Genomic DNA, 65,811 nt, shown 5'->3' on the forward strand with positions numbered 1-65,811 from the left:
ATTTATTGGTCATTTGAACAGCTTCTTTGGAGAAATGTCTATTCAACTTTGCCCATTTTTTAATTGGGTTTTGGCTGCTGTTGTTGAGTTGTAAGAATTCTTTACAATCTGGATAGAATCTCTTATCAGATATGTTATTTACAAATACTTTTGAGTTTTAGTTGCCCTCTCAGCACCATCTGGGAACTAGATGGGGGAGCAGGGCAGCAGAGGAGACCCCTGATTGGAGGGAGTGGTGCCCAGGTGAGAGAGGAGAGGGCATGGCCTCAGTGGTGGGGAGAGTGGATGAATGCTAGCACCGTCAAGGCCCTCAACAAGGTCCCTCACTGGCGCTCAGATCAGAGGAACAAGAGGTGGACTGGAGGCCTGAGAGATGGAGCAGATGGAGGTGGGAGTGGCCACCTGACGCCTAGTCCGTTCTCTTAGGATGAAAAGACCAACTGCCTGGAGAGGCAGGCAAGGGAGAGATGAGGACAGGGGCAGGGGCAAGTTACAAGTAGCATCCTTGCCCTGGCCAGTGTGGCTCCAGTGTTCTCATACACTGAAAGTTGCCAGTTAGATTCCCGATCAGAGCACATGCCAGGGCTGCTAGCATGTAGGAGGCAGCTGATCAATGTTTTGCTCTCACATTGTTTCTCTCTCTTACTATCCCTTCCTCTCTCTCTAAAAATCAATTTTAAAAGTTAAACAAAAACAAGTAGCATCCTTGACAGATGGTGGCTCAGGATTCAGCTGTCCCCTAACAATTCCACCTCAGCACTGTGCACAGGGAATTCGGGGGTCTCCCAAAACCTCCAAAGGTGGCAGGACCCCCCACAATCTTCAAAGGTGGCTCCCCACACAGGAGCCGCTCCAGTGGCCAACACAGAGCCTGGCACAAGAGCCCAATAAATGTGGGCTCTGTTCATTTTCATGGCTTTACTCATCTTCGGGGACCCCTCTTTATCACCTCCAAATCTCTTATTTTCCCCTAAGAATGTTGGATCTCACATTAATCCCTGAGGCCCTGCCTAGAAGTCCCTCATTGTTCTCTTGAAATGCCTTGAAATCCCACCTTATCACTTCAAGGACACAGGCAGGTGGTCTCCCATTACCTTTTTAAAAAATATATTTTTTTATTGATTTCTTGGAGGAAGTGAGATAGATAGATAGATAGATAGATAGATCAATGATGAGAGAGAATCATTGATCGGCTGCCTCCTGCACACCCCCCACTGGGGATCCAGCCCCCAACACAGGCATGTACCCTAACCCAGAATTGAACCATAACCTCCTGGTTCATGAGTTGACATTCAACCACTGAGCCACGCCAGCCGGACTCCCATTACCTTTCTCTCTAGGAACAGAACACCTTCCGCTTTGTTACTAAAGTAAAGGAGTTTGGTCACCTGCTGGCATCAAAGCAAACATGAGTTCGCAGCCAAGAAAGTAACGGTTTGTTAAGGGAATGGTGCTACGCCTGGAGCTTGTGTGCAAAGACCTGGCTCCTCCATGGCTTCTGGGGAGGGCTACATAGGGGAATGTTGCTGGGTGGGCCAGGGTAAGGAAGGGGCAGCTGATCATTGCATCTGGTCCTCACGTCAGCCATGGCTCCACTCTGTTTGGTTTTGCAAGGATTTGGTGGGTGGGATCGGTCCATTTTCTTGGGTCCGGAGCTGAAATTACAACTGAGGCCTAGATGTTATCTTCCTCTGTGGTCACTAGACCTGAGGCGTTGTTCCTAAGATTATTTGATGCCAACCAGAACCTCATTGTCCTGAAGGCTTAGTGATTAAGGGAGTGGACCAGCAAGGGAGAGGTAAAAGTCAGGGAGTGGGATGAGGCCAATTTGATCACAAGGAAAGAAAGGAGAGAAGGTCATGTGAAAGAAATGAAGTGTCTGCGCAATTTCACTTACCTAAGTTCAGCAGGAAGGAGGTGTCTTGCCCCCCTCCAACCCACCTCCTCCCCAGTACGTGAACAAAGGAAGAGGGTTGTGTTCTCATTTCCTGTGCATTCATTTGGGAGCCAGAAGTGTAACTGAGGACCACCCAGTGGGCGATTCATTAGAGCCCTCCACCTCCCTGGACCCTAGCTGGGTTCCCCACTCTGGACTTCCGGGGCCACAGAACATCCCCCCTGCCCCTCCCCAGGCCTGGGCAAGGTGCCGCCCCGGACTTTTGCAATCTTAACCGCTGTGGCTGTGCTTCCTGGGTAGCTCCGCCTGCTCCCCTCTGACCTGCCCAGTGCCACATTAAGGCAATTCCTCCATAGGCTGGCCACCATGGTGCCTTTGGGGCCACTGCCCAGGGCCTGCTGGACTCCGCTCATCTCTCTGCTTCTGGTCTGCTGCCTGCTGCCTCCAGGTGAGGCCAGTCAACTTGGGGAGGGCTAGAATTGGGGGCTGGTAGAGAATGGGGGACCGGAGAAAGTGAAACTTCCCACATCCTGCTGCAAACTCTTCCTTAAACTCAAATCTGACTGGGGGCTCACCAGTGTCCTGGAGAGAAAGTTGTGGGGCCTTAACTCAGCCAGGGCTTCCTGAGGCCCAGTCCCTGCATATGATTGTGATTTGTCCTCCCCACCCAACTCTCTCCTCTCTCTCTCTCTCTCTCTCCCTTTCTCTCTCTCTCTCTCTCTCTCAGCTCCATCTGAAACTTTGACTTCTGCCTACACTCTTCCTTCTACCAGGATCACTCTTCCCTTTCACTTGGCTAACTCCTACTTACCCTTTAAAACTGTCTGTACTTGTCTGGTCCGGGAAGCTTCCCTGATTCACTTCCTCCTATAGGCTCCTTCCTATAGGCCTCCCTCTGAGCTCTCCTGTCTCTGATCCATCACCTGTCTTCCCCACTGAATTGGAGGCACCATGAAGGCAAAGACCATGTCTCAGGTTGAGGAGGTGTTGGATGGTAGGGCCTCAAGATGCATGGGCTGGGGGGCACTGGATCAAGCAGCGGAGCTTCCATGTTCCCGCAGGTGCCCAGGGGCAGGCGTTCCGGCTTCGGGTGGAGCCCCAGAACCCGGTGGTGCCTGCTGGAGGGTCCCTCTTGGTAAACTGCAGTACAGATTGCCCTCAACCTGAACTCATCAGCCTGGAGACATCCCAGCTCAAGGAGGAAGCGGGCGAAGGCCTGGGCTGGAAGGCCTACTGGCTCAGCAATGTGACCAGTGACAGTGAGATGATCTGCTCTGGCATCTGCAACGGCTCGCAGATGTCAGACTCCTCTGACATCACAGTGTACCGTGAGTAGATGTGCCTGAAGCTGGGACTGGCCTCAGGCAGTGCGGGGGGGAGTGGGCCTGGAGTTTGCAGGAATGGACCAGGACTCTGACCCAGAGTTTGGACCTGGACATGTGTGAGTGTGTGTGTGTGTGTGTGTGTGTGTGTGTGTGAAAGAGACAGAGACAGATGCATCTCAAGCATATGACAGAGCAGCAGTGTAAAATCAATTTATTTGGGTCCCAAGAGGCATTTAAAAATGATAGTACATGTCTTTTATTTATTACTTATATTTTTATGGCAGGTAATAAATTAATGGGGTTCCAAAATAAAAAAGTATAAAAACATATCAATGTCAAATCTCCATTTACCTAGCACTGCTGGCAGTGACCATTGTTTTAAGTGTATATACCCACTTTAGCCCTCATTCAATCCTTACAAAGGTTTCTTGTGATCCTCCCAAGAGTTTCTCTGCATTTATTTATTTGTTTATTGATTTAGAATTAGAGGCCTGGTGCACGAAATTCATGCACGGGGGAGGGAGGGTCCCCTCAGCTCAGCCTGCACCCTCCCTAATCCAGGACCTCTTGGACATCCTCTCACAATCCTGGACCACTGGCTCCTAACCACTCACATGCCTGCCTGCCTGATCGCCCCTAACTGCCCCCCCTTCCGGCCTGGTCGCCCCTAATTGCCCCCTGCCAGCCTGGTCACCCCACACAGCCTGCTGCTCGGTCGTTTGGTCGCCCCTCACTAACCCCCCTGCTGGCCATGCCCCACGCAGCCTGTTCGGTTGTGACGGTTGCTTAGGCTTTTATATAGATAGTTTATTGCCCTACCCGGTTTCTCAGTGGTTAGAACATTGGCCTGCAGACTGAAGATGTCAGGTTCAATTCTGGTCAAGGGCATGTTTCTTTTTTTTTTTTTTTTTTAATATATTTTATTGATTTTTTACAGAGAGGAAGGGAGAGGGATAGAGAGCTAGAAACATCCATGAGAGAGAAACATCCATCAGCTGCCTCCCGCACACCCCCTACTGGGGATGTGCCCACAACCAAGGTACATGCCCTTGACCGGAATCGAACCCGGGACCCTTCAGTCCACAGGCCGATGCTCTATCCACTGAGCCAAACTGGTCAGGGCAAGGGCATGTTTCTTGGTTGCAAACTGAGTCTTGGCCAGTCAGGGTGTGTGTGCGAGGCAACCAATTAATGTGTCTCCCTCACATAGATGTTTCTCTCTCTGTGTGTCTCTCCCCCTCCCTTCTATTCTCTCTAAAAATCAATGAGGAGCTGGCCGACATGGCTCAGTGGTTGAGTGTGGACCCGTGGACCCGTGGACCCATGAACCAGGAGGTCCCTGTTCGATTTCTGGTCAGGGCACATGACCTGGTTGTGGGCTTGTTCTCCAGTAGGGGGGCATACAGGAGGCAGCAGATTGGTGTTTCTCTCTCTCTCTCTGAAATTAATAAAAACATATTTTTTAAAAAGGCATACAACAGACTAGATCACTCACGGTGCCTACTGTTTTGTGAAGCCTTCATGGATAAGTACAGTACTCATGTGTATGCTCTTATGTGGGTGCCAGTGTCTACACGTATTTGTGTACCTACATGTGTGTCCATAGCATATGTATCTGTTATTGTCTATGTTTGTGGGAGTGTACATGTGTATGTGTTAGTGCTTGTGTGTGTGCCTGTGTCTGTCTGTGTCTCTCAGTGTGTATCTCCATGATTGTATCTATATCTCCATGTGTGACTGCCTGTGTTATCTGTGTGTGGGGGCAGTTAGTACCCTTTTCCTTTCTTTTTTTCTTTTTCTTTTTGAAATTCACCTCGAGGATATTTTTTCCACTAATTTTCAGAGTGAAAGGGAAGGAGGAGGGAGGGAGAGAGAAAGAAACACCAATGTGAGAGAGACACATCGGTTGGTTGCCTCCCGCACACTCCCCAATTGAACTTGCAGAACTTGCAACCGAGGCAGGTGCCCTTGACGGGGAATCAGCTGGAGACCCTTCCGTCTACTAAGCAAAACGTGCCAGGGCTCCTTTTTTTTTTTTTTTTTTTTTTACTGTAAGGTCCTTGTAAACAAATCTTTTGTTTCCCTGTCTGACAAAACAGGAAATAATCGTCTTGGTGCTAATGACAATAGCAAACACTTCCACTAGCACATTTCTAAGCCCTCTAGGTTTATCAACTCAAAGTTCACAGTTCTGCACTGGGCCACCCTCGGGTCCTCTCCACTCCCTGGGGAGGGGTTGCAAGGCTGACTGATAAGTTCTGTTCTCCCCTCCCTCTACTACCACCCGCAGAGTTTCCGGAGCGTGTGGAGCTGGCACCCCTGTCCCCCTGGAATCCTGTGGGCAAAAACCTCACCTTGCGCTGCAGGGTGGCAGGCGGGGCACCCCGGGCCAAACTCTCCGTGTTGCTGCTCCGCGGGGAGGAGGTGCTGAGCCAGCAGCTGGCGGTTGGAGAAGTCACCACCACGGTGCTAGCCAGCAGAAATGATCATGGTGCCAATTTCTCTTGCCGCTGGGAACTGGACCTGCGGTCCCAAGGGCTGGGACTGTTCCAGAACAGCTCAGTCCCCAGGCAGCTCCGAACCTTCGGTGAGGGAAGGGACTGCATAGTGTGGGTGATGAGCTGAGCCAGAGCAGGGGTGCCCTGGCCCTGAGGTTCCTGAGAATGGGGTGGCCTGGACCTCAAGGGCTTCTGGGAAGGCCTGCCCTTGGCCATTGGATGGGCGGCCTCAAAAATTCCCATCGTGGCAGGAATTTTTGAGAAGTATGTGCAGATAGATGTGTCCTAGGAAGGAGGTGATCCAGGTTACAGGGTATCCTGGGAAAGAAGAACCCTGGTTGCGGGGTATGAGTGTGTCACAGGGAAAGGGGTGTCCACGGCTGTGTGAGACCTCCAGCTCACTCCCACTCTTCTCCCCAGTCCTGCCAGTGACGCCTCCGCGTCTCTTCGCTCCCCGGTTCTTGGAGGTGGGAACATCCCAGGCCGTGAACTGCATCCTGGACGGGCTGTTTCTGGCCTCAGAGGCCCAGGTCCAGCTGGCGCTGGGGGACCAGATGCTGAATGCCACAGTCGAGAGCTACGGCGACACGCTGACGGCCAGGGCTACAGCCACAGCAAGCGCGGAGCTGGAGGGGGCTCAGGAGATTGTCTGCAATGTGACCCTGGGAGGCGAGAGCCAGGAGACTCAGGAGAATTTGACCATCTATAGTAAGAGGGGCCGGGGCCAAAACTGCTGCAGAGGTGAGGGCAAGGGGGGTGAGCTTCATTAGCCCAAAGGGCAAGGCACAGGAGAAGCCAAGCCAGAAAAGCAGGGCCTGAGCCGCCAACGTGGGAGGAGTTGCCGCATGGGCGGGGCAGGGGCCTTCATTACAGGACGGCCTGAGTGCCCCAACTTAGGTGGGGCCCCAGAGTAGCTAAAAGGCAAGGTCTGGTTACCCCGAGGGGAAAAATCTGGGTGGTCGGCTGGGCTTAGTGGATGTGAGGGAGTAGATAGCAAACGCCCAGGCAATGCTACTCCTTCAGGCTTCTGGGGGCCCGTCCTGAACCTGAGCCAGCCCACCGTCCGTCAGGGGACCATAGTGAATGTGACTTGCGCTGCTGGAGCCCGAGTCCAGGTCACGTTGGACGGAGTTCCCGCTGCAGCCCCGGGACAGCTCGCGCTGCTTCAGCTAAACGCCACTGAGAGGGACGACAGACGCAGCTTCTTCTGCAGTGCGGCCCTCGAGGTGGATGGGGTGGTCTTGCACAAGAACAGGAGCGTCCAGCTGCGTGTGCTGTGTGAGTAGGTCACTCTGACCTTGAATCCCTTGCTCTCCTGATTTGGAGAGACTTGATTCTCTCTTGTCCCATTGGACCTTGGGTTTGTCTAATCATTTGGCGGTCCCACAGATGGCCCCAAGATTGACCCGGCCAAATGTCCTCAGCACTTGATGTGGAAAGAAAGAACGACCCAAATCCTTCAGTGCCAAGCCCAGGGCAACCCAGATCCCCAGCTACAGTGTTTGCACGAAGGCTCCATGGCCCAGGTCCCCATCGGGATCCCATTCCGTGTCAGGTTAAACTACAGTGGTACCTACCACTGCCAGGCGGCCAGCTCACAGGGCATATACACTGTCACTGTGGTGATGAATGTTCAAGGTGAGCTGAGGGGGGCCTGCGGTTCTAAATGGGCAAGCCCAGGGCCAGGGGTACGAGTATTTACTCCTTGCTTCTCTGCACAGAGCGGAACCCCATCACCATTACCATCATCATAGCAGTGTTGACCATCCTGGGCTTTGTGGCTGCCATCCCGGCCTCAATTTACGTCTTCGGGGTGCACAAGCGTAGAGACATCTACCATGTGAATCAGGGAAACGCCGGGTTTCCCCTCACGTCTAAAACGGCTGAGGAGCCTCTGGGGGAACCACCATCTTGAGCCTCCAGCCAAAGACGACGGGAGGGGGGAGGGGGGCGGGGGGGCCGGGGTGTTTGGCTTTATCATCAGGTTCTGCAACAATAAAGTGCTCAAAATCCGGAGTCTGTGGCTTTTTAATATATATATTAATACACATATTAATATATATATTTCAGAGAGGAAGGGAGAGGGAGAAATAGAAACATCAATGGTGAGTGAGAATCATTGATTGGCTGCCTCCTGCATGCCCCCTACTGGAGGTCGAGCCTGAAACCAGGGCGTGTGCCCTGACGGCGAATCGAACTGTAACCTCCTGGTTCATAGGTCCATGCTCAACCACTGAACCACACCAGCCCCGCCGGAGTCTAGGGCTGGATTCCACCTGCGCTAAGGGGATCCCCCCCCCCCCGCCCCCCAACAGCGCTGAGCGTCTATTGAGTGACATCTCAGCGGTGGCAAGGGGCGGAGGCTGTGCGCCGAGATGGGGCGTTAACCCTGGGAGGCGGGCTGCGCCCTAGCCAATGGGCTGAGAGATTTGAAGAGAAGGGGAGGGGCTTCTTTCGGCCAATAGGTGGACGCGCCCTCGTTGCCGCTCGTTGCCGCTCTATGCCGCTCCGCCCTGGCTCGCTGGTCCCAGAAGGCGCCGGGTTTCCCAAGATGGCGGCCGACGTGTCCGTTACTCACCGGCCCCCGCTGAGTCCGGAGCCTGGGGCCGAGGTTGAAACTGACGATGCCCCAGAGCGCCGGGCGCCCGAAGAAGAACTGCAGCCGCTAGATCCAGAGGAGATCAGGAAACGCTTGGAACACACCGAGCGCCAGTTCCGTAACCGCCGCAAGATACTGATCCGGGGCCTCCCGGGGGACGTGACCAACCAGGTATGGGGGGGCGGTGTGGGAGCGTGGCGGGAAATACCACCGTGCGCGTGCGCGAGGGGAACCAGGCAACACCGACGCTGGCGTGCTCGGGTGTAGGGGGCGTCGGCGGGAGAGTCCGAACGCAGGATCATGAGGGTTTGGGAGAGACCAAGGGCGGATTGTTGGGGGGGGGGGGGCGGTGATGGAGGGAGAAACCAACTTTGGACTGAGGGAGGATGTTGTAAACGGCGACCACGGGCTTGGAAGAGCACTAGTGATTGAAGTGGGCGGGCAGCCTTGGCCAAGTTGGGGGATTGTGAATGGGCAGCTAGACCGGGACTGTGGGAATAGAGACGCCAGGAGCTCCCTGCTCTGATTGTGTTTATCCTCATTCCCCTCTGCCATGAGGTGGCGAGACCGCATAGTCAGAAGTTCAGGGTTGGCTTAGAGCACGGCTTATGAACTCCTCTTACAGATAGATCGGAAGTTGTAGCAGCTCCTGAGATCTTTGTTCTCCCAAAGCCCCAGAATTTATTTGGAAAAAGGGGTCTCCTGCCCCCAGCCCACAGACCTGAAAGAAAGGAGGGGCCCGCGTTGTGTGGAGCTCCCCTTGGCCGGTCTGGCCAGGGGTGCTCTTCTCGTGGGGCCTGCGGGTGCAGGGCTTTCCAGTGCTCTTTGGACCCAAGGAGATCGCATCTGGTCTGCCCTGCCCTGCGGTGGTGGAATGGGCTCTCTCTTCCTGTTGCTCAGGATTCCTCCTTTCTGGGCCCCCGACACATCTGCCGCTGGCTCACCCTCCCCGTCGGTGGGCACGTGGCTGGAAGGGCCACCAAAGTGTGGGGAGGGCGTGACTCGGGGGACAGACCTGGGGCAAGCGCCACTAGGCATGGTCTGGTTTATTCCTAGAGTCAGCCCTCCTCCTAGCACCTGCCATCTCTTAGCTGGGAACACACTGTCTCTCCTGCAGGGTGCACAGTGTATCTGGCACAAGCAGGCCGGTAGAGGCTCGCCCCCGCAGCTGGCTTACAAGAAGGCAACCGTGTCAGCAGGAGGGAACTGGGAGGAACGTGAAGCCACCCAGTGTGGGCTTCAAGTATACGGGGTCCGCAGTCAGGTACCCCTGGGTGGCATTCCTGCTGCTGTCTTGACCTTCACCTCTCTGAGCCTGTTTCCTCATCTGCAAGATGGGTTTGTTATTACCTAACTTGTAATGTTGAAAGGAGTCAGGCTTCCAATTAAGGGTCAGTCAGACAGGTTAAACCAGCGGTCGCCAACCTTTTGGACCTCTCGGACCACCGGTTGGCACCCCTGGGTTAAACAACTTCCCTAACGGCATAAGGCAGAGCTAGGCCTTGAACTCAGACCCGCCTGACTCTCTAAGAGTATTTTGTGTTGGTTAAGAAAACGGGATCTGCAATTAGACTTTGAATCCCGGCTCTGCCAGGTGTGGCCTCAATGGCTTTGGGCAAGTAACTGCTCTGAGTTCAGTTTCCTCCTTTGTTAAATGGGGACTATAATTGGCCTGCCTCTGTAGCTGTCCCATGTGAAGGTTGCGCTGGATTGCTTCCTTCAGCCCCTGGTGACTCCCTGTCCTTTGGCTTCTGTCTTTGCAGGAAGTGCACGACCTGCTCAGCGACTATGAGCTCAAGTACTGTTTTGTGGACAAATACAAAGGGACAGGTTTGTGGGGCTGTGGGGTGGGCTAGTGGCAAGGGTGACAGTCCCTGAAGCCAGGTGCTTTCTGGCCTGGCATCTTTTCTCCTGAATTTTGGGCTCAACATCCTCTAGGCCGGCACAAGACAGACTGTTGCCCCAGTCTTTTCTGGGTGCTCATTATGGAGCAGGCTTGATATTCCTGTTCTTCCTCCAGGCTGCTCCCCACTTCCCACACCATACCCCCAGCCAGTCACCTAGGCCTGTCTGGTCTTTGTCAAGACCTCCAGAACAATTAGTGCTCCTCCATCTCTGTCAAAATGGCAGTCACCACTAACCTCTCCATGATTTCACACTCCTACTTGCCCTCCCCCAGGGAGCCAGGGTCTATCAAATTTGATCAGTTGATTGCAAATCGGATCAAACCTACTTCTAGCCCTCCAGTGGGCTCAGTGGTTGAGCATTGACCCATGAACCAAGAGTTTGATTCCTGGTCAGGGCACATGTCCGGGTTGCTACCCAGTAGGGGGTGTGTAGGAGGCAGCCAGTCAATGATTCTCTCTCATCATCGATGTTTCTATTTCTCTCTCCCTCTCTCCTCTCTCTGAAATGAATTTTAAAACTCAAACATATAAAAACAAAACAAAAAAAAAAACTAATCCTAACCTGATTGTTTTTCTCTCCTCAATACCTGTCTGAGGCTCCTCTTGACACTCTCTTGCAAGGATGTGCCCCAGCCTTGCCACCTCCTCAGTGGCAAGCTTCCAGGCGTTCCCGCTGCCTCCGTTCTTAGCTGTCCCCTCTTCTATCCAGGTGCAGGCAGGCAGCTCCTCAGCAGTGCCCTGCGTGCCTCTCCCCATCACTCTGGGCTGTTACTGCTGGCTCGCTCACTGCCTCCTGCACTGAGTGGTCATCTCCATGAGAACAGGGACAAGTCCTGTCAGCCTTGCACCCCCCACCTTGTGGGAGACCCTCGGTGGGTGTCTGTGTCCTCTAGTCCTTGTGCTTGCAATCTGTAACTTGGGTGAGAAGCAGGTGAGGACGGGGACCCTGGAGACCTACCTGGTGGGCTAGGGTAAGTGGTTAAAATCTTGGGACCTGGAGACAAATAGACCTGGGTTCAAGTCCTGGTCTGTCCTCACTTGGAGGCCAGAGGCAAGTGATTCACCCTTCCTGAGCCTCAGTTTTCTCACCAGCAAATTGGGCTTGACCTGCTTGGTTGGCCACAAGGTAAAACACATTAAAATCATTAAAATACCTAAAAAGGCTGTGGGTGTCTGGCACCCAGTAGATACTTAGTAAACACTGGCAGGGGCAACAAGTCAGAACTGTTTTACTAAGTACCTCTTCTGTGTATATGCCAGGTATTGAGGTTCCAGAGGTTAAGTGACTCTCATTATAGTGTTTTTCAATAAATGTTTATTATGCGCCAGTATATGCTGGGACACAGGACACAGCTGTGAACCAAACAGCGATGGGCTAGTCCGGGGGGAGAATGTCATTCACACAACTGCAGGCGTGAAGGTGAAGTGGTCATAGGACTAGAAGCTACTGGGTGCTGTGGGAGCCCAGAGCTGTGATCTGAAATAGGAGCAGTCAGGGTAGGCTTCATGGGGGAAGTGATGTTTCCAGTCAGATTGAAGGGTGGATCAGGATTAACCAGGTGAGGAAGGGGAGGTCAGTGTTCCAGGGAAATACAGATGCAAAGGCCTGCACGGGCATGTGCCTGGCATAGTCCAGGAAGTAGCAACAGGAGATGGGAGAGGAGGTTAGCAAAGACAGGCCACACAGGCTCCCTTGTCCCCTGCAGTGAGAAGCCCCTGGATAAGGCATGGCACATTCTGATAATCATTTTGAAAAGCTAGCTGTTGGGTGGACAGCAAACCAGGAGGGCAGCAGGACTGAGGCTTAGGCCAGGGCTTAGACATGAGAGGTGAGAGGTGTTGGCCTAGAAAGGTGGTGAGGACGGGGTGCAGAGTGGGGCTGTGGAGCCTGTTTGCTTGGGTTCAAGTCCAGGCTCCTCCCCTCTGTTACGGGTGCCGCTGCTCTGCACTCATTTCCTTGCTGGCACAATGGTGGTTATGAGGAGTAAGTTATTCCCATTTAACAGATGGGGAAACTGAGACCCCCACAGCCACTTAAGCTGGAGTTGAAACCAGGCTCTAATGACCACGTGCTTGACCACTACTCTCTGTGTCACCCAAGTTACTCACCTATTGTCACCTAGCCAGGTGCACAGTATATAAGAGGGCAGGTGAGCTCATGAGTAGGTTGAGAACGGCTAGGGGGTGAGGGCAGGGAGCAGGCCTCCTGGAGGTAGAAGTTGCTCAAGGCTGGCAACTATCTAGTCCACTGGGGCCTGGGGTGTCTTAGTGTGATTCTGAGATCACACGTGGTTTATGAGAAGTAAGGGCGGGCAGCCATGGGGCCGAGGGGCAGGCCCTCCGGGACCCCACTGACCACTCCCCCTCCCGCTGCAGCCTTTGTGACCCTGCTGAACGGGGAGCAAGCCGAGGCCGCCATCAGCACCTTCCACCAGAGCTGCCTGCGGGAGCGCGAGCTGTCTGTGCAACTGCAGCCCGCTGACGCCTTGCTCTGCGTGGCCAACCTGCCCCCCAGCCTCACGCAGCCGCAGTTCGAGGAGCTGGTGCGGCCCTTCGGCAGCCTGGAGCGCTGCTTCCTGGTCTATAGCGAGCGCACTGGCCATTCCAAGGGGTATGGCTTTGCCGAGTACATGAAGAAGGACTCGGCTGCCCGTGCCAAATCGGACCTGCTGGGCAAGCCGCTGGGCACGCGCACCCTCTATGTGCACTGGACAGATGCGGGACAGCTGACACCCGCCCTGCTCCACTCCCGCTGCCTCTGTGTTGACCGCCTGCCCCCTGGCTTCAGTGATGTGGACGCCCTGCGTCAGGCTCTGTCGGCTGTCCACACACCGACCTTCTGCCAGGTGAGCTTGTGCCTGGAGTGGGAACCTGGGGAGCAGATGCCAGGCCTGGAGCACCTGGGAGGGGTCCTTTGGGTTCACCTGCCCTCCCCAATCTCCTGGATCCCTTTTCAGTAAAGTGTTGACGTTGCCATTTTGAATGGGGTTCTTGTTAGGCCACTTGGGGGAGCTCAGACAGGAGCCAGATGACTGGGGTTCAAATCCCTGCATTCCCCCTAGGGCAGTGGCTCTCAACCTTCTGGCCCTTTAAATACAGTTCCTCATGTTGTGACCCAACCATAAAATTATTTTCTTTTTTTATCTTTAATTTAATTTCTTTATTGGTTAAGGTATTACCAGTGTGTCCTCATCCCCCCCAGTTAACCCCCAACACCCCCCCCCCACTCATGCTTTCATCCCCCTGTTGTCCATATCCATTGGTTTGGCCATAAAATTATTTTTGTTGCTACTTCATAACTGTAATGTTGCTACTGTTATGAATCGTAATGTAAATATCTGATATGCAGGATGGTCTTAGGCGACCCCTGTGAAAGGGTCGTTCAACCACCAAAGGGGTCGCGACCCACAGGTTGAGAACCGCTGCCCTAGTGCCTGGTTTAACCTCGCTGGCCTCTCCCCATGTGAAGTGCAAGTGAGGCTGCCTTTGTAAAAGCTAGGCAGAAAGCTTGTTCATCCCTCATTCACCTTCACTCTTGCACTCATTAGCTGTCTCTTGAACACCTACTGGGTCCCAGGCCCAGCATTGGGGAGACTGCTCTGGAGGAGCCCACAGTCTGTTTAGCCTTAAGGTTAGAAAATGGATTGACCAGGTTCATTCTTAAGGGATTCAGTGTTCACACATTGGTTAGCAAAACAATCCTTGTTCATCCAAGTCACATTTGTCAGGCACGTCTGTATGTGTGCCCGTGACAAGCACAGTGGGGTGAGAATAGGCCAGGCCCAGCCCTGGCAGAGCCCCAGATGGTCTTGCCCTCCCCTCCCCGCCAAGGCAGACGTTCCTTTAGCACTCACTGGATTCTGAGCACGTTATTGCTGTCCCCTTTTTCTGTAACAACCTGTAACAGGTATTATCCCCATTTTCAGGCGGGGACACTGAGGCACAGAGGGGTCAAGTAACATGCCCCAGGTTATGCAGCCAGGACCTGGTAGAGCCAGGATTGGAACACTGCAGCCTGACTCCAGAGCCCCAGGCAGCCTAGAGGAAGCTGATACCTGACTCAGACCCCAGCTCTGGTGTTAGGTGGCCCCACTCCTCTTGTATGAATGGTTTTAGGACCTGGGGAATGGGACATGTGTAGGAACTCCTCTCCTTGCTCTCTCAGCATTCATTCATGCTCCTGCACCTCCTGTGTGTTAGGCCCTGGGTGGGGCTCAGGACATAGATGAATTTGTTCGATGGCCACTTCCTCACGCGGAGGTTGAGGTTGGCAAGAACTACAAGTTCTCTCTTTGAGCCTCAGTTTCCCCATCTGGTTGCCTTTTGACCCTCTGAGTCTCTATTCATCTGCGATTGTGAGAAGATGTGTGTCCCGGCCTTGGTATGGGGCCTGGCCAGGGATGGGCTGATGGCTAGAGGCTACCCTGCCTGGCACGCAGAGCGGGTGCTGGGCCCCCGCCGACAGCCGCCCTGAGCTACTATGGCTGGAGTGGGACCCTTCCCTGCCCTTGTTGAACATCTTATTGAATCCCTACAACTACCCTTTGAGGTAGATACAGTAGCTGCCCCACCTTACAGATGAGAAAACTGAGGGCCAGGGAGGGGCACCTGCCCAGGCCAGCCAGCCAGTTGGAGGTGGGCTGGGAGTCAAGGTCAGGCAGCTGACTCCAGGGCCTGTGCTCTTAACTGGGTGCCCTTGCCTCCCACGATGGCCGATGCCACTCTGGGAATCTGCTGTCGTCCTGGGGATGGGGAGCTTTATTCTCAACATAATCAAGATGAGACCAAGGTCCCATAGCAACTCACTCTAAGGCACTTTGTCATTTATTCACAGGCAAGTTTCCATATTATAGTTGCTTTATTTCATTACAGAGTTGCTTAAAAATGCTTGAATGTTATAAATATGTATAAAGCAGGTTTCACATGACCTTGTGAAAAAAGCCTTTTCCACTTAGTTGCTTTTCTGAAAGGACAGTCCAATCACATTTGGAAATTGAGCACATTCTGTGGTAAAGGCTCCCTCCGGCCCCCCAGCACTTTTCCTGCAGCGCCCCTGCTTGTACCAGTTTGTTGTGTCCTTCCAGCGAGATTTTATTAAGCGTTTTCAACAAATGTGTTTGTATGTTCCTGCATTCCTCTCTTCTTGATCCATTCGTTGTTGTGCCTGCGTTGGTTTGGTTTTTCCACTCATTCTGTCTTGGGCATCTTTCCGTGTTCAGACATGAGCGCTTTCTCAGTCCCTTTGCAGCTGTGCCATATTCCATTTTATGGACTCTGGACCATTCCCTCCTGGTGGACATTGGGTGGGTCCCAAACCACCCTACATCAATCAGAACCCAGAGAAATGATACTAGTTCTTGGGATAGCCATCACCACCCTGAGGTGGCCAGTCCTGTTAAGGGTATCAGCTTTGCCTTGCTTGATCCCAGCTCCAGTTCTGTGGCCTGGGCAAGGGACTGCCATTCTCTGAGCCTCAGTTTTCTCATCTGCAGAGTGGGCATGCTGACAGTGCCTGCATCTGGACACAGTGAAGAGCCCAGCTGAGTGCTCTCACCCAGTATCTGCTTTCCCTGGGATAGCCTCCATCCACAATGCCAGCCCTCACAATATCCTGAAAACCAAGAGGTCTAGCAGCAGAGAACCAATGTGGGGCTGTCCGTGGCCTTTCTCTTAGTGTCTTGATGCAGAGCTATTTGCGTGTTTGATTTTCAGGGTGCCCTGGACCCCACTGGAGTGACTGATGTGTAATATATAATATGTGTGGCATTCTCCCTTTCTGATTTCTTAAAAATTCTCAGTCTGGGAACACATCTGGCCCAAGGGTCTGGAGGAGGAGCTGTGAGCCTAAAGTACCAAAGGGCTGCAATCAAGGGGGATGCACAGGCCTCCCTGGTCTGCCCGTGATCGCACCTCTGTTCCTGTCCTGTGGCTCACTGGCTGTTACCTTTCACCTGAGCTCAGAGGCCACTTGCTTTGCCCCCAGGCTCTGTGCCTTCCCAGCCCTGGCTGCAGTGTCCTTGGCCTGAGGCTCCTGATTTGGTGGTGCTCCAAAGCCACCCACCTGCCTCTTTTCCAGCCAGCCTCTCCTCCCAGCCCTGAAACCTCAGCTTGCTTCCTATGCTCAGGAATCTCCAAGTCCCAAAGTGACACTGGCATGAAGTGCAAGGGAGTTGATCCCTGTGAGACGGGTCCCAACGTTGTCCTCCCACCAGCTGTGTGACCTTGAGCATACTGACTTCTCTGAGCCTCAGTTGCCCCCTCTGAGAAATGGGTAGGATGCAGCTTCTCAGGGCCATGGAGAAGATTCAATGAGCTAATGAGGAACAGGGCTCAGAACAGTGCCAGGCCCAAAAATCTACCCTCTCTGGCGGGGAGGGGGTCTCTTAATCGGGATCCATGCCTGGTCACAGTTGTCACTCTAATGTGAGAGTGGTCACTGCCCCCTGGCACTCACGTCCATCTCCCCCCACCCTCACCAGCTGGCATACGGCCAGGATGGGCAGCTGAAGGGCTTCGCTGTGCTGGAGTATGAGACTGCTGAGATGGCTGAAGAGGTGCAGCAGGAGGCAGACGGCCTGGCCCTGGGGGGCAGCCACCTGCGCATCTCCTTCTGTGCCCCAGGGCCCCCTGGGCGCAGCATGCTGGCTGCGCTCATCGCTGCCCAGGCCACGGTGAGTGTGTGCCCAGGGAGTGGGAATGGGAAGCTGGCGGGGGGCGGGGGAGAGGGGGCAGGCCTTCCCTTGAGAAATCAGGGCTGTTGTCGGTCACCACTCAGGTTCTGGCGGCAATAGGGAAGGATGGGGCCTCACCTCTGTGGCCTGGCAGGGCTCTGAACCACCGTCCTTTTCTCTCCTCAGGCCCTCAATCGGGGCAAAGGGCTCCTGCCTGAACCCAATATCCTGCAGCTGCTCAACAGCCTGGGGCCTTCCGCCTCCCTCCAGCTGCTGCTCAATCCCCTGCTTCACAGCAACTCGGGAGGCAAGCAGGGTAAGGCGTGTCGAGTGAACAGCGGGCGGGGTCCCCAGCCTCTCAGCCGGGCGTCTCCCAGGGACTGTTCCCACCTGAGCTCCCTGTGACAAGAGCCCCATGAGCCAGAGCCGTGTTAAGAATGGAGGTCACCTGCACGGGGTCATAGGTGGGAGCATTGCAGCCTGCAGTGAGGCAAGGTGGTGGGAAAGGGGCCATCCTTTCCCAGGGCAGACTCCCTTCCCAGGCCCTTCCTTAGGGCTGTTCACTTGCTCTCTCATGGCTTCAGGCGCAGGGCTGCCTCTAATTGCAGAGGGGGGCTTCCATCCAGGGACCACCGCCCATTTCCCGGGTCTCCCTCCAGGTCTCCTGGGTGCCCCTCCAGCCATGCCACTGCTCAACGGGCCTGCTCTGTCCACGGCGCTGCTGCAGCTGGCCCTGCAGACCCAGGGTCAGAAGGTAACATGGGTGTGGGCCCTAGGTTCCCTCCTTACTCACACGTGCTGCCACAGCCCCTTCCCTTTCAGTTTCAAACACGACTCACATCTGGGCCTCGCCTTCGGGGTTGTGGGCCATCTGGCTGTGTCCTTGGTGCTTGATATGGGGCCTGACCTGTCACAGGTGCCCAGGACTCAGTTTGGGGAAGAACCTGGCCCCACCAGGGAATAGAATGGCCTTTCACCCCTACTCCCTCACGCAAAGACACAAAAATAGACACACACACACAAATATACATACCATACCACCTCAGTGCACACACGGAGACACATGCACACATGCAAAAACTGATATACATGGGGACACATACACACACAAAAATAGACACCACACCTTAGTATGGTACCGGTGTGTCAGACAGAGACATGTGCGTGCGCACGCACACACACACACCCCACATAGATGGACACAGAAAAATAGAACATACATGTACTATCCTGTCTGGTTTGATTCACTGGGGCCCTGTCAGTGGCATGAGTATGTCTGATGATAACTAACAGTGTGAAGTTGTGGGCTTGGACTTTTTCGTGTGTCTCAGAGACTGACTGAATCCATGTGTAGCTTAGAATGACTCCTTCCGTGATAATGAGCAGGAGGCTGGGTGTGGGCTGGTGGGTGCCTAAGGATTGTCACGGTGTGTGTGTGATACTAACACTGGGGTGGTAGGCCCTGACTGCTGAGTGTATGGTCCATGTTCCCTGGGTCTCAGGTGGGCCTTGGCATGCAGGAGGTCCTTGGTTACCACTAGCTGGCCAGGTGGATGATGGCCAGGGTGTCACAGACATTGGGGGACCCGTGAACAGCGTGGGCTAGAGTCTGGGTGTGCGGGGCATTGAGACCCTTGGCGATACCTGTCTGCTGCTAAGGCCACACTGCCCCCATCACCGGCTGACTGTGCTCTGTCCCCAGAAGCCTGGGATCCTGGGAGACTCTCCCTTGGGCCCCCTGCAGCCTGGTGCCCAGTCGGCCAACCACCTCCTTGGGGAGCTGTCTGCAGGTAACAGACCCTGCCCCTGGTCATCTCTCTGGGCCCATCCTGCTTCCCTTTCTCTATTGGGTGGTACGTTTCCAGTTGCATGGCCTTGGGCAAGTGCCCTAACCTTTCTGGGTCTCAGCGTCTGTCAGCTGGGTGCCCACCTTGTGGGAGAACCCATGAGCATTCTGGGAGCTGATACACGCAGAGGGCTTGCTCAGTGCCCAGCGCATAGTTGTTCCTCGGCAGTTCACCCTGGTCCAAGCAAATGCTTTAGGACCCTGGGAAGGAAGGGTCCTGTATGTTTGGGCCACTGACATTCTTCTCTGTAGGAGGGGGCCTGCCCCCGGAGCTGCCACCCCGGCGAGGGAAGCCACCACCCCTGCTACCGCCACTGCTTGGTCCTTCCGGAGGCGACCGAGAACCCATGGGCCTGGGTCCCCCAGCAGCCCAGCTCACTACACCCCCTGCCCCTGTGGGACTCCTAGGCACTGGCCTCAGAGGCCTACAGAAAGATAGTGGACCTCTGCCAGCACCGCCCGGGGTAAGGTCCTGTCCTGGGCCCAGCACTGTTCCAGTCTCCTGCCCTGCGATGTTTCCCGTCAGGAACCCTCTCGAATCCAGCCCTCTCGCCACAGGTCTCACTGTTGGGGGAGCCCCCCAAGGACTTCCGGATCCCCCTGAACCCTTACCTGAACCTACACAGCCTGCTCCCTGCCAGCAATCTGGCGAGTAAGGAGGCCCGGGGCTGGGGAGGCGCCGGGAGAAGCCGCCGCCCAGCTGAGGGCCCCCTGACTAACCCCCCAGTCCCCAGAGGCGGCGGTGGTGGAGGTGGCGGCAGCAGCAAAGCCTTCCAGCTCAAGTCCCGCCTGCTCAGCCCCCTCACCAGCACGCGCCTGCCCCCCGAACCAGGGCTTCCTGACAGCTATGGCTTCGACTACCCTTCGGTGAGTATCTTTCTGCCCTGTTGTCAGCCCTCCCGAAGGCTGGCTACTGTGACCCTTTGTCCCCTGGGAGCAAGTCATTCTCCAAACCAATATTTCTCTAGCACTGACTGTGCCAGGCCCAGCATTGTGACAGTGGGGAACATGCCAGACACAGTCCTTGCCCTTCAGTCTCTTGTCTGTTTCTGCACATCAGACCTTGCTTCCTGTCTGTCTTTCTCTCCCAAGAGGCCTTAGGCTGTACTGCTTCTCCTTAGAGACAGGGCTCAGCTTCCTGTCTCTCTGCCCTTCTCTCTCCTCTCCCCTCTGAGATTCCGGTCTCTGTCCCTGGGGAACTGTTCTTTCTATGACTCCAACGTTTTCCAGGTCAGATGTTGCAGACTGGCCACTTGCAGGCCACCTGTGTTGTTTGACCCGCACTCTATTATAAGAAAACTAGTGGCCTGGTGTATGGATTCGTGCACGTTGAAAGGAAATCAATTAGAAGAAATATTTTAATATCGCTATTCGTCCTTTCTCTATAATAGAAGTGTCAGAGATGAAAGAAAATTAGTAAAATGTATATGAAAATAATATATAAATTGATTAACAAACAATAACAACATGATATAATAACAACAACAAAAACATGATATGAAAACAAAAACATGATACAAAAAAAAACCCAAAAACATGATATAAAAACAATGACTGATAAATTGATTAAACTTACTCTAATATCTCCCTGTACACCACATTAAGAGTAAAGACACTTTCAGAGTGCTTGACTGATTTCCCTTGTGATGAAGTATTTACAACTTTAACGCCACGCACTCTTCAAACTTGAGAGAAAGCAATATATAACTGACCATGTCTGAAACGGGTTCAGGTAGGAATATTCCTACTCGGTCTAGATTGGTGCCAGTGAGAGCTTTATATGTATGGCGCATGCGTGAGTCAACGTTTATTTTTAAATTGCCAGTGCGCGTCATATGTACCAGATGGTTGGACGGACGTATGGTCGGTCACTTAGCCTTTTATATATAAAAGAATAACAATTGATAGTGAAGTCTATTAAAAAAAACACTGAAATAAACGCTGATACCAACATACAGAAACTGCAAGCATCCACACAACCCTGATGCTCAGCTTGCCTTGAAAACTCCAAACACCTGGCTCCAGTGGGGCCACATGACTTCATAGTAGTCATCTCTGGGTCTTAGGTGGAGCCATCCCTGGGACAGAGCACATTCTGTCTCATTGCCCCACTCCACAGGTCGAGTTTCCCCTCTACTGGAAGGGGCAAACTTCCCTAATGACATCTGTGCTGGAGAATTCAGCTAAGAGTGAGGTTGGTGCAGACCCCAACCCAACACACTTTATCCCACTTTCATTCAGGACATGGGACCTAGGCGGCTCTTCTCCCACCCACGGGAGCCAGCCCTCGGGCCTCACGGACCCAGCCGACACAAAGTAAGAGCTGCCCTGTGAATCCCACCTTCCAGGTGTATCAGTTAGCTTTTGCTGCATAACAAGTGGTCCTACCACTTGTGGCTTAGAACAGCAAACGTTTTATCATTTCATACCATTCTGTGGGATGGTGGGTGGGTGGTTCTCTACACTCACATTGTAGCTCAGCTGAAGCTCAACAATTTACAGGGGCCTTAGTCATATACCTGGTGGCCAGTAGGTTGGTAAATGGGCCTTGTCTGGGGGTCTCTGCTGGTGAGCTCCATGTGGAACTCACCCTCCAGCTGGCCAGCCTGTGCATATACACGTGGTGGTGATCCCAGGATTCCCTAGAGGCAGAAAGGAGGTAGGCACCTCTGCTTGTTGGCCAAAGTCCAGAGTCATTTAGGAGTGGTTTACAAAAGCGGGTGGATACTGCAGTAGTCTTCCTTACTCAGCCTGCCTCCTCTCTGCAGATGTCCCCTCCACCCAGTGGCTTCAGCGAACGGAGTGGTGGAGGTGGTGGGGGATCCTTCTCTCACTTTTATTCGGGCTCGCCCACTTCCTACTTCACCAGCGGCCTGCAGGCTGGCCTCAAGCAAAGCCACCTTAACAAGGTGAGGAGCCTCCCCCAGCCGAGCACAGGTTCCCAGGGACAACCAGGATGCAAGGGATCCCTGTGACCCTCGGTGCCTAGGTCAAGGTTAGGGTGGTGGCAGGGATCAGTTTTGCTTAGAGCCAAGGTGAATTAGAACAGCTTTCCTGCACCTGTGTGTGTAGCGCCTGGTGCTGCCCAGCCTTCTGAGCCTCCGCTTAGTCTCCCAGAAGCCAGGTGTTGGATGGTCTTAGCCCCAGGTGACAGATGAAAAAACTGAAGCTCAGAGACAGGGCTAATATGCCCCCAATCATGGCGAGTAAACAGCAAAGGCATGATTTGAATCTGAAGTCCTGACCTTTGTTCTGGGGGATGTTTCTTTTATCCCATCTCCCATTTCTGCCAGGCGGTTGGTTCCTCTCCACTGGGCTCCGGAGAAGGGCTCCTGGGCCTGGGCCCTGGGCCCAATGGCCATAGCCACCTGCTGAAGGTACGGGCAAGGGTTGAGGGCACACACAGCTGGGGAACGGTGACCCCCAGGTGGCCCCTGACTTGCTACCCCCTCTCCTCTGTTTCTAGACGCCACTGGGTGGCCAGAAACGCAGTTTTGCCCACCTGCTGCCCTCGCCAGAGCCCAGCCCAGAAGGCAGCTATGTGGGACAGCACTCCCAAGGCCTTGGTGGCCATTATGCAGATTCGTACCTGAAGCGCAAGAGGATTTTCTAAGGGGCTAGTGCCAGAGATGCTCCAGGGCCTGCACCAAATTGCTTCTGGGTTTTCTGGTGTTTTGTGTTTTTGTTTTGTTTTTTCCTTTCAGTAATAGAAAATCTCTGAAAGACTTTGCTGACCAACCAGCTGGAGCCCAAGGAGTATGGGAGAGTCTGGGGGCTACTCTGCATCTCTGGTCTGCTCCTAGCACGGAAACCCTGCAGCCTTAAGAGAGAGCAGGCTGGGCCCCTTTCTGCCCTCCCTGTGTCCGCCAGCACCTGCCTCTCGGGAGCCCTCTTCTGCCTCGTCGCTCCTGTATCTTGGCCTTTCGAGTGCCTTGGAGGTTTCCCTGACCTCCCGTGAGGATCAGAGACTATCCCCCTTTTTTAACTTTGACAATTGACTTTTGTTTCCTTTTCTAATTTTTATTATTTTTTAAACAATCCTGACGACCCCCAGGTCTTATACCTGCAAGGTTCAACATGTCTGAGCCTCCATTCCACACTCTTCGGTTTGAAATGGCTCGGCTCTTTTCTCTTTCTCTCATGTCTGTTGCAGGCATGGCTGCCTCCTGCCCCTGCCTGCCCAGTCTGGCCTGTACCCCAGCTCTGGGTGCCCTGCTCCCTGCCACAGTCCCCTTGCCTTCTGATGCCTTAAAGCCGGGCCCCAAACCCACTGGCCAGAGCCTCTCAGACGTCAAGCTCTGGAAGCTTGACTCAGGACCAAACAGCTCTGGCCTGGGGATTGGGTCCCTCTACCCAGGGCCCCCACCCTGGGGACAGAAGGCCAAAGCCTTGGTCTTAGCAAACCAACTCCACCATTCCTCTGCCCACTGAAACCAGTCCCCTGCTCTTTGTCTATGGGAGTCCGGCACTGTGCACCTCACTGAGCCTCTGCTGACTCCCCCCATGTTGAAGATGAGCACCTCCATCCCTGGCCAGGTCACTTGGAGCTGGCCTCCCCTTGGACCATTGCTGGAATCACACAACTCCATGCAGATAAACTCTGCCCCTGCCCACCAGCAGGACCTGTTGACCTGAAGTGACCCTGGGTCCGCCCCTGGCCAGCTAGGCCACAGCTTCCTTCTTACTCTGGGGGTCCCCCATCCTCTCACACAGACCTTTGCTGAATTAAAGTTTGTAAGTAAATGGTTTTAAAGAAAGCAGAGCTGACTGGTTCTTGAGACAGTGGGCCTGGGTGGGAGGGCTGGGGTGGCCCTACAGGTCTTGGTGTGCCAGATCCCGTCGCTGCCTCTGCCCCCCAACTCCAGCGTTGCTGCCCCACCGCCGTGGGCGCTTATATTGCGGTAATTAGTCCGCCTCGCTCGCGCGCTACCGCGCATGCTCCAGTTCCGGGTCACGTGACGCCTGTCATGGCCGCCTCCGTGGCCCGGGGTGGCGTGAGTGCTGGGTTCTTGCTGCGGGTGACCAAAGGTCGCTGGTGGAGCCGTTTTGGGGGCTTTTGGGGATCCGGGGAGGCGGCGTCACCAGCGACCGCCAGGAAATTCCGGGTGACAGGTACCTGCGGCGCCTCGGGTCCGGGGTTGGGCAGCACTAACCCGTCGGATGCCCGCAGGGCGCTGCGCGCGGCTCACCCAACTGTGTTTTCCAGGCTCGCGCTCGGCGGGGGAGGAAGAACCGAGCGGCCCCGAGCGGCCCGGGGACGTGTGAGTGCGGGTGGGGGCGGGAGGACTCCCCACTCCTCATCCCACGAGGTTTTCCCGGCCCCCACCTTCCCCGCAGCCTCACCGTTAGAGTCCCCCTGCGCTCCGTCCTGTTTCCCTGCCCTAAGCCTGGACTCCACCGGAACCCGGGCCCGCGTCCATGCGGCATCCGCATCCCTCTGTCCTCAGGGTGAACGTGGTGTTCGTAGACCGGTCGGGCCAGCGGATCCCGGTGAGAGGCAGAGTCGGGGATAACGTTCTCCACCTGGCCCAGCGCCACGGGGTGGACCTGGAAGGTGGGAGCCAGGCACAGGGATTCCGAGGCCCTTCATTCCTTGAAAACAACAACACGCACACCTTAGTTGTCTCTCTGCTGATTAACCCTCCATGGCTTCCCACGGTCCTGAGCTAAATCTAGACTCCGCAGCACTGCCTCATCCCCTGCCCAGGGAGCTCTCAAGGTTCCCTCTCCGGCTTTGTTTATTGAGCATTTACTGGAGGCCATGACAACTCCTGCCTGGGAGCTTGTGTTGTCTTTCTCCTTCCTTCCTCTTCTCGCCACACCGGCTTTCTTGCTGCTCCTCAAACTGCTTAGTTCATTCCTGCCCCAGGACCTTTGCATTTGCCGCCCCAGGGTCTGAAGTGATTTTCCATCAGATCTTCTGGTTTCTTCTCATCCTTCACTTCTCAGCGTAAATGTCATCTTCCTGACAATAGCATCCCCTTCAGTGGACCTAGAGTGGCCCAGCCTCCCTCTTACGTGACAGTGTTTTATTGTCCTCATAGCACTTCTCACCATTTTGTTTCCTTCTTTGTCATCTCTCCCCAGAATGAGATCAGAAACGCAGTTTTCCTTGTTTACATGTATCTGTTGCCTCTCATGGTATTTAGACACAACAGGTATTAAGTCAGTATTTGTTGAAAGAAAGATAATAATAGCAGACATTACTTTAAGCATGTTGACACATATTAACTGACTTTTCATGACAACTTTATGTCATCGTTTGTTTTATTTATATATTATCATTTTATTTATTTTTGTTTTCAAATATATATTTTTTTTTATTTCAGAAAGGAAGGGAGAGGGAGATAGGAACATCAGTGATGAGAGAGAACCATCAATCAGCTGCCTCCTACACGCCCCCTACGGGGGAGTGAACCTGCAACCCTTGCATGTGCCCTGACCAGGAATTGGAACCGTGACCTCCTGGTTCATGGGTTGAGCAACACTGGCCAGGCAGATTATCACATTTTATAGGAGAGGAAATTGAGTCCCAGGTTATGTACACCTGGTCCAAGGTGAAGTGGCAAAATTAGATTCAAACCCAGCAATTTTAGCCACTAAACCTATGCTGCTCTTCTATGAATATTGAACACTAGTGTGTGCCAGGCAACAATGTACTAAAATAGGTAAGGCTCCTGTCATTTCACACCAGTTTCAACCTAATAGGGAGTAAACATGTAATTATATCATCAGCAACTGAAAAGGGTGGTCTGAAAAAAAAAAGTACAGGGTTATTTGTTGGGTGAATGTAATAGGGAAGCTGATTTAGTCATTAGAGAGGTGGAGATGTTGGGGGTGGAGTGCGGGTTATGGCAGGCCTTCCTCCAGTTTTGGTTTGGAATCCAGTAGCTGGCAGTCTAGGACATAGATTGGAATATGAGTTTTAGAGGCAGGTGGCCTGTTTTCAAATTTTGCCTTTTAGAAGCTGTGTGACCCTGAGCAAGGTACTTAGCACCTTTGGGTCTCTGTTTTCTCACTTATAAAATGGGATAACTTAGTTCCTTCTTCCTTGGGTTGCTACAGAAGAGTAAACAGATCTCATGTGTAATGCTTAGTACCTGGCACATGGTTAGTGTGTAGTGACTAATTGGGACATTTATATTAGACTAGAGGCCCGATGCACGAAATTCATGGGGGGGGGGGGTGCCCCTCAGCCCGCCTGCACCCTCTCCAATCGGAGACCCTTCGAGGGCAGTCGGACATCCCTCTCACATTCCAGGACTGCTGGCTCCCAACCACTTGCCTGCCTGCCTGATTGCCCCTAACTGCTTCTGCCTGCCAGCCTGATTGCCCCCTAACCACTCCCCTGCCAGCCTGATCACCCCTAACCACTCCCCTGTTGGCCCGATTGCCCCTAACTGCCTTCCCCTGCTGGCCTGGTTGCCCCTAACTTCCCTCCCCTGCAGGCCTGATCACCCACAACTGCCCTCCTCTGCTGGCCATGTTGTGGTGGCCATCTTGTGTGTTGGAGTGATGGTCAATTTGCATATTACTCTTTTATTAGATAGGGTAATCTTGATCTCAGGGATGAGGATGCTAACAAGGTGGGAAACAGGGTGAAGGAAGAGATACTAGGGACCACTTGGAGTTTCAAGGCCTGATTTCTCCCTGGTAGACAGGGAGGTTCTGCTGGGTCAGGAGGCTGCCTTGCTTCTCCACTCTCATTATCCGACATGTCTGGAAGAGAAAGGAAAATATTCTGTCCTATCATTCGCTTGTAACAGATGTCTCTCAAGCATCTACAACATGCCATGTGAGGCTCAGTGCCAAGTACAGAGAGAGGAAGACAGGTTGACAGGGTGTGATCAATGCTGTACAGAAATTAATAAATTAACAAGGGGGAAGGACAAGAAACAGGCAGGGGGACTTGGAGGACAGCTGGGTTCCTGAGTACAAGATCTGGCCACGAAAAGAGTGGCGAGAAGAGCATTCCAGGCCGAAGGTATAGCAAGTGCAGCGGTCATGGGGTGGTGGCGGCGGCGAGCCCCGGGAGCCAGTGTGGTTGATGTGGAGTGAGTGAAGGGGTGGGGGAGCCACCAGGACTGCGTGGAGGAGTCTGGATTTTATTCTGGCTGTGAAGACCCTTTGGAAGGTTTTAGCCCAAGAGGGACATTATCCCCAAGCACAGTTCTCAGTCATCAGCCAGAGGATTGGGAATGTGTCCAGGGACAATCAGAAAACCCCAGCTTCTGCCTTTATTTCCTGTCTCCTTCCCCTGATGCACTGGTGCTGAGTGAGCCAGTCCCTCCTTCAGGAGCAGAAAGGAGGCAGGAACACATTTGCCCAGCACAGTCACAGCAGGGGACTTCAAAGGCTACTGGGAACCTGCCTGGCCTTTCCCTCTCAGCTTGCTGGAGTGTCCTTGGGAAATGCGACACCTTGGACATCCCTTTGCAAAACCCATCCACAGCTCAGGAACAGCGGGGGGGGGGGGGGGGGGGGGGGGGCTCCCACAGGGCATACAGGCGGGAGGGAAAGATTAGGGGCACTTGGTGAAACAGAAGGCTTCTCCCTTATGTCTTTCATTGGGTGACACCAGCCTGATGATGCCACTTACCTAAACTCCCTTCACTTGCTGCCCTCCAGGGGCCTGTGAGGCGTCCCTGGCCTGCTCCACCTGCCATGTGTATGTGAGCGAGGACCACCTGGACTTTCTGCCTTCTCCTGATGAGAGGTGAGCGGGCAGCCCCCTCGCAGCTCGGAGCCGCAGGGTTGGCTGTTGAGCCTTTTCCTTCCCAGTGTCCAGAGGTCCACTGGGCAGCCGCTGAGGGCAGCCCCAGCTTTTCTCCCCCTCTAACCCTTCCCCCGGACTCAGCCTGCCCCTCCCTGGCCTGAGAGGTGATCTCTCTCTGCTCCTCTGAGCCCTCCTCACCAGCTGCACCAGCGTGCCCACTGCTAACCACTGCCTCCCTCGCCCAGGGAGGATGACATGCTGGACATGGCCCCCCTCCTCCAGGAGAACTCCCGGCTGGGCTGCCAGATCATCCTGACCCCTGAGCTGGAAGGGGCCGAATTCACCCTGCCCAAGATCACCAGGAACTTCTACGTGGACGGTCACGTCCCCAAGCCGCACTGATAATGGGCAGCTGGACCGTCCCGGACACCCGTGGCCCAAGGGCCAGGACTGGAGAAACAGCCACGTTGCCAGCCCAGCCCAGAGCGTGGACAGGCCCGAGAGATGTCAGAAGCACCAAGAAGGCCAAATGCTTCAGAGAGACCCCATGTCCAGGCTCTGGTGGAGACAGGGCCCCTGCTGGGGCAGCCTCTCCAAGCCCCGGAGAACCTGCGTGTGGAAAGGGGTGGAATCTAATTAGTGACAATAAAACCACCTCACGGAACTCCAGCATCCCGAGTGTCCTTGGCGGGGAGGTGGGGGCAGCCCCGTCCCGCCCCGGAACTACAACTTCATCTTCCAGGCCCTCGACTCTCACCTCCCACAGCAGCGACGGGGCCCGCGGGGAAACTGAGGCAGCGGCCTGGCACAGGGCCAGGAGGCTGGAGGGCTACGTGTGCGTCAGCAGGGCAAGGCCCCGCCCCTGCAGCCGCGGAGGGATTTGCAGGGTCCCAGGCCACGAGGGGTGTGCAGGGCGCCCAGCAGAGTCCGGGAGTAGGAAGGGGAAGGGCTGGGTTGGCCTACAGGTGGGGGCGAGGCTGCAGGGTCCGGCAGCGCCCCGCCCCCAGGTGGGGCTCATTGCCCCCTGCCGCACCACGCACACTGCGCCTCACCCAGGTGGCGCTCATCCGTGGGCCGCGGGGCGGGGCGGGATCGGGGAGGGGGCTGGGCGGGGGCATGATGGAGGCCGAGCCAGCGCCAGACCTCTCCATGCTGCTGCTGCGAGAACTACTGGCGCCATCATGTCTGGACCCCGAGCCGCTCCCCGGACCCCCCGCCCAACAGGCGCCGAGGACCCCAAGGTGCCTCCGAACCAGCAGCAGGTGCGTGAAGGAGCCGCCCCTTCTCCCAAATGGGCCCAGTGGCCAAGGGGTCATGACCCTGGTTCGGTTCCCGGGGTTATTCAGGCGCCACCGTGTTAGCTACTGGTACTTACAAAGCAGAGGCTCTGATCCCCAGGGATACGTGGGGTCCCGTGTCACCAGGGGCCTGCAGTTGCCCTCGCTGAGGCCTGGGTAGGGCTGCCCAGGAAGGGTGGTGACCACACTGCCCCTTGTCCCCAGTTCCTTCTGGCCTGCACGTCAGGACTCCGTCACCAGCCTGCACCTCCTCCGAGAGACAGCAGCGGGGCTGGCGGAGCCCCCTGCCCAGGACACCCCGGCCCGGGGCCCCTGCTGGGAGCGGAAGGCCCTGGGGGTTTTGGATCCTCCGCCCCTGGCCGGGGATCCCAGGGCCATGCTGACCCCAACTGGTCAGCGAGGACGCGGCCTGGGGCCTCCTGAGATTTCCGCAGCCCCTCCAGCCCCACCTCGGAGGAGGCCCCGGAAGCAGTCAAACCCCCGCCAGGGCGCCGAGAAAGTGGACCCTCGGTTCGCGGGAGTGACCCTGAGGTTTCAGATAAAGCCGGATTCCAGCCTTGAGATCATCCGCAGCTACAGGTGGGAACGGGCCGGGGCGGGAGGGCGCCCTTTATGCAGCTAATGGCAATGATAGGGACAGGGCCTGAGGGTACGCGCTCCAGGCATGGGCTCCCCGAAGGCCAAGCAGGGCTGTGCCAGGCCCGTCCCGCTGCCATGCCGGTCCGAGCCCGGGCCGAGCCTGGGCTCCTCTCTACGAGACCGGCCTGGCCGTGCTGACGGCGGCTGCCATTACTTTTTCCAATAATGACAACAGCTGCCGTTTGTCAGGAGCAGCAGTTCAGAGGCGACATGCAGCGCTTGATGTGTGTGGTCCTTGTAAAGCCCATTTTACAGGTTTGGAAACTGAAGCACAGAGGGGGACATCACTTTTCCAGGGTCACACAGCAAGGGCAGAGAGAAATGGGGTTTCAACCTGACAGGATGGTCCCAAGCGAACTATCTCTTCAAATTATTACTATTATTATTATTATTATTCCTAATGAGGGACAAAGCCAGGCCTTTCAGACATCAGATGCCGCATGAGGGATGCCTGATATCTTCGTAGTAAATCTTTATTTTGGGAGGCTTTCTGGGACAGGATTCAGATCCCCCAATACTGAGCCTTGTCTGTCCCCCAGCCTGGCCAGCAGCAGCCGCTCTCAGGCTCCCCCTACAGGCCCCGAGGCCAACCCAGGAGGCAGCGAGGCCCTGGGTGAGTCCTGGAGACATGAGAGCTATAAATAAGGGGGGGGGGGGGGGGGGCGCCTTCTATCTTCCCTGTCTTACTCCCCACCCTGCTTCCCCATTTAGACCCATCCAGGATGAGTCTCAGTGCCCCCTTCACTCTGCTGAGTCACCCCCACCCCCGGCTTCCTCCTCTGCCAAGCTGTGCCATCTGTCTCCCTTCCTGACTTTCCCTTTGTCTTAGATATGGCAACACCCGGGACCGGCCCAGAGCCCCGCGGGGCCTTCACAGGGATCCTCCCAGATTTCCCCACCCCACGCGAGCCTCCTGAGCGTGGACGCTTGACCTCTGACTCCTGCCCTTTGGCCTCTGCCTTTCCAGAGCCCAGGCGCTGTGCTTCTTGCAGGACCCAGAGAACCCCACTCTGGAGAGATGCCGAAGATGGGACACCTCTCTGCAATGCCTGTGGCATCAGGTCTGCAGACTGGAGGAGGGAGCTGGGGTAGGGTCTCCCGTCAGCCTGTGCTTGGCTGGCATGGGGTATTGGGAAGGGGAAGTGGTTTCCCTGTGGTGGTTTCTGTGTCCCTGGTGCATCCTGAATGTTGGATTTCTGTGCCCCCATCCCAGGTACAAGAAGTATGGCACCCGGTGCGCCAGCTGCTGGCTGGTGCCCAGGAAGAATGTGCAGCCCAAGAAGTTATGTGGCAGATGCGGGATGTTCCTGGGCCCCGACCAAGGCCCACCCCAGGAAGGGTAAGCCCTTCCTCACCCGGCCGAGCCTGTCCTGCCTCCGTTTCTCTAGGGGGAGAGTGGGAAGAAGCCCTCCTAAGAGGAATGAGGGGAAAGCTTGGGTCTTGAGGGCTCCAGCCTGCCTTGCCTCTGCCCTCTCCCCATTCAGGGACCCCAGGCAGAAGATCCAGGCCTCAGGCCCTAGAGCCCTTGTCTCAGAGGTTCACTGGCCTCTTCCTTGGCCCCTGCTTGGCTGAGCTCCCCCTCAGGAAGTGTTCGCAGTAGGAACTCGTGCTGTTTGTGAATAGAATGGACAATAAAGAGCAGAACTCCTCAGAGAAGCAGTGCTGTGACTTCGGGGATCCCACCCCGTGTGCCCTCACCTGCCACTCTCCCAGTCCCAGAATGTGGGTTTGTAAGGACACACATAATCATATATGTAAAGGCACCAGCCCCCCATAGAGGATTAGCCACATGCATCTCAACGTCCACACAGGGAAATAGCACCACACACAGAGACAACACAGACAAAAGATAGACACACACAAGACACATGCATCAACACACACACATGACACACATATAGAGACAGACTACACACGAGATTGAAAGATACATGGGTTGACAGACACATGTCCAGATACACGATAGACACACACGTCCATAGACGCACAAAAGATACACATATACAGTACAGACACACATGTCAACAGACACACAAACACACAGATGACACACTGGTACACAGTGATACAGACACAGTGGGCCCTTTGCCTGTCAGCTCCACCCCTGCCTGCAGACTGTCACCTATGGCATCCTTACAGGCACCAGTCCCTGCTGTGTCCCCCTCCCCCTCTTTCAAGATCGCTCTCACCCCTCCAAGAGGTGTCCCCAGTCTGAAGCCAAAAGCCATGTGGAAAGCTAGCCCAGGGCAGAGTTCAGCCCTGCCGCTGTCACCAGGGCACACTGACCGCCAGTGCTCACGTGGAGGGACAGGGAGGGCTGGGAGTCCAGGATGGCGGGATGCAGGGCGGCAGAGGTGGTCCCTGCCTTGGGGGTGACTGAGGCTTGCCTGGCCACATGCCTCAGAAGGACAGGCCCATGCAAGACCCTCTTTGTCTCTCCTGGGTGGGCTTGTGCAGAAGGCTTGGGCCCACATTCAGCCCTTACACCCCTGACTCATTTGGTCTCACCCTTCCACGGTGCAGAACACCCTCCCCCCGTGACTCCCATAGCTGCCACCTTCCCTCTACTTGGGGAGGAGAGGCTCAGCCTTCAAAGAAGCCCCCTTGACAGCCCTGCCTAAAACGGACCCCTCCCTCCCACCCGTGTCAGGCTCAACCTCAGCTCCTGGATGGTCTCCTGCTGAGAACTTACCAGAATTTTCAGTGCTCTACTTCTCCAGGGTCATTTCTTTACATTCCTCTCCCCCATTGGACACTGGCTTTGAAGGTCCAGGGTTCCCACCCCAGTGTCCAGCACGGAGAACCTCTTCATGAATACATGAAGGTCTCAGACTGTGTATGTACAAACTCCAGGCTGCTTTGAGCCATTTAGTCAACATTTTTTGAGCAACTACTGTATGCTAGTCCCCAATGGAGACACTGAATAGAACAAAGATCCCTGCTCTAGTGCGGCCAATATTCTAGAGTGTCAGTAAATACTTAATTACATGACTAATAGAATGTCAAGTGCTACAGAGAAATAAAAGTATAGAAGGAGATAAGGAGTTGGGGGGGGGGGGCGGGAATCTTAGCCCTGGTTCTCTGGAAGGCCTCTCTGGGGAGGTGACATTTGCATAGAGACCTTGGAATCAGGAACTAGCTATGGGATTATTTGGGGTGCGGACTCTCCCAGAAAATAGAATGGCAAGAGCAAAGGCCCTGTGGCAGGCAGAACTTTGTGGGGTTCAAGAAAGGTGGGTGGAGTGAAGAGAAGTGACGGAGGGAGGGAGGTCAGACAGCAGGAGCTGCACCACCTTGTGCTTGTTGCCTTCTGTACTGGGCACCCTGCACTGGCTTGGCCTCTAGCGCCCCCGTTTCCTGCTCTCACCTTTGTGCATGAGATGTTTGCATGGGCAGCTGATGAAGCTGGAGCTGTCCAGACCTGCTTCCTTCTCTGCATCTGTGTTCCTGCTTTTGAGACAGGAGAAGACTGAGGTGGGGGGGGGGGGGGGGGGCGCGGGGAACCAGCTGTTCTCTCCTTATTCTGTGGGGAGTGAGGGGCACAGTGGTGTGCTGTGGGGTTGTGGCTGATACCCTGTGTGTCTATACTGAACCATGATGGGCCAGATCCAAAGGCAGGTTGGGGGTAAACTGAGGCACTGAATGAAGGCAGCATTGAGAGTGGGGCAGGGACATCCTGGGGGCTGACACCATAGCTGCAGCCACTGCCTTCCTTTGCCTCAGGGCAGGGTCCCCACACCCAGACCTCTGAGAGGGCAGCTCCATCCGTCGTGGGAAGGCAGCCTCAGCTCCGTCCAGAACCAGGCCTGGGAAGCCCCTAGCTCCCTCCCCCAAGAGTTAGCTCAATTGGAGGGCAGTTCTAGGCCAAGGAATAAGCAGCAGGGAGAGGGAAGGAGTGTGGTCCCCAGCCTGGCTCAGGGGTCCAGTGAGAACAGGAAATGGGCAATGGAGAGAAGTTCCAGGTCACACCATGCAAAGATGTCTTGAACTGCACCCAATACATAGTAGGCCCTCAAAATCAAAACAGTTTTATGAATGAATAACCTATGGGCTGCTTCCACATCATGGAGACCACCCACACAGACCCAGAGTCCTTTATAAAAACTTTATTGGGAGGGTTAGAAAATGGGGGTGACATCCTGGAGTTGAATACATAAATAAATGAATAAATAGAACAATAAATAAGCCCCCGTATGTGTCTGGGGGGCATCCCCCGGCCTGCGGGGAGAGGGTAGTGGGCTCACGCTGATGTCAGCTGGATGGAGAAGACCTCGCCCCCCGCAGGCGTCTCTGCGGTACCATCAGGTTCTGTTCCACCTTGGGCGCTGTCATTTCCACCTGTGCCACCACCCGCACCGTTGAGACAGACAGCCTCGCCCGAGCTCTCGGCCTCCTGCACGTTATACTCGCCCTTCTTGCAGGCGGTGGACTGCACGTAGAAGGCCAGGCCAGCCCCTGCGGCCAGCAGCGCTGCGCCCCCCACCGCACCGCCCACGGCGACCCACAGCCACGGACCTGCGGGGTGGAGCCCCTCAAAGAGGGTGGACGAGCTTGGGATTCCCCCCACCCTGAGGGGATGCCAAGCCTGAGCCATCCCCAGTGCTGGTGCGACCCATGATCCATGTCACATGCCACCCAGCACATGGGGTTATAAGCCTCTGGCTGAGCAGAGATCCCCAGAAATCAACTCCCCTCACCCCCGAAACGATGAGGGTGGGGTGGGGGGGAACCGTGTCATTCCTCTGTCTCAGAAAGAACCAAGTCTCAGAGTGACACGCAGTGGGGGAAGGGATCTGGTTATGGCGCCCACTCCCATCCTCTGCCCTTGGCCCCTCTCCAGATCCTCTTCTGTACAGCCACACAGTGGAGGGTGCATTGGACCAAGTCTCCACCAGGCAGAAAACCTCCCCCCAAGTTACTAAGCCCCTCCCCCCAGCAGTCACAGCCCTGGAGGGCTCCTCCCCGTGAAGTTCATTCAGCTCCCTCTCCCTCCACCTCACACCCCCAACCAGCCATTAGAGCCTCACACGAAAGGTTGCCCTTGACTTCTACCCTGGCCTCCTTCAATCTCATCCGTGGGGATTGAGAGGGAGGTCAGGTGTCCCAAGGCCCAGGCCACGCCCCCGCAGGTACCACTTACCAGTTACACGCACGGTGATGCGCCGCGCGTGGCGCCCATGCGCATTGGTGGCCGCGCACTCGTACTCTCCTCCGTGGCTACCCAGGGCGCCGGCCACGCTCAGTGTGCTGTTGTTGCTGGACAGGCCGATGTTGAGCGCCCCTGGGGGGGCGCGCCAGCTGATCTGGGCGGGGGGCCAGGCCTCCGCGCGGCAGGTCAACGTGAAGTTCCCACCTGGCCGCACGCCTCCTGGAGGCGAGGCGGCCAGCTCGGCCACCACTGGTCGGTCTGCAGGGGACAGGAGGTTGGACTGGGGCTCAGCGCCAGCCCTGAGGATGACCAAGTTCCCTGCTTCAACCCACCACAGTCTGACACCACCCCTGCCCCGATGCACAGGTGAGGATCCTGCCTCCTATCAGAGCCCCTGCCCCCTACAGCAGCGGTTCTCAACCTGTGGGTCGCGACCCCCTTGGCGGTCGAACGACCCTTTCACAGGGGTCGCCTAAGACCATCCTGCATATCAGACACTTACATTGCGATTCATAACAGTAGCAACATTACAATTATGCAGTAGCAACAAAAATAATTTTATGGTTGGGTCACAACATGAGGAACTGTATTTAAAGGGCCAGAAGGTTGAGAACCACTGCCCTACAGTCTGGCTGTAGTCGGTACTGCTTCATTGAATGGAAGGAGGTAAGGGACCCAGGACTTGAGGGGGGTCAGGCTCCTGTTCCCTAGAGTTTTCATTGCTCTCAGCTCTTCGTCTCTTCCCTTGTCCCCGAGAGTGGGACTGGGAGGAGGTGCCCTTCAACTCCCTGCGCAAGTCCCTGTCTGGGAACTGAGGGCCCTCTCTCTGTGCTGCCCCCACTCACATTCCACGCCCACGGTGATGGTCCGGGTGTCAGTGCCATGCGCATTGGTGGCTAAGCAGAGGTAGGTGCCCGCATCCTGTCGGGACACGTGTATCCGCTGAGGCCAGGGGCCACCCTCCCGGGAGCAGCTCACTTGTGGGGAGGGGCGGCCCAGGGCAGCGCAGGCCGGCCCGACAGCCTCGGCCCCTTCCAGCCACGTCTGGTGGCTCGGGCAGGTGGACTCATCCATTTTCGGAGGCGCTGCAAAGCAGCCACAGGGGCGTCAGGGAGGGACCACGTCGGGGCACACCCTCCTCCCACCCGCCTGGGCCCCGCTCACACTCCACGCTCACGGCCACCATCTTGACCATGGAGCCGTGCTGGTTGGTGGCATTGCAGGTGTAGATACCAGAGGCAGGTTCACTAGGGATGCTGGGAGCTCTGGGACTCGGGTCTGGAGGTGCCAGCGGCAACAGCACCCTCTCAGTGGTGCCCCTGGAGCCAACACACTCCACCCGTGGCTGCGGCTTCCCATCAACCTCACAAGAAAACAGCCGTCCAGACCCTTCCACCCACGTCCAATTGCTGGGGCAGCTCAGCTCCTCAAAACTGGGGCCATCTGGGGAGCAGAGAGTCACACAAGGACTGAAAGTCAGACCCGAGTTGCCCAAACATACCCTCCCTTGCCCCTTGCTGCCCCCGCTCACATTCCACCGTGACGGCCACAGTTTTGGCCGCAGAGCCTCGAGAATTGGTGGCTTCGCACCGGTAGGTGCCTGCGTGCTCCCGGGCCACGTGCAGCAAGCCCTCGATGACCTCCGCTGCCCCAGAGCGCACACAGCTCACGGTGGGTGGCGGCACCCCATGTGCCACACAGCGCAGCGAGGCCTCTGTTCCTTCCAGCCACGTAATACGCTCTGGGCAGCTCACACTGTCCAGCGCTGGCGCGTCTGGAGGGGGGAGTGTTGCTGGGTTTGAGCATCGTCCGAACGTCCCTAGACCCTCTTTTCTGTTCCACGGCCACCACGTAGGGGTGGGCAGGCTATGTCCTCCCTGCACAGGGACGCTGAACCAAAGGGGTTTCACGCCAGTCAAGCCATGCATTGTTTTGGGGCTGCATGAGCTATGAAGGGGCACCTTTTACTGATTCCTGCAAAGCGCTCACAGGACCCTGCTCCAACCTTCAGCCTAAAAATTGTTAGATGGCTTGAAGCACACACTTTTCCGAGACTCCGCCCAAATGCCACGCCCACACACTCCTATGGACACGCCAACCCTTTCTCATGCAAGGTCTTCCCCTAATCCCAAACACCAGCCTAGCCAGGATCCGACCCAAAGGCACCCCTGAGACCTTGCTCCTGCTCGTCCCTGCAAGCTGGCCACCCCTAGACCCTGAGCATCAGAGAGATGCACCCTGGGCGCCCCCACTCACACTCCACTGTCAGCGTCACGTCCTTGACCGCCTCGCCCTGGACATTGGCCGCGGTGCACCGGTAAGTGCCGGCCAGTGCGCGAGTGATGGGACCCAGCAGGCCCAGCGCCAGCACCGCCCCGCCGTCGGGCCGGGCGCAGTGCACCGAGGGCGCTGGGTTTCCGCGGGCCTCACAGCGCAGAGTCTGCTCTGGGCCCTCGGGCCACGTCCAGCTCCTGGGACAGTCCGAATCGTCCAGCCGGGGGGCGTCTGCGGGCAGGGATGTGGGGTAGAGAAGGCTCCACGTGGACCGTGGGAAAGGCTCCACTTCCACAAACGGCCGGGGACTGGGCAGGCCCCTGGAGAACACCAGGGGGGAGGCGAGAGCTCAACTCACATAGGACTCGCAGTTCGGTGCTCTCTTTCTTGCTCAGGACCTCCCCGTCCACCTCGAGGGTGGCGTCGCAGAAGAAGCTGCGTCTGTCATCGTTCGCAGTGGCGTTTAGCTGGAGCTGGACGGGCTGTCCCGGGGCTGCGGCCGGAACTCCGTCCAGAGTGACCAGAGCTCGGGCCCCAGCAGCGCAGGTCACTGTCACCGTCTCCCCCTCGGGGACGCTGGGCGCGCTCAGGGTCAGGAGGGGCGCGGGGAAGCCTAGGGGTGGAACATTCGCTCGGAGTCAACTGACTACACCCCTGATCGGCGGGAACTCTCGGTGGATACGGCGCCCCGCCCCTCGAACTGCTAAGGCCCCGCCCCTCCTCGTCCCGCCACTTGGCGGTGGTCAAGCCACAGCCCCGCCCAGCCGCTCAGACCCCGCCTCTCTCGTCACTCAGTTTGCCCCGCCCATTCGGATATGAAGACCCCACGCACTCTCTGTCCCGCCTTCGCGTTCCTCCGGCGCCACCCCCAAGCCCGAGAGGCCCGGCCCCGCTCCCTCTTACTGTAGACCGTCACGTTCTCCCAGGTCTCGCGGCTCTCGCGCCCCAGGGTCACGCTGCAGGCCAGCTGCGTGGCGCCCTCCTGCTCTGCGCTCGCCGTGGCTGTGGCAGCGGCCCTGAGCGCGTCCCCCTCGAGGATGATGTCCGGATGCAGCCTCTGGGCCCCCAGCGCCAGGTAGACCCGGGCTTCCGAGGCTGGAAACAGCCTGTCCAGGGAGCAGCTCACGGGGCTTTCCGAGCCCACTTCCAAGAGCCGGGGGGCAGCGAGGCGCGGGGGCTCCGGAGACAGTGCTGGGAGTCCAAGAAGAGAGCTTGAACTTACGTGCTGAACACCCACCGTGTGTACTAAGCGCTTTACGAGCACGATCTTATCCCGCTATCCTGGGGCCGGAGAGGAACGGGGCTTTCAGCTGGTGAGCGTTGGCGCGAGGATTAGAATTCGGACCTCTCTGCCTCCGAACTTCTCAAGCACCGGGCCAGCCCCTCTGCGTCCCCTTCACCTCCCCACACCCACTCACCGAAGGTTCGGAGCATTCTGGGGGCCGAACGGTTTTCAAACAACCCCAGGCCGTGGGGCCGCAGGTCCAGCTCCGCGCGGCACGAGAAATTGGCCCCATGGTCCTCCCTCCTCGCCAGCACTGCGGCCGTGAGCACCGCGCCCCGCGCTCGGGGCGACTCTCCGGAGAAGCTACGGCGGACCAGCTCCCGGGCGCCCCGCAGCAGGGTCACTGTGAGGCTCCCACGGGGCCCAGCGCCAGGGACCCTGCAGCTCAGGGTGAAGTTCTCGCCGACAGGCTGCCAGGCAGGCAGGGGCATCAGCTCTACACGATCAGGCCGCTCTGCAAGGGAGGCACCCAGGTTCTTGGAAACGTGTGGTGGTACCCAAGGGCCGAGAGGTGTGGGTTTGGGGATCCAGAAGAAGGGGCCTGAAGGGGAGGACCTCATGACCCAGGGGGCGGGGCCTGGGAGGGAGGGAGGGAGAGTAGTGGGGTTAGAGCTTGGCCGCTGAGAACTCACGAAAAGTACGAATGAGCCCACGAGCCTGCAGTGTGCGCCGCGCGCAGCGGAAGAAGCAGACCGGCTGGGTCTCTGGCTCTCGGATGTCCACCAGTTGACGCGCCAGCCAGCGCAAACCCCTCTGGGTCCCATTCCGGCGCAGCGAGGTCTCCAGGCCTCCGCGCTCGGGCCGCGGGCAGTTGGTGCTGCAATTCAGCCACAGCGATCCCCCGCGCTCCACGAGCGCCACGCGGGGCTGCAGGTCCGCCCAGAGAGGCTCCTGCGCGACCGCTGCCCGGAGAAATGCGGGCTCAGCCTGGGAACCCACTCTTTGGCATCTTAGCGCCCCTGTGCTGAGTCAGGCATTCCCGGGGAAGGAGCAGAGGCCGGAGACAGAGAACTCCAGTCCAGCGTCTTGCTCCGGCCTCAGGTTTGAAGGCGTGCTCCCAGGGCACAACCTATAGGGAGCCTCTGGGACATGGCAGCGGAGGGCCCTGGTCTGCAAGGTGCCAGCTGGGTGGTGGGAACGCATGGGAGGAGGGATGGGGGAAGGTGAGAGGGAGGATGGGATCTTCGCCATACCCAAGCACCCCTGGGAGGAGGGGACCCCAGGTGGGGGAAGGGGAACCACTGGTTTTCAGGGTTATCACGGAGAGAAGGGGAGACTGAGGTTGAGGGGAGGGCAAAGGAGAAATGAAGCTGAATCAAGGATGAGGGAGGACTGTAAACCCGGGTGAAAAACACGAAAGGAGGTCGCGGGTCTAGGCTCAAGAAAGGAACCGCGGAAACATCGAGGAACTCGGTTGCCAGGCCTAGGGCGTGGAGGGAACAGAGCCTCTGAGTGATGGAGAGAGCGGGTCTTCGCGGGCCGCAAGTGGGTAAGATGCCAATCCGTGGACCATGGTGCATAGCAGAGCGTGCGGAGGTCCCCGGCGACACCGGGTCTCCGAGGTGCAAGGTTGGGTGCAGAAGAGAACCCAGGATCTCGAAGGGGGTATGGTAGAGATCTGGGCGAGCGAGGAGTCGAGAAGCTGTGTCTCCAGTGTGTGTTGGAAGGAGAGAGATATAAAGAAAGCCCACGGCTCAAGGTGGGGGCAGAAGCGTGGGAGCGAGGCGAGGGCGGAGCCGGGAGGGGCATGTGGCCTCTTCTCCGGTCGGGAACTCCGCCCCCGCCCTGTCCACCCGGAGCCGGGACGGGCTCTTACCTGAGAGGCCGATGAGCCCCAGGCCCAGGGCAACCCAGAGACCGAGCAGCGCCCGGAGCAGCCCTGGCAAGGGCCCTGGCATCGCCGCCGCGGGGAAAGTACCGGAGGAGAGGGGAGCGCGAGCGCTGAGCTGAGCTCGAGGACAGCGCGGCGCGGCGGGTGGGGTGTGGAGGAGGCAGAGTTGCGCTCAGGGATTGGTTTAACGTTGGTAACTTGGTTTCCAAGGAGGGGGAGGCGGCAGAGGCGACGGGGAGGCGGGAGGGCGAGCGTGCGCCAGGCTCCCGGCCTCGGTGAAGGCGTGCGGGCAGGAGCTAGCGACCCCCGGGGGTCTACGTGGAAGCCGGCCCCATCGCCCGGAGCCTTCTGGGGCGGCCTCGAGCTCTCGCGTCATCCCCGGAGGCGACGCGGAGGTCGGGGGGGGGGGGAAATGCTGGATTGACCATCTCAAACCCTCCTTCCACCCCTAGTTTAGATGCTGTGAAAATGAGCTGGACCCCGCCCCCATATTTTGCCCTTCCCACCAACGCCCCTTGGTGCCGGAATTGATTTATGGGCTAGGAGAGATTTGGGAAGCGCAGGACAAGGTGGGCACAGTTCTAGAGGCGGGTGTGGAATGCCTTCCTTCTTCTTTTGACCCCGGGGAGCTGAGGATTACAGCCAAGCCCCCAGTACCCCTCCGGCTGCGCCCCCTCAAGCGACAGAGGGGGCGGAGACCGAAGTGCTAGCGAGTCAGCAGCACGTGTTCGTGCGCAGCGGCGTTCGCGGGCGTCTAAATTAGGGTTGGCTCGGCTCCGGGTCTGTATTTACCCAGAGTGCAGCGGGCACGTGTCTACTCGGCGGCGTGTGCGAGCACGAGCTGCGGAAGAGCACCCCTGAATTCCCTTTCCGCGTGGCGGCCAGAGCCCTGGGCCGCAGGGCCGTGCCCGCATCCGGTGCACACTCGGACTGTGTCCACGCGAGCCCAAGAGACCACCTGTTGATACTTTTGATCCCGCCTCCGGGCCTCCGGGCCTCCGGGCCCTGAGACTGTCAGGAGGTTGCCAGAACGCGAGTCTGTGCCACGCCACGTGGACCATCTGATTGCTCCTTCCCAGCGGTCAACACATGGGTACCCTGTCTGCATATCCACGTCCCTCGATATGTACGTTCGAGCCCGCCCGTTTGTGCTCTTGTCCCCAGAGCTAACAAGTGAACTATGGAAGTCAGTGGTAGACCCACTCTTGTCCTCCAGAAAAGTACGGGATCAAAGTGAAAACGGGGAGGAGGGCGGAGAGGAAACAAAACATCCAATCAGAGCTGTTGCGCGGTAGTGGCGGAGCCAGTCAGCAGAAGCCCGCCCACAGCCCAAGGCCCTCCGGCGCCTAGGCTTTGCCCATCTGCACCGCGCTGATAATGCCCGCGGGAGGTGTGCTTACTACACCCGCTGGAAATGCAGAAGGATTGGGGACCCCAGGGTACCTTCGGGGAGACAAGGAACTTGGAGAAAGTGATTGTGACAAGGCCAAAAAAGACCACTTCTCCGAGGCGGTGCCCTAATGGGGGACCTTCATGCCGAGGGACAGGCTAACTGAGGAAGGCTTTATTGACTTAGGAGGGGTCTCCAAATTGTCCCAGATTTTGCTCCGACTCAGCCGGCATGGCCATCCCCTTCTACACCTCGGACTGCATCAGTAGGTACTTTCGCAGATAGACGGCCCCCAGGACGAGAAGAATCCCCACAAAGGCTGCGATGGAAGTGGAAGCCAAGGCTTTGGACGCAGAGCTCCAAGCTGGGGGCAGGAGGTGAGAATTAGGAATGGAGCAGTCGGAGGCGTGATGACACACGTGGAGCTCAAGCTGGGCCAGTGCCCCTCCTGGGGCCATAACCCTTCTCCACCCTCAAGTCCCCAGGATTGCAAGGATGCCTCACCCATGGATGTCAGCGTCACAGGTGCTGAGCTGCTGCCGACCACCAGCCCGTCGAGATTGAGGCGCGCGTGGCAGGTCACGGGCTTCCAGAGATCGTGGGGCCAAGCCTGGAACTTGTAAGTCAGCGTCACGTTGGCCAGATCCAGGCCCGTGAAGCGTTCCAGGCTCTCGGAGTAGATGACCCGGCCGCCACGCTGCAGAGTTACCACCAGGAAGCCCACGGGGAACACGTGCGTCACGTGGCAGCGCAGAATGTACTCTCTGCCCTCCAAGACCGGAGGCTCCAGGATCACCCTGTGAGGCGGTTCTAAAGCAAGAGGGGGCCGCTGAGCAAGGTCCGCGGGCGCCCCCTAGCGCGACTGTCAACCGCCCCATCTCTGTCCCCCTCCCGTCTCCCCAGCAGGGCCTAAAAACCCTCGTCCCTCACTGTAGGCGTGGATCCTGGCCGTGGCCCCCCGCGTTACTCCTGCGCAGGTGAGGAAGCAGTGCACTTCGGAGCTCCAGGCCCTTACATCCAGCAGCTGGAAGGAGATCCAGCTGGGCCCGCTGAGCTTCTGGCCCCGCCGCAGCCCAGTATGGAGGGTGGAGCCCTCCAAGAGGGGGCAGCTGCTGCTGCAGTTGAGCCACACCGAGCTCCCCGGCCGCACGGCTATGAAATTGGGGCTTATGCGCATCCAGAACGGCGCTGTGGTCGCGGAGAGCGTGGGAGAGCTGCCTCCGGGGCTTTGCGCCCGCGCAGCCCAGCACCTCCGCGCGCTCCTGCCTCCCGGGCAAGCTACCGCCAGCAAAACCAGAAGTGAGAGGGGAAGCAGAAACCCCATGGCAAAGAGCCCGTAGTGAGAGACCCCGCGCCAGGAAGCCAGGCTGGCTCTGTAGATAAGAAAGCCCAAAGCCCCGCCTTCCCAGCCCCACCCGGAGAGACAGGCTCTTAGAGGGCCAGGAGCCCTGCGACACATACCCCCCTCCCTCCACTCAAGAATGGGATTCCAGACCCCATTTTAAACCAAACGTGTTCTGTTTTTTTTTTCCAGAGAGAGGTCTTTAATTTCCCCCAGAGTCTCAAAAGTTACCAATACGCCCTGATTTGGTTTAGGGCCTCAGGAATGGGCCTTGAACAGCAGCCTTTCCTTGGAGGGAGGAAGTAGGACAGGGCTGTGGTAGGACAGCTAGGAAGAGCTCCAGCTGGACGGAGCACCTCCCCTCAACTCACAAGAGGCTGGGCCCGTGAAAAAAGCTTTATTAACACAAGGGAGAGGCTTCAGGAAGAGCTGGAAATCAGCCCCACCCCAGCTGTCTGCAGGGCCCTCGGGAATTCGGAGCTGCCAGCGTTCGCTTCTTAACACGGTCCCAATGAGATGGAAACAGGACAAAGCAGGGACACACGGGTTGGGCATAGTTCCATGGGGTCCTATGGTTTAGCTATCACAGAGTGGACACTCGTGTTTAAGCATGTCACCAGGTGTCACTGTGAGCACTAGCAGAGGCGCATGTGGGTGGAGGCCGCTAACAGAGGTCAGCACCAGTGGGTTGTCCTGTCACCAGCTAAACCATGTTGGTTTCCCTGCTGGGGGGAGGGGGGAGCAGTTTGGCCAGTGGAGTGGGAAATTCCACCCCACCGGGTCTTTTTGTAAGGCACTCTTGTGCAGTCAATACATCGGTACCTGGTGACCCTGAATGAGATCAGACTGAGCTGCCTGAGGGCAGGAACTTCTGTTCCTCTTGTTTACCATTCTACCACACACAGAAGGCACTAATAAATATCTGGTAACTGGCCCGGCCGGTGTGGCTCAGTGGATTGAGCATTGTCCCATCCACCAGGAGGTTACTGGTTCTGTTCAGGTCAGGGCACACCTCAGGGTTACGGCTGGGTCCTAGTGGGGGGTGGGGGGTGGGGACCTGTAGGAGGCAGCAGAACTCCTATCTCTCTCTTCCTCTCTCAATGAAAAATCAATTAACCCCCCCACTACTATTTACAAATATATATCTGGTAAAAGAAAAATGAATAAATATGTCATCATCCAGCGCTGGGACCAGTCAGTAGACAGCACTGTCAGAGCTGTCAGAGGAAGTGTGGGAATTTTTTTCGATGCTGCCCGAGCCTGGGCAGGGCTACTTCTCTCTCAGGACTGTAGAGCCTTGGCACATGCAGGAGGGTGAGTTTCAATGTTTTCCAGATGGGTGTCCCCATGTCAGAGGTATATCTCCGTCACACCCCTCTGGCAGGCCAGCCTTTGCCATCCCTCACAGTCATGCCCATAGTCTTGCCCCTGAGTCTTGGCTCAGTCCTGTGGCTACAGGTCAGGTGTGAATGTGCCATGGTCTGCAGGTGCCATGACCCTAAACACTGCCTGTGTTCTGGCTGAGGCCTCTATCCTCTCTCCTGGCATTCTAGAAAGGTGGGTGCTGCTGAATGGCATAAGTCTGCCACCGGTGGAGGCCCTGTCCAGGGACGGGCTCAGGGTGGTGTGTTCAGCTTCATGGCGGCCGCCTCCTGGGCCTTCTGTAGCCTGTACTTCCGGATCTTCCGCTGGCGGTTATAGAGGTAAGCGGCTGTGCCCCCTGTGGCTGCAATGCCCAGGATGAGAGCTGTCACTGCAATGATGGTGACCAAGTTACTCTGCTGATCTGTAGGGAGAACAATAAGGGGAGTTGGGGGCTGAGCCAAGCTCGCTGACCCTGCCCAACCCAGCCCCGTCCCCAACACGGCACTCACAGATCACGTTCACAACCACTTCACGGGTGGCCACACCCCGACGGCTGGTGGCCCGACACACGTAGGTGCCCGAAATATCCCGCGTGACAGGCCTCGGCTCCCCGATGGGCAGCAAAGCCCCATCCCCTTTCCGGCGACAGTCCAACTTGGGGATTGGGTTCCCCGAGGCCTGGCACCTCAGGGTCTGCGAGATGCCTTCCTCCAAAGTCCAGTTTCCTGGGCAATTCTCCTTGTCCAGTCGGGGGCCATCTAGAGAAACACAGCAAGTGGGGGGCCGGGTCAGGGACCAGAACCCCTCTCACCACCCAGGTCTGGAGGAGTTAGGTAGGCAACCCAGGGCAGGGGCGGGGGTAGACTCCAGAGACATGAGCTCATGGAGTCCTAGGGCCTTGGAGGTTTGGGGTCATTGTCCAGCAGCCCTACTCACACAGGACAAAGAGCTTCTGGGTCTTGTTTTTGTGCAGCACGTGCCCGGCCACCTCCAGGGCAGCAGAACACACAAAGCCACGCCCGTTGTCCTCAGCAGTGGCATTCAGCATGATTTGGGCACGCGGAAATGGAGTCTCATCTGGGTCCCCGCTCAGCGTCACCACAGCTCCAGCATGGGCCTTGCACTCCACACTCACCACAGTCCCCTCGGGGGCTTCAGACTCACTCAGGGTCAAGTTGGGAGCTGGGAAACCTGGGGGAGGAGCACGCAGTGAGCCCCGCCCCTGGGTCTGGCCCCCGCGTCCAGAGCTCTGGCCTGTCCCTACTTACTGTAGATGGTCACACTCTCCCGCGTCCTCTGGCTCTGGTTTCCCAGGGTCACTGCACAGGTCAGCTGCTGGACGCCTTCATCCCCCGGGGCCACCTCCACCAAGGCGGTGGCCGAGAGGGAGTCCTTGCTGTACTTGATTGTGGGTGTCAGCCTCTGGTCCTCCAGTGCCAAGTGAACCTGGGCCTCTGAGGCCGGGAACAGCCCATCCAGGGAGCAGGTCACGGACCGCTGTGTGCCCACTTCCATGATCCCGGGAGTAACAAGGTGTGGGCGGACCTTTGGCAGGACTGGCCAGAGAAGGTGGGTGTGAACAGAGGGGAACGGAAGCCCTTTCCCGCGGCATTTTCCTTCTGTCACCTGGAACGCCTCTTCCCCGGGAGACTCTGCGACTTGGCCATCTATGACTCAGGACACTCGTACCCCTCACCCTGGGTCACAGCCTTCTCAGTAGATCGTGTGGCCCAGGCGGCCCACCCCCAACACCCCACCCCAGTGGCCAAGAACATGCTCTTCCCAGAAGCCTTTGCAATCTAGGTCACTATCTTCTCTGTACCCTCCAGGCCAGGGGCGCCTCCTTCCCAGGAACCCTGCACCCCAAGCAGGAGCACTGCCTGAGCCTGTCCTCCTGCAAACTTCCCAATGCCTCACCGAAGGTTCGGAGCTGCCTGGGGACTGAGCTGTTCTGGAACAGTCCCAGCCCTTGGGGCCGAAGGTCCAGTTCTGTGCGGCAAGAGAAGTTGGTGCCATGGTCGCCTCTGCGTGCCAACACTGTGGCCGTGACCTCAGCCACAGGCGTCCCCTCCGCAGGCTGCCGGCTCAGCAACTTCTCCCCTTGGAGCAGCATCACGGAGAGGTTTGTCCGGGGCGCCCCTCCCTCCACCTGGCAATGTAGGGTGAGGTTTTCGCCCACAGGCTGCCACTGGGGCAGGGGTTCCAGCTCCACACGCTCTGGGAACCCTGGGGGAGAGGAGAGGAAGGAGTGTCCTGTGAGCGGGACAGAAAGGACACCCACCAGCAGGGGGCACAGGGACACCGTACCTGGGCCAGGGAGCCTCACGGCCCCAAACACACCCCAAGGCTGACTAATCCCAAACCACCTAAGTCATTCAGGAATGTTAAGAACTTCGGGGAAACCAGTGAGAAGTCCCCAAGTGGTTGTGAAAGGGCAAACCATTTTTTTATTCACTGCAGCTTCTAAGAGTGAAAAGTGGAAAAGAACCTCGGAGTGTATCACCAGGTGTCCAGTGAAATACAGGATTTCAGCTGCCCAGTAGAGATTGGTTTTGTTTTTTGTTTTTACAGAGAGGAAGGGAGAGGGATAGAGAGTTAGAAACATCGATGAGAGAGAAACATCGATCAGCTGCCTCCTGCACACTCCCTGCTGGGCATGTGTCCACAAGCAAGTACACGCCCTTGACCGGAATCGAATCTGGGACCCTTGAGTCCACAGGCTGACGCTCCATCCACTGAGCCAAACCGGTTAGGGCTAGAGATTGTTTTTAAAAAGACCTCTGCTCTTCAAACAAACAATATTAAGAACAGAAAAATAAATTTAAAACGATAAAAATTGTTTAAAAAGAAAACTAAAAAACCAAACCAAAAAAGACAGAATAAATGAGAGAAAGAAAGAGACCTCTGCTCCCCCTTCCCCTATCTTGGCTTTATTTTTCTCTGTAGCACCCGTTCACTCTCTGACACACAAGATCATCTACTCAGTGAACTTGTTTCTCCTCGATTTCCTCCCATGAAATGTGATCCCAGGAGGCAGGATCTTTGTCTTTGCCCCCTCATGTTGTTTGTTGGCACACAGTAGGCGCTCTATATTTATAGAAGGAATAAGGTTGAACCACACACACTGATTGGAGGCCTTTCAGGAGCCCACGTTCAAGAGAAAGAAGTTCCAGTCCTGCCCGCGTGGCTCCGTGGTTGAGCTCGATTTACGAACCAGGAGGTCACGGTTACATTCCGGGTCAGGGCACATGACTGGGTTGCTCAGTGTGGGGTGTGCAGGAGGCAGCCGAACAATGATTCTCTCTGATCACTGATGTTTCTCTCTTTCTCTCCCTCTCCCTTCCTCTCTGAAGTTAATAAAAAAATATTTAAAAAAAAAAAAAGAGCGAGAAAGAAGTTCCTGGATGTGCTGTATGACCCTCTGAAATGTTAAAAATGTAAGAACCAAAAAAAAAGTAAGAACCCACAGACACCCAAAACGCAACTCTGAATAGCCCTGAAGATACAAGTTGTGGGCTCGGTTTTCACAGGCCAGGGTTTCCGTTTTGCACCAGGTAACAGAATTCTGAGCCTGAATGGCCAGTGAACATTTCTAGCAGAGCCCTGCTGAGCTGTGACTTAGCACTGAGACCCGCCAAGCTCCCCAGGGAGGGGTCCTGAGGGCTCCGGGTCACTGTTCCCTTCTCAAGAGGCCCAGGAATATCACTGGGCAATGCTGTTAAAGGGTCAGGGGCTTGGGTTTGGTTCCTTTTCGGCTTCTTTGCTATGGGCTGTGGGTGAGTGACTTGCCTCTGGAACAGTCCCAGCCCTCAGGGCTCAGAAACGGAGACGCAGTTTCCTAAGCTATAAAGTGGGGCTACTGGAGGTAGGACTATTATTAATCCATTTAAGAAATTGAAAGAGTGAGTGTCAATGGGCATAAGGTTTCCTTTTAGGGTAATGAAAATGTTCTTAAATTAGATGGTGGTGATGGTTGAACAACTCTATAAACACTAAAATTCATTGACTTACGCACTTCAAATCTGTTTTTTTTTTTTTAAAGGCCCAGAGCTGTAGCCGATTTGGCTCAGTGAATAGAGCTTTGGCCTATAGACTGAAAGGTCCCGGGTTCGATTCTGGTCAAGAGCACACATGCCCAGGTTTCGGACTTGATCCCCAGTAGGGAGCATGCAGGAGGCAGGCAAACAATGATTCTCTCTCATCATTGATGTTTCTATCTCTCTCCCTCTCCCTTCCTCTCTGAAATCATTAAAATTAAAAAAAAATTGTTTTTAAAGGCCCAGAAAACTCTCAGGCACCCAGCTCTGATATCTAATCATCTGCTGCAAACCACAATTTGCAGAGCGAGAGGCCTCCTTAAACCTCGGCCCCCATGTCTCCAAACCCGGCTCTGCGCTGTAAGCCAGGCTGCCGGAAGAGGTCTGTCTTGCCTGTACCTCTCCTTGACACCCCCAACCCCCCACCTTCAGTCCCTCGCCAAGTCCTGGTCACACTGCTCTTCAAATATTTGTCTGCCCTTCCTTTCCTGTAAGCAGCCACTGCCCACAAAATGTGTGGCCTGGACAAGGCCCGCAGCCAACTGTCCTCTGGCTTCCCCTCAGTCGGGCCTTCTGCTCTCTAGATCCCTGGCCTGCTCACACACTTTTGAAGTGTGGCTCCCTATCACCCTGGGGAGAGGGCCCAACTCCCCAGCCTGGCATTCGAGGAACTGCCAGCCTTAGCTCCAGCCTCGCTCATCTGTTGATGTTCAGCCCCTCTGGCCCGCCCAACCCCGGATCAGCATGTTTGCCCCTCCGAACCTCTGCCCAGGCTGTTCCCTCTACCCAGGCTGTTCCCTTTGCCCAGAATGCCTGTCTGCCAGCTCCTGTGCACCCTTCAAGGCCTGGTTAGGGGTCACTTCCTGCATAAATTGCCACTCTAACCTTTCTCGAGAAAGCTTAGCCACCCAGGGAAGCCCCTTGTCTTTATGCTGAGGGCGGGGCAGGCCCAAGCCAGAGTGTCTCCCAGCGGACACCCCTGCTGTGCGCCTGCTACCTGCTCCATTTCACAGAGCTGGAAACTGAGGCACAGTCTGGTCTCTAGAGTCACAGAGAGAGTAAGTGGCAGAGGCAGGAACTCACGCCTGAAGTGTTGGGCTTTCAACGACCAGGCTGAGCTGTGGAAGGGCCTTCCAGGGAGTTCCCTGGGGTTTTCAGAGGCCCCTGGGAATGTTTGGGGACTTCCCTCATCTGGCCAGCATCTGCTCAAACATCCTCCATATCAAAAGCAAAACTGATATTCGCCCAAAGGCTTCCTCACCCAGACACCATGAAGATGGAATGCCCTTCATGCCTTACTGCATCCCCATACCCATCCCAGGAGGTCTCATGTGAAAGGCAACCCAGAAGCCAGGTCCCCCACAGTCACACAGTTAGTAAGGGCCATGATGGGACTGGAACCCAAGGCTGTCTAATCCCAAAGCCAGGTGACCAGTTTCCTCCCTCCCTTCCTCCCTCCCTTCCTTCCTCCCTTCCTTCCTTTTTGGTTTGTTTTGTTCTAATTTGAATTTTATTTATTGCCTATGGTCATAGTAACTCATTCTCACCATTCAAAATGCCCAAAGGTAAAAAAAAAAAAAAAAAAAAAAGACACAAGGAGAAAAAACTCATTCCTGCCCTCTCCTGGAACGCGCGCCCCCCCCCCCCCCACAGTTAATATGGTCATTTCTTTCAGTAAACACAACCTCCCTCACCCCACTCCAGCACTCCCTAACACACAGAATGGCATGCCACTCATTCTGGGCATACCTTCCTTCTTTTGAGTTTGACTGCAGCGTCTCAGAGTGTGCAGCAACTAGCACCCTCTCTTTTGGGGACACAGGGAACTTCCTCATTCATGTACACAGCTGCATACTATTCCATCGTATAGCCAAACCACAGTCATTTCCCAGTCCCGACATTTGAGCAGCTTGTAAACTTTTGTCCTTACAAACAAAGCTGCAGAATAATCCCGCCCACCCCCAGTCCCCTCTGAGCAGGGACACATGCAAGCCCAGTTCCCAGGAGTAGGGTTTCTGTATCAGAGGGCACATGCATGTGTCATTTGGAGAACTGAGGCCCCTTCCCTGCCTGGGGCTGTGCTTCCTCATGCTCCCACCCCGTCAGCAATGTCCCAGGATGGCCTGCTATCGCAGTCTTGTCAGCGCACCTGTTATCAATTCTTTCCATTGTTGCCAATAAGTGAAGAAAACTTCACTTCAGGGCTAGTTTTAATTTGCATCTTTTAAAAAAGAGTCAGCTGGCTCTATCTGGTTTGGCTCAGTGGATAGAGTATCCACCTGTGGACTAAAGGGTCCCGGGTTCAATTCCAGTCAAGGGCACATGCCCGGGTTGCAGGCTCAATCCCCAGTGTGGGATGTGCAGGAGCCAGCTGATCAATAATTCTCTCTAATCATTGATGTTTCTATCTCTTCCTCCCTCTCCCTTCCTCTCTGAAATCAATAAAAATATATATTTTAAAACACAATAAAAATAAATACATAAGAGTCAGCTTGCCTGGCTGGTGTGGCTCAGTGATTGAATGTCAATCTATGAACAAGGAGGTCATGGTTTGATTCCCAATCAGGACATCTGCCTGGGTTGCAGGCTCCATCCACAGTAGGGGATGTGCAGGAAACAGCCGATCGATGATTCTCATCATTGATGTTTCTCTCTCTCCCTTCTCTCCGAAATCAATTATATATATCCTATATAATAAAATCCTAATATAGAAATTGTTCAACCAGGAGTTCCACCGCTTGCTATGATGTGCACTGACCACCAGGGGGCGGTGCAGAACATGGCGGGCATCAGAGACGCAGCACTGGCAGTGGAGGCACTGCCAGCCCAATGGGCCCCGTGGAGAGCGGGACAGCAGCACGGGACAGCGGTGGGATGGTGGAGCAGGTGAGCAGGCGGTGCCAGGCCAAGGCAGGTGTGAGCCAGGGGCTGACTGCCCTGCTGATCGCCCCACAGATGGTGGAGCAGGTGAGGGGGTGGCACCGGCCATGGCAGGGTGCCAGGCAGGGCTGTGGGGCTTCAAGGCTGGGGGCATGAGCTGGGACCCAATCCCCGCAGGCCACCCCTGAGGGACCCCACCCATGCACGAATTCGTGCACCAGGCCTCAAGTACATATATATAAAAGAGTCAGATCTAGCCCTAGCCGGTTTGGCTCAGTGGTTAGAGCATCGGCCTACAGACTCAAGGGTCCCAGGTTCAATTCCGGTCAAGGGCATGTACCTTGGTTGCGGGCACATCCCCCCCCAGTAGGGAGTGTGCAAGAGGCAGCTGATCAATGTTTCTCTCTCATCGATGTTTCTAACTCTCTATCCCTCTCCCTTCCTCTCTGTAAAAAATCAATAAAATATATTAAAAAAAAAAAAAAGAAATCAGAGGGCCTTCCAAGTTTGGAAAAAAAAAAAGAGTCAGATCTAGGGCCTTGTCAGAGGTCTAGAGCAGTGATTCTCAACCTTCCTAATGCCGCAACCCTTTAATACAGTTCCTCATGTTGTGGTGACCCCCAATTTCACCGTTACAACTTGAACATAATTAAAGCATAGTGATTAATCACAGAAACAATACGTAATTATATATGTGTTTTCCGATGACCTTAGGCGACCCCTGTGAAAAGGTCGTTCGACCCCCAAAGGGGTCGCGACCCACAGGTTGAGGACCGCGGGTCTAGAGAGACAGTTCTTGAATGTGCTGAATCCCTGTAGATACTCTTAAGTGCACCCAAGGAAGCTCAAGGAGAGGTTTCAAATGACAAGGAGGCTTTCCGAAGATGTGACCACCTGCCCTTCAGTGAGACCCTCCCTGGCCCCACCACCAAACTTCAAAGGCAGTCCCAGCCCACTATGGACTCCCTTGCCCACCTCCCCCACCCAGCATGCCTAGCCCAGCCCCTGGGCCCAACCACTCACAGTACACAGTGAGGGACATTGTAGCCTCCGACTGGTTGTTGTGGCAGACTGAGTAGCAGTATGGGATGGTGTCTCCTTGCACGGAACTAAGTTCATACATCTTCCAGTTGGACCCATTGGCCACTTCTTTCTTATCCAAATGAGTCTCCAGGCCCAAGAGGGTATATTGATCACAGGAGGTACTGCAGTTCACCAACACGGAACCTCCCCGGGGTATGATGACTTCTTTGGGGTGCACTGATGTTTGGGCACCTCCAGGCCCTGGAACAAAAGTGTGAAGAGGAGAAAGGCATTGCAATTTGGGTTCATCGATATTCCTGGGCCCCCAGCCTGTGCTGGGGGAACAACCTTGAATAAGACAGAACTCTCTGCCATCAGTGTGGGAGACAGAAAAATTCACGAGCAAACAAGATAATTAATAACTGATGTTAATAAGAACTCTGACAAAAACCAAACAACAACACTGGGTGAGAGGACAGTGACTTGATGACCGGGTTATGTATGAGCACAGATATGGATGATGAGAAGGGCGATCCAGAGAAAAGGGAAATGAGTCCCAAGTGCAAAGGTCCTGGGGCAGGGTGTCTGCAGCCAAGTCAGCAAGGGGGAAGAGTTAGGGGAAATGAGCTCAGGAAGATCACGCAGGCAGTGGAAGCCATGCCAAGGATGTGTTTTTCATTCTGAAGGCCATGGGGAGCCATTGGAGGATTTCAGCAGAGGAGGAACATAGCATCAGTGTCCTCCCTCCCAAGAGGTCAGGTAGCGGGGGCAGCCCTTTGGGGATGGACGCATTCTCATCACGTTGGTTCCTCCCTCTCTTTGACAAGTGATCTCCCTTTTCCTGCCTCAGTGTCCCCATCTGTAAGTACAGTCCTCCGAACCCTGTTACTGAAAGTAACTCCTAGGACAGGGCAGGGAGCAAGAAGCCACAGATAAGGAGAGGGATCGTGTGAGCTCCCTCAGACCCTGGTGCCTCCAAAGCTGAAAAAATGTCTGAACCCGTCCCTCCTACCCCACCCCCAGAGATTCCTGCCCTCGGCTCTGGGCCCACTCTGTCTTGGGTGGGAGAGATGTGAAAACAGCTCTCCGCGGATGATCCCCGGCTCATTCCCACTTCACAGAGGAAAATGGTGAGGCCCGGGTGGGGGGGGGGTGGGCCTCAGCCAGAAAGTGGCAGAATCTGGACTGCAGTCTGTGTTAGAACGTTTTATGAAGCTGGTAACCATGGTGTCCATCTTCCACTCTCCTGCTCCCCAACCCTATCACCCTCTGAGACTCTCTGTTCCCCTTCTCGCCCCCCTCTGGAGTTGGTGGAGGGGTGCCTCGGAATCTCACTTCTCAGCCCGTGTTCCTTGGGCAAGTCAGGCTTGGAATTCCCCTGAGCAGAAGCAGGTCTGGACTTCCCCAAGGGCTGGAAAGGAGGAAGAAACTGTGCTTGCTGCGTGGGGTCCCAGCCTGCTCAGAGGGTAAGCGTCCCATATCACATGACTGCCAGCTGTGCTGGGTCAGGAACAACCGAGGCAAAGTGTGGGCACTGACATTACATTCTCCATTTACAGGCGAAAAACTGAGGCTCCGGGAGGCTCAGCCTATAGCCCCAGGCCACACATTGAGGTGCAGGGTCTGGATTTGAACCCATGGCGGTTGATGTTTTCTTTTTTTAAAAAAATATTTTTATTGATTTCAGAGAAGAAGGCAGAGGGCGAGAGAGATAGAAACAGCAATGATGAGAGAGAATCACTGACCGGCTGCCTCCGGCATGCCCCACACCAGGGATCGAGCCAGCAACCTGGGCATGTGCCCTGACTATGAAATCGAACCTGGTTCACAGGTCGATGCTCAGCCACGGAGCCACACAGGCTAGCCTTGACTTTCGTTTTTAAAATTTTGACTTATTGATTTTTTAAAAAAATTTTTAAAAATATATTTTATTGATTTTTTTACAGAGAGGAAGGGAGAGGGATAGAGAGCCAGAAACATCGATGAGAGAGAAACATTGATCAGCTGCCTCCTGCACACTCCCCACCGGGGATGTGCCCCGCAACCAAGGTACATGCCCTTGATGGGAATCGAACCTGGGACCCTTCAGTCCGCAGGCCGACGCTCTATCTATTGAGCCAAACCGGTTAGGGTGACTTACTGATTTTTAGAGAGAGAAGAAAGGAGAGACAGACAGACAGATATTTTTTGTCCCACTTATCTATGTATTCTCTGATTGATTATTATATGTGGGTGGTAGCCCCACTTTCCCCTAAACAACTACCTAAATACGAATGGCCTGGACCTCAGCCAGGATGGGGGGGGGGGGGGCGGTCCTCCCACCGCTTGAGCGCTCGCCAGAGCAGCCCCTGTCCTCCACTCACCTGGGAGCAGAGCCCAGAGCAGGGCCAGGAGCGCGGTCCGCGGGGATCGGGCGGCGACGGGAAGCATCGCGACCGAAGTGAGGAGAGCAGTGAACTTGGAGTTGAGGTCGGCTGCACTGACTGGGCGCCAGCCGCGCGCGTCCTTTATAGCATGGCCCCGGGGGGGCGGGTGGGGTGGGGGCGGTGCTGCCTTCCCGGAAACCCTGGAAGGAGAGTTCTGGCATTTCCGGATTGGCGGTGCCCCCTCGCTGGCCGCTGCCGCGCCGGAATTTCCGAAATGAAGCAAAGGGACCACAGAGGTGGTAGCGACCGCAGGGCGGCCCCGGGCCGGGGGTCCGGTCCTGGGGGCGGGTTCATCTCGACGCTGCGCTTACGCTGCGCTCGCTGAGAGCTGACAGCTGTTCTTGCGTCTTAGGAATTGTTCCTGTGCCCATTCCACAGAGGGGTAAACTGGGGCTCCGAGCTGCGAGGGGATTTGACCCCCAGCGCCTGCAGGTCCCTTGAACCGAGTGGACGATCCCTCGCTGGGTCGGGTCCCGTGACCCTCCATCAAGGGTGTCCCTCCCCGAAAGGGCACGACTCCGGGATTTCCGAGAAGCGGCCGGAGCGGCACCTCCAGGATCCCGTGCGCCACGGGGGCGAGGACACCCGGCGGCGTCACTTCCCAGGATCCGCTTTCCCCCACCGATGGCGCCCCCTCTCCCGAGGTCTCGCTTCCCCTTTCTGCCTTGGCCGTGGGGGCGTCTTTACAGTTTCCAGAAAGGGGAAGGAAGTCAGGTGGCCCCAGCATGCCGCGCTCCCCGCTGCCGTTCCCAGGCTCCGCGGGGAAACTGAGGCAGCCGACCCAGACGGGGGAGGAGAGGCACTCGAGCCCTTCCCTTTCCAGGGGAAATTGAGGCAGCTTCTAGGCTCTGAAGTGGGGCGGGGAGAGGGGACGCTCAAACCCCTGCCCATCCTGAAACTCGAACCCGGGGCGCTAGCACTAAAAATGGGCAGGAATGTGTCCGGGCTGGTTCCGTTAGGGCGATGGAGGCGCCGTGAGGCCCCGCGCCGCGTCCACCGGCCGCCCCCACGTCCCTCATCCCGAGGGCACAGGCCGTGCGTGTGACCTCAAGACTCATCATTCACCACGTGGAGGCTAGGAGGGTCCCGAGCGCTACGAGCGCCGCCCAAGGCTTCCTGTTGTGCGGCGCGTGCCTTGTCACCATGGAGACCTCCGAGGGGCCACCGGTTCGCCCAGCAGAAGGGGAAAGGAAGGGGCCCGGGGGATACCTCCGCCCTTCCTCGGAGAGAGGGTGCTTCGAGTCACCCGCCATCCAGAAATGCGTCCCGCTCCCCCCACCCTGATGGTTCCTAAGGAATTTCCACGGGGATCTTTCTTACTGGGGTTGGATGGCGGATGCAAAAGTCCACCCCCAGAATGGCCTGGGGTCCGAGTCCCTCGAGAGAGCCTGGGAAAATCCTGCGCGGCGTGTTATTTTCCGGAGGATTTTTCCCAGGCTCGCATCAGTGGGTCCCTTGGCCTTGAATCCAAGTGCACAGCCGCTGGCTCCCCCTGCAGCCAGAAAAGCGCTCTTCTTTCACACCGCTGAGCAGTGTTGATTGAGCGCCAGTTCTCTATGAGGCATCACTCCAGATGCTGGGGACACACAATAAACAGAACAGACAAAAATCTCTGGTCTTAGTGGGGGCAGCAGTCAAGACACAAAAATAAAATAGATGAAGTGTTAGGTTGTTATTAGTGCTAAGGAGAAAAATAAAACAGGGAAGGGGAGAGGAAATACGAGGGTTAATGTACTTTTAAATAGAGTATTCTGGGGAAGACTGAGAATGTGACATTTGAGCAAAGACCAGAGGGAGCAGTGACAATATTAAGAAGGTAGTGTATCAGACAAAGAACACGGAATGTGCAAAGGCCCTGAGGTAGCAACTGCCTTAAGGACAGTCAGGAAGCCAGAGTGGCTAGAGTGCAGTGAAGAGGAGGAGAGTTGGAGGAGAGGAGGTCAGGGAGCGGGTGGGGCAGCTCAGGTAGAGAGGGGGGTGCTTTGGCTTTTCCCCTGAGTGAGGTGGGAGCCATGCAGGGTTCTGAGCAGAGGAGGTACGGGCCAGCCCTGACTCAGGTGTATACAGGCGCCCTCCTGAGACTGCAGGAGTGCCAGGCAGGGAGTGGGAAGACAGAGCAGAAGACAAATGATAGAGGCGGTGACTGTCTAGTTCGGGCAAGTGATGACTGCACGGTGGCGATGGAGAAGTCGTGGAATTTGGCATCTGCATTGGAGGCAGGGCCGACTGGACTTGCTAGAACATGAGGGCAGGGCTGAGTCAACGATGATTCCGTGGGAAGCCGAGGGCCGTTTCCTGAGTGAGAATGGGATGGTAATGGGGGCAGGTTTGGCAGGAGGAGCATGAATCTTCCCATCTTACCCTCCCTTGTGTGTTTCCAAGGAAAAGGGAAGCACACCGTCCCCAATCCTTTGCTTCTGACGCCAGGAAAGGCAGGGCTTCCTCCAGGATGCCAGGCCGTCTCGGGCAGGCCAAGAAACAAGCCCATCGCCCGGCTCCATGGCATTACACTTGCTCTTCCCTCACTCTGAGCTCTGGTGTGGCCACCTTGCCGTTTCCTCAGCTTGAAATGCTCTTTCCTCAACCCTGACGTGGCCTGCCCCTACTTGCTTATGGCCCGAGTCTCCCTGCAAAGCTTTCCTGGACGCCCCCCGCCCTGATTCTAGGCCACTTCCTTGCCCGAGTGGGCTCATTACTGAAACTTCATTCACTTGCTGAAATTCTTTCGATTTATTTGATCGTCTGTGACCTCCATTTCTGTGAACTCCAGAAAGGCAGGCACCCTGTGCTTCCCAGAACCTGAGTCAATGAATGGTCATTTTAGCAGGTGGTCAGCGCGTCCTTGTTGAACAAATAAAGTTCTCTGATCTCTGAGCATTCTGCACATGCTGTTCCTCCAGCCCAGAATTCCCTTCCCACCGCTTTAACAAAAGGTTCCCAGAGCATTTCACTCACAGGTTGTCCTGCAGGTAGTTTATCTGGGAGGTGACCCCGGGAAACACGTGGGCAGAGGGAATCAGAAAGGAGACAACAAAGATGAGCATTAGTGGATTTCCCTTTTGGGGGAAACGAGTGCATTTCACTCGGGTACTTTGGCTATGGGTAGACTCCACCAGTAAAAGCTGCTCCAGGAACTCCCCAATACTTTAAGTCATTGTTAGGGCCGCCGAAGGAGGAACACAAGAGGCTTATCAGGTCATCTAGATACCAGATGGGGTGAGCCCCAAAGTGGTGCCAGCCCCCAAAGACGGGGAGTCAGAGGTTTTTAAAGGACTCTAGGCGGGCTTTTTCTAGGTGGAGAATTCTCTGTGCAAGTTCAGATTCTGGGAAACTCTGGAGGGGAGAGATAAGAGTCTTAGCAAGTGGAATGTCCATTGTGAAGTGGCCTAAAGGGAAGTTCTCAGGGGAGGGGGTACCCATTCAATTATTTGATCAGACCTGGCAGTCAGTATACTGTATATTATATCTCCAGGACTTAGCTTTTTTTTTAAAAAAAAAATTTATTGTCCTGGTTGGCATGGGTCAGTGGTTGAGCGTCAACCTATGAACCAGGAAATCATGGTTTGATCCCTGGTCAGGGCATGTGCCCAGGTTGCGGACTCGATCCCCAGTGTGGGATGTTCAGGAGGCAGTCGATCAATTATTCTCATTCCTCATTGATGCTTCTATATTTCTCTCCCTCTCCTTTCATCTCTGAAATCAATAAAAAATATATTTGAAAATTTTTTAATTGATCTGAGAGAGGGAGAAACATCAATTTGTTGTTCCACTTATTTATGCATTCATTAGTTGATTCTTGTATGTGCCCTGACCGGAGATAGAACCCACAACCTTGGTGTGCTAGGACGGCGCTCTAACTAACTGAAGTACCTGGCCAGGGCTGGGACTTACTTTCCTGTAACTGGAAGCTTACCCCTCTTGACCTCCTTCACTCATTTCCCTACCCCATCATCCCCACCTCCTCACCCCCACCTCAGGCAGCCACCAATTTGCGCTCCATCTCTATAAGTCTTCTTTTTAAGAGTCCACATATAAGTGAAATTGTACAGTATTGTCTTTTGTCTGACTTACTTCACTTGAGATAATGCCAAGGCCCATACATGTTGCCATAAATAGCAAGAGTTCCCCCCTTTTCATGGCTGAATAACATTCCATTGTGTATATATGAACCACGTCTTTATTTTCTTTTTAAATATTTTTATTGCCCTAACTGGTTTGGCTCAGTGGATAAAGCATCAGCCTGCAGACTGAAAGGTCCCAGGTTCGATTCTGGTCAAGGGCATGTACCTTGGTTGTGGGCACATTCCCAGTAGGAGGTGTGCAGGAGGCAGCTGATCGATGTTTCTCTCTCATCGATGTTTCTAACTCTCTATCCCTCTCCCTTCCTCTCTGTAAAAAATCAATAAAATATAAAATTAAAAAATATATTTTTTTATTGCTTTCAGAGAGGAAGGGAGAGGGAGAGATAGAAACATTAATGGCGAGGGACAATTATCAATCTGCTGCCTCCTGCACACCACCCGCACTGGGGACAGAGCCTGAAACCCAGTATGTGCCCAACCAGGACTCGAACCATGACCTCCTGGTTCATAGGTCAATTCTCAACCACCGAGCCATGCCAGCCAGGCATGAACCACATCTTTAAAATTTGTTTTTAATTTATTGATTGATTTTAGAGTGGGAGGAAGGGTGGGGGGGGGAGAGAGAGAGAGAGAGAGAGAGAGAAGAGGAGAGAAGAGAAATACATTGATCAGTTGCCTCCCACATGTGCCCCAACCTGGGATTGAACCCACAACTCGTGGACACTTAGCCTGTTCCCATGTCTTGGCGACTGTAAATAATGAACATTGGTGTTGCACATATCTTTTCCAGGTAGTGATATTGTTTCCTTCAGATAAATACCAAAAAGTGGAATTGCTGGATCATATATAATTCTCTCTCTCTCTCTCTCTCTCTCTCTCTCTCTCTCTCTCTCTCTCTCTCTGGATCAGCCCTAGCCAGTTTCGCTCTTTCGCTCAGTGGATAGAGCGTTGGCCTGCCATCTGAAAGGTTCTAGGTTCAATTCTGGTCAAGGGCACATGCCCGGGTTGTGGGCTCTATCCCCAGTGTGGGACGTGCAGGAGGCAGCTGATCAATGATTCTTTCTCATCACTGATGTTCCTATCTCTCTCTCCCTCTCTCTTCCTCTCTGAACTCAATAAAAATATTTTAAAAATAATAAAATCAAATCAATGGGATCAAACAATATGTGGCCTTTGTGTCTGACCTCTTTCACTCAGCATGATACTCAGAACATTTACCACAAAGATTCATCCATGTCTTAGTATGCATCAGTATTTCCTTCCCTTTTTGGTTGAATAATGTTCCGGTGTAAGGCTATATATCATTCTGCTTATCCACTCATCTGTAGATGGACGTTTAGGCTCTCCCACCTTTGGCTATTGTGAATAATGCTGCCATGAACATTGGCATACAAGCATTTGTTAGAGTCCCTGTATCCTCCGCTGGGTATACCTCATTCCTGTTTATCGGTGAATAATATTCCTTTGCATGGACATATCACATTTTGTTCATCCACTCATTAGTCGATAGAAATTTGGGTTGTTTCCATGTTTAGGCCATTGTGAATCAAGCTGCTATGAGTATTCATGTATAAGTCTTTGCATGAATATGTTGTAGGTTCTTTTGGGTCTATACCTGGAAGTGGAATTTGGGGTCATATGGTAATTCTGTGTTTAACTTTTTGAGGGATTGCCAGACTTTGCCACAGTGGCTGCACCATTTTACATCCCCACCAGCAATGGACAATGGTTCAAGGGTTCCCATTTCCCCACATCCTTGTCAACACTTATTTTTTTAAATATATTTTATTGATTTTTTACAGAGAGGAAGGGAGAGGGATAGAGAGTTAGAAACATCGATGAGAGAGAAACATCAATCAGCTGCCTCCTGCACGCACCCTACTGGGGATGTGCCCGCAACCAAGATACATGCCCTTGACCGGAATCGAACCTGGGACCCTTGAGTCCGCAGGCTGACGCTCTGTCCACTGAGCCAGACCGGTTAGGGCGTCAACACTTATTTTTTATTTTATTATTATTGCCATCCTAATGGGTGGGAAGTAGTATCTCATTGTGGTTCCCCAGTCCTTCTGACTTTCCGGTGTACAAGCCCAGCATAGGAAGCTGGGAGTGTGCCTGGACAGCTGGTGCCAAGGGGATGTGGTTGTGCACAGTGCTGAGAGGACCGGTCACAAGCTGTGACCTTCAGCAAGCCACTTCCCCTGGTTGCACCTAATGGCTTCAGCTGTAGAACTAGGATAACACATATCTCAAAGGGTGGGTGTGAGAGCAGAGAGTACAGTGGGGCCTTGACTTACGAGTGTCCCGACTAATGAGTTTTTTGAGATACCAGCTGTCTCTCGGCCGATTTTTTTGCATTGAGTTGCTAGAGTAATTTGAGTTAACGAGCTCCTTAACGAGCTCGGTCTCTGAACGAATTAAACTCGTAAGTCAAGGCCCCACTGTATTCACTGCTTGTCTGGTTCCCACAGGTCTTGTTCGTACTGCATTACAGCTCCCCTAGTGGTCCTAGGGTGTAGAGGGACAATTCATGCTTTTCCCTCCACCGCTTAATTCTGTAGCGGAATCTTGCCCTACCCTGTCTGAGAATTCCCGCTGGGACCAGGCCCAGCTCCGCATTACATTCAAGTGTCTAAACTTGATTGGTGTCTGACGGGAGCCCAGGGTCAGGCCTCTTCAGGATGGAGGCCTCAATGGGGAAGAAGGGCTTCCCTTTGCCACTGACTTTCTTCCTGTCCACCTTTCCCCCTCTCACCAGCCTTTGGACGCCTTCTGCCCAGACGCAGGGAGGGGCAGGGCAGTTCCTCCTTGGCTAATGGCTTTGCCCACTTTGGACGACCCAGCAGTGTGTTCAAGTGGCACCCCCTGGTGGAAATGGTGGATGTGTGATCTGAGGAGCTCTGAGGCTTTCTCTTTCCGGGGGAACCCTTCGCTGGGTTGGGGAATCTGATCCTGCTGTCTCCCCCCTTCAAGGTCAACTGAGCACCAATAGCAGACCCTCTGGCTCCACCATCAGAGCTGCCTCTTGCCTTCCAAGTTCCCCAGGAGCCAGGTCCCGGCTTTCCTGGCCTGAGTCAGCCTACGTCCTGGGCAGCCTTTACAAAGGACACTTTCAAAAGCTGTGAAGTGCCCTTCCGCTCTGGGCTCTGGGTTAGCCCCTGCCCCAAGAGGTGGGATGGGGACTTGCAGGTAGCAACAGCCCCCCTGAAGAAATGTCTTCATCCATCTCTCTTAAAAAAAAAAAAAAAAAAAGGCTTTTTATTATATTTTCAAACATAGGCAACAGCAAAAAGGACATATGATGAAGCCATATGTGCCAACTTCCACAGTTCTCACAGCCAATCTTCTTGTTCCATCTCTCCCCTTACATACTGTCACAGGTTTAACTGTTTCTCCTCCCTGCAAAATCATAATTAATAATAATAATAATAAATTAAAAGGAAAAAGAGAAACTCCTCTTACTTCTAGTACCAGTGAATATGACTTTATTTGGGGATACAGTCTTTGAAGATGATGAACTCCAGATGGGGTCATTAGGGTGGACCCTAAGCCAACATGACCGGTGTCCTTATAAAAAGGGTAAATTTGGACCCAGACACACACATGCATGCACACGGGGATGCCATTTGAAGATGAAGGCAGAAATCGGGGGGATGTGTCTACAAGCCAAGGGACACCAAGGATTGCCGGCAAACCACCAGAAGCCAGGGGAAGGGGCGGGACAGATTCTTCAACACAGACTCAGGAGCCAACCCGCTGACACCCTGATCTTGACTTCTGGCCTCCAGAGTTGTGAGCTGATACATCTGTTGTTGAAGCCACCCCCCACCCCCCATAACAATCTGAGGTACTTTGTTATGGCAGTTTGAGCACACACTCCCCCTCCCCCAATTATTTAAAAGCATATTCTAGGCATTGGACCTTTTTTCTGATACCTCCCCCCCTTTTTTTCCCCACTAGCTCATTTTTTAAAAAATTTAAATTCTTTATTGTTTAAAGTATTACATGTCTTCTTTTTCCTCCATTGACCTCTTCCCGGCCGCCCCCACCCCTTTTCCTTTTTTAAAAATTTATTTATTTTTTCTGCTGAAACCGGTTTGGCTCAGTGGATAGAGCTTCGGCCTGCGGACTGAAGGGTCCCAGGTTCGATTCCGGTCAAGGGCATGTACCTGGGTTGCGGGCACATCCCCAGTAGGAGGCAGCTGATCAATGTTTCTCTCATCGATGTTTCTAACTCTCTCTCTCCCTTCCTCTCTGTAAAAAATCAATAAAATATATTAAAATAAATAAATTTTTTTAAAAATATATTTTATTGAATTTTTACAGAGCGGAAGGGAGAGAGATAGAGAGTTGGAAACATCGATGAGAGAGAAACATCGATCAGCTGCCTCCTGCACATCTCCTCCTGGGGATGTGCCCGCAACCCAGGTACATGCCCTTGACCGGAATCGAACCTGGGACCTTTCAGTCTGCAGGCCGACGCTCTATCCACTGAGCCAAACCGGTTTCAGCTAAAAATTTATATTTATTAATTTCAGAGAGCAAGGAAGTGGGAAACATCAATGATGAGAACCATTGATTGGCTGCCTCCTACACACCCCCCACTGGGGATCCAGCCCACACTCTGTGCATGCGCCCTGAGAACTGGACCATGATCTCCTCATAGGTCAACGCTCCACCACAAAGCCACACTGCCTGGGCCCTTTTTCCATTCTGATCTGGCTGAGGGACTCCAGTGGAGGGAAACATGTTCTGACCCATTTTTTGAAAACCCATTGGGCAGGGGGTGATCATTCGGTTTCCTGATGACTGTGCTGTAGACAACTGAGCCGTGTTACTTCCAGTTATGACTAGACGAGGCCAGGTGCTGTCAGGGCAACAGCTGGGTCTTATTTTAGGCCTTGATGCCTCACAGGGTCGGTCAGAGGCGCAGGGAAAAGGGGTGACAGCCTGTCTCAAGCCCACACAGCACTTCTTGCTCAGCCTCAGCACCCCTTACTGCTGGCTCTGAATGATTTTTTTTTACTTAGTCAAATCCGGTGCTGTAAGGGTCAAACTTTATGTCCACTGAGAATTTTCAAAGAATGTGTTTCAAGTTCTGAAGTCACTCCCAAGAGAAGCATTTCAGAGATGCTTTTGGTGAGGGACGGCCCAGCTGGTGGGTGGCCACCGTGGCTGCTGGCCTGGCTGGGCCTGCGCACAGATGCAGATGGTCCTGGGTGACTTCAACAAAACCAGCCACATTATTTAGTCTGTATTATGATGGTTATCTTTAAAAATACATTTTTATTGATTCCAGAGAGGAAGGGAGAGGGAGAGATAAAAACAGCAATGCTGAGTATCGTTCATCGACTGCTTTTTGCACATCCCACACTGGGGATCAAGCCCATAACCCAAGCATGTGCCCTGACCTGGAATCAAACCGTGACCTCCTGGTTCATAGGTCAACACTCAACCACTGAGCCATGCCTGCTGGGCTGTATTATGATTATTTTAAAAATTAACTTGGGGGCAAACAACATCAGCAGACTCAAGAATTGGGATACTGGTTTAGTGTTTTAAAAAATGTATTTATTCTCTCATTTATTCACCAGTGATTCTGATTCTGCGCTCAGGGGAAATCATTGTGATGGAAGCTCCGGTGTGCAGGTGTGCATACGGCACCTACTAGTGGACTCAAGCCCGCGCATTGGACTGAGGGACCATAACAAATGGGGCCCAGACCCTGTTAGGAAAGCAGGTGCACAGCACTACGAACAACCACATCCCCGGGCACTAGCTGTCCCAGGCACGCTCCCAGCTTCCTGTGCACACGCTCTCCTAACAGGTCTGGGTGCCCGAGAGCCAGGGGGTGCCAGGAGCAGGCTCCCAGGAAAGGGCAGTGCTCCGATCCTCAGAGTCCCTGGAGGCTGGCTCACTCTAGGGAAGCTAACCTGAGACATTCCTATAAACAGCACTGAGGTCGCCCCTTGAGGAGAGAGGTAATGACGGTGCCCAGCACCGAGGAAAGAGCCCGACTTGCCAGATGGAATTATTCTCAACATGGCAATGAGCTGTTCTGTTTCTCCTCTGTAATTAAAAAATAAAGCTTATCTTTAAAACAGAAAGAGAGAATTGGACAGGAGCTTGATTGGGCTCTCTGCTGAGCTGCCCCTTCCTGGTCATGACCGTGACTCCTGCCTGGCCTGCCCAGCCACTCCTCACGGCCTCAGCTTCCTCCTGGGACGAGGGAGCCTGGATAGTGCTGCCCTCGCAGGGTGGGCGTAAGGTCCCCAAACCGGCCAGGTTCTCGGCGTGGCTCAGAGCAAGCACCTGGCATGGAGAGCGCTGCAGGAAGGAAGGCAGCGGATGGGCCTGGGCGCAGGGTCGGGGCTCAGGGGAAGTCGCAGTAGGGCAAGTGGAAGGGGTAGAGGGGCGTGTATCGTGAGTCCTGCCAGAGCAACTTCTCCTCCAGAAAGGCCACAGTCTGCAGGGTCAGGACCAGCGTTTGGTGCTTCAGCATGCTGTGCACGTTCAAGCCTGGGGAGGCAGGGAGTGTGGTCAGGGCAGGAGTGCAGTCAGAGTGGGACCCATCTGGAGCCCCTTTCCCTCCTTCCGGGAGCACTTCCCCTTATAGAGAGACCATGGTCTGACATGGGGTCAAGAACGCTGCGGCCTGGATTCAAACTCTGGCTCAGCAGCTCACCATGGGGGACCCTGGACAAGGGACTGTCAACCCATCAGCTTCTGACTCACAGCCTCCCATGTGCCTGCCTCTGCCCTCTGCTTGGCCATGATTCCCATGGATGGGTACTGATCACAGACAGAGCAGATAAAGAAAAACCATGTTCCAAGGGTACCCAGTGGGGCTACAGTTAGGAGGGAGGGCAGGGATGGGACAAGGCAGGTCATGCAGGATCTGGTGGGTCTTGGGGAGGACTTGGGCTCCCCCCACCCCCGAGAGTGCAGTGGGAGCCACGGAGAGCTGGAGGCAACAGAGTGATGCGTGCAGACTCAGGTGCTCACAGGTGTCGTCTGGCAGCGGGGGTGGGGGGACAGACTGTGGGGATGAGGGCAGAGGGGGCTGTGCTGATCAAGGCAGGGGGCTGGCCCAGGGTGACAAGAAGCGATCAGATTCTGGATATGTTTAAAGACAGAGCCAACTGTGTGAGCTGACTCACCGGAGTGGAGGGTGACAGCGTGGTGGGGGCCTAAGCCACTGGAAGGAAGGAGATGCCTGAGACCCCCATGTGCAGCTACCCAGGAGGCAGCAGGAATGCAATCGGGAGACTGGGAATCAGTCGACAGGGTGAAAGCTGTGATGTGCTCAGGACACACCTGATCCAGCCTCT

The 65,811-nt window shown here is 55.2% G+C and overlaps 8 protein-coding genes across 9 annotated transcripts in view; 4 read left to right on the top strand and 4 right to left on the bottom strand.

The window, feature by feature from the left end:
- The first annotated feature begins 1,997 nt into the window (after window positions 1–1,997).
- Window positions 1,998–7,677, top strand: ICAM3 (intercellular adhesion molecule 3). The gene is made up of 7 exons (XM_059696853.1): window positions 1,998–2,345; window positions 2,959–3,225; window positions 5,513–5,809; window positions 6,141–6,428; window positions 6,744–6,998; window positions 7,110–7,358; window positions 7,442–7,677. Exons 1-7 carry the CDS (start codon window positions 2,264–2,266, stop codon window positions 7,633–7,635), a joined length of 1,632 nt encoding a protein of 543 aa, XP_059552836.1. The 5' UTR covers window positions 1,998–2,263; the 3' UTR covers window positions 7,636–7,677.
- Window positions 7,678–8,225: 548 nt separating this feature from the next.
- Window positions 8,226–28,123, top strand: RAVER1 (ribonucleoprotein, PTB binding 1). The gene is made up of 17 exons (XM_059696852.1): window positions 8,226–8,490; window positions 10,083–10,149; window positions 12,603–13,072; window positions 16,706–16,897; window positions 17,084–17,213; window positions 17,557–17,651; window positions 18,600–18,687; window positions 18,996–19,207; window positions 19,302–19,610; window positions 20,985–21,059; window positions 21,512–21,652; window positions 22,037–22,120; window positions 22,210–23,477; window positions 23,950–24,004; window positions 24,191–24,297; window positions 27,372–27,459; window positions 27,742–28,123. Exons 1-13 carry the CDS (start codon window positions 8,272–8,274, stop codon window positions 22,354–22,356), a joined length of 2,229 nt encoding a protein of 742 aa, XP_059552835.1. The 5' UTR covers window positions 8,226–8,271; the 3' UTR covers window positions 22,357–23,477; window positions 23,950–24,004; window positions 24,191–24,297; window positions 27,372–27,459; window positions 27,742–28,123.
- Window positions 23,555–28,123, top strand: FDX2 (ferredoxin 2). Its single transcript, XM_059696854.1, has 5 exons — window positions 23,555–23,855; window positions 23,950–24,004; window positions 24,191–24,297; window positions 27,372–27,459; window positions 27,705–28,123. The coding sequence occupies exons 1-5, from the start codon at window positions 23,711–23,713 to the stop codon at window positions 27,859–27,861; spliced, it is 552 nt and encodes a 183-aa protein (XP_059552837.1). The 5' UTR covers window positions 23,555–23,710; the 3' UTR covers window positions 27,862–28,123.
- A 517-nt stretch (window positions 28,124–28,640) lies between these two features.
- ZGLP1 (zinc finger GATA like protein 1) lies at window positions 28,641–31,052 on the top strand. Its single transcript, XM_059695479.1, has 6 exons — window positions 28,641–28,721; window positions 28,918–29,336; window positions 29,936–30,009; window positions 30,364–30,457; window positions 30,610–30,735; window positions 30,881–31,052. Exons 1-6 carry the CDS (start codon window positions 28,641–28,643, stop codon window positions 30,966–30,968), a joined length of 882 nt encoding a protein of 293 aa, XP_059551462.1. The 3' UTR covers window positions 30,969–31,052.
- A 2,442-nt stretch (window positions 31,053–33,494) lies between these two features.
- ICAM5 (intercellular adhesion molecule 5) lies at window positions 33,495–40,119 on the bottom strand. The gene is made up of 11 exons (XM_059696858.1): window positions 39,366–40,119; window positions 38,737–39,006; window positions 38,238–38,558; window positions 37,723–38,010; window positions 37,178–37,432; window positions 36,802–37,050; window positions 36,077–36,319; window positions 35,710–35,988; window positions 35,391–35,630; window positions 34,537–34,803; window positions 33,495–33,911 (listed from the first exon to the last, which is right to left on the bottom strand). The coding sequence occupies exons 1-11, from the start codon at window positions 39,622–39,624 to the stop codon at window positions 33,637–33,639; spliced, it is 2,946 nt and encodes a 981-aa protein (XP_059552841.1). The 5' UTR covers window positions 39,625–40,119; the 3' UTR covers window positions 33,495–33,636.
- An 810-nt stretch (window positions 40,120–40,929) lies between these two features.
- On the bottom strand, window positions 40,930–42,887 carry ICAM4 (intercellular adhesion molecule 4 (Landsteiner-Wiener blood group)). The gene is made up of 3 exons (XM_059696857.1): window positions 42,256–42,887; window positions 41,830–42,135; window positions 40,930–41,689 (listed from the first exon to the last, which is right to left on the bottom strand). Exons 1-3 carry the CDS (start codon window positions 42,782–42,784, stop codon window positions 41,571–41,573), a joined length of 954 nt encoding a protein of 317 aa, XP_059552840.1. The 5' UTR covers window positions 42,785–42,887; the 3' UTR covers window positions 40,930–41,570.
- A 162-nt stretch (window positions 42,888–43,049) lies between these two features.
- Window positions 43,050–54,493, bottom strand: ICAM1 (intercellular adhesion molecule 1). 2 transcript variants are annotated; one of them, XM_059696855.1, is made up of 7 exons: window positions 54,336–54,493; window positions 51,973–52,233; window positions 45,950–46,258; window positions 45,301–45,588; window positions 44,969–45,223; window positions 44,542–44,790; window positions 43,050–44,453 (listed from the first exon to the last, which is right to left on the bottom strand). In XM_059696855.1, the coding sequence occupies exons 1-7, from the start codon at window positions 54,400–54,402 to the stop codon at window positions 44,284–44,286; spliced, it is 1,599 nt and encodes a 532-aa protein (XP_059552838.1). In that variant the 5' UTR covers window positions 54,403–54,493; the 3' UTR covers window positions 43,050–44,283. The 2 variants fall into 2 exon arrangements, with proteins under 2 accessions (XP_059552838.1, XP_059552839.1); XM_059696856.1 differs by lacking the exon at window positions 44,969–45,223.
- A 9,240-nt stretch (window positions 54,494–63,733) lies between these two features.
- The window catches only part of MRPL4 (mitochondrial ribosomal protein L4), a 7,802-nt gene continuing 5,724 nt past the window's right edge, over window positions 63,734–65,811 (bottom strand). Inside the window, exon 9 of the mRNA XM_059696859.1 lies at window positions 63,734–64,999. Coding sequence (XP_059552842.1) covers window positions 64,854–64,999 — 146 coding nt within the window. The 3' untranslated portion in view covers window positions 63,734–64,853. The remainder of the gene's footprint in view (window positions 65,000–65,811) is intronic.

Source organism: Myotis daubentonii, chromosome 5 (assembly GCF_963259705.1).
Source record: "Myotis daubentonii chromosome 5, mMyoDau2.1, whole genome shotgun sequence".
Classification (NCBI taxonomy): Eukaryota; Metazoa; Chordata; class Mammalia; order Chiroptera; family Vespertilionidae; genus Myotis; species Myotis daubentonii.

Bases quoted from the DNA above. Each gene is read 5' to 3' on its own strand.
- ICAM3 (XM_059696853.1), top strand. From the start codon at position 2,264: ATGGTGCCTTTGGGGCCACTGCCCAGGGCCTGCTGGACTCCGCTCATC. The intron at 3,226-5,512 runs GTGAGTAGATGT...TACCACCCGCAG, and splicing joins CTCTGACATCACAGTGTACC to AGTTTCCGGAGCGTGTGGAG. The intron at 5,810-6,140 runs GTGAGGGAAGGG...TCTTCTCCCCAG, and splicing joins CAGGCAGCTCCGAACCTTCG to TCCTGCCAGTGACGCCTCCG.
- RAVER1 (XM_059696852.1), top strand. From the start codon at position 8,272: ATGGCGGCCGACGTGTCCGTTACTCACCGGCCCCCGCTGAGTCCGGAG. The intron at 8,491-10,082 runs GTATGGGGGGGC...CTGTCTTTGCAG, and splicing joins CGGGGGACGTGACCAACCAG to GAAGTGCACGACCTGCTCAG. The intron at 19,208-19,301 runs GTAAGGTCCTGT...CTCTCGCCACAG, and splicing joins CTCTGCCAGCACCGCCCGGG to GTCTCACTGTTGGGGGAGCC.
- FDX2 (XM_059696854.1), top strand. From the start codon at position 23,711: ATGGCCGCCTCCGTGGCCCGGGGTGGCGTGAGTGCTGGGTTCTTGCTG. The intron at 23,856-23,949 runs GTACCTGCGGCG...TGTGTTTTCCAG, and splicing joins CAGGAAATTCCGGGTGACAG to GCTCGCGCTCGGCGGGGGAG. The intron at 27,460-27,704 runs GTGAGCGGGCAG...TCCCTCGCCCAG, and splicing joins CTGCCTTCTCCTGATGAGAG to GGAGGATGACATGCTGGACA.
- ZGLP1 (XM_059695479.1), top strand. From the start codon at position 28,641: ATGTCTGGACCCCGAGCCGCTCCCCGGACCCCCCGCCCAACAGGCGCC. The intron at 28,722-28,917 runs GTGCGTGAAGGA...AGGCCTGGGTAG, and splicing joins TGCCTCCGAACCAGCAGCAG to GGCTGCCCAGGAAGGGTGGT. The intron at 30,736-30,880 runs GTAAGCCCTTCC...CTCCCCATTCAG, and splicing joins CAAGGCCCACCCCAGGAAGG to GGACCCCAGGCAGAAGATCC.
- ICAM5 (XM_059696858.1), bottom strand. From the start codon at position 39,624: ATGCACCATGGTCCACGGATTGGCATCTTACCCACTTGCGGCCCGCGA. The intron at 38,011-38,237 runs GTGAGTGGGTGT...TTGGACTCCCAG, and splicing joins CAGAATGCTCCGAACCTTCG to CACTGTCTCCGGAGCCCCCG. The intron at 37,051-37,177 runs GTGAGTTGAGCT...CCCTGCCCGCAG, and splicing joins CACCGAACTGCGAGTCCTAT to ACGCCCCCCGGCTGGACGAT.
- ICAM4 (XM_059696857.1), bottom strand. From the start codon at position 42,784: ATGTGTCGCAGGGCTCCTGGCCCTCTAAGAGCCTGTCTCTCCGGGTGG. The intron at 42,136-42,255 runs GTGAGGGACGAG...CTCTTGCTTTAG, and splicing joins GGCCAGGATCCACGCCTACA to AACCGCCTCACAGGGTGATC. The intron at 41,690-41,829 runs GTGAGGCATCCT...TCCTGCCCCCAG, and splicing joins TGTGACGCTGACATCCATGG to CTTGGAGCTCTGCGTCCAAA.
- ICAM1 (XM_059696855.1), bottom strand. From the start codon at position 54,402: ATGCTTCCCGTCGCCGCCCGATCCCCGCGGACCGCGCTCCTGGCCCTG. The intron at 46,259-51,972 runs GTGAGTGGTTGG...CCTCTCCCCCAG, and splicing joins AATGTCCCTCACTGTGTACT to GGTTCCCAGAGCGTGTGGAG. The intron at 45,589-45,949 runs GTGAGGCATTGG...TTCTCTGGCCAG, and splicing joins CAGGCAGCTCCGAACCTTCG to TCCTGCCAAAGGTCCGCCCA.